Raw genomic sequence first — 72,089 nt, 5'->3', positions numbered from 1 at the left:
ATTCAAATAGATACAGTGATATAGAGTAGTTACAAAAAAAATGACATTTTTTCCCAGAGGAGGAATCTGCATGTATATTTATGGTGAAGTTATAGAACCGCAGTGGTTTTAGAAGTAAGAGATATTTGGGAAGATTTAGGTATAAGTTTTTCTAAAGCAAGGTGACCTTTAGTAATCATTATCAGCTATATAAGTCTGTGATATTTCCTTTAGCTCTCTAAAGGATATTTCCTTTAGCTGTCTCTATCCTATTGTGTATACTTTACAGTGCTTGTGAAGAAAGTCCAGAGGTTTTACTAAATTCCTGAGAATTTGCTGTATTCAAATAATATTGTTGCTCTTCCAAATTGTTTTTCCATTTGCTGAAATTGTATAAAATAGCAGTAACAATAAACATAATAAACCACGGACCGTTTGTTCCTCCCTTGACGTCTCCATGTAAAATTCTAAATCACAAGAAATCTAAAACACCTGTAATGAATGCACTGAAGTGTGTGGCAATAGATCTTCCAACGGATAGAAAGTGCTTGGGGGAAAATTTAGTCCTGCACCTCTTCTTTTATGAAATTAGGTAAAGTTTAATGTATCATGGTTTTTTCCCCCATATTTTCAGAATTCTGGGCCGGGAGGGCAGGGTATGTGCACTTAAAACCATGTTGTTGCATTGACTGCCTGCCCATCTGATAACCATTTTCTTTATAAGACTATCTGTAAATAAGTGAACTAAAAAAAGACAAAAAATTGAAAGAAAAACCCACCTTGTTGATCTCATGTTTACTCAGACTTGCCCGTTAAGTTTAGTATATTGTTGTTGTTGCACCTGCGGCTGCTGCTGTTGCTTGGTAAAGATGTTGAGCTATTTCTTCATTCCATGAAAAAAATATCCCTAGAAATTCCCAAGAGTTTCATCCTCAATCTAGCCCACCTTCCTCAGACCAGTCCTCCCTACGATTTACTTATATTAGTTTTCTGTTGCTGCTTATCAAATTATCACAAATTTTATGGCTTAAAAATCACAATATTTATTATCTTATCACTTGCATGAGTTAGAAGTCAGGATGGGGTTAGCAGGGTACACTTCTTGGGGTCTCCCCAGGCAGAAATCAAGGTCATGTTCCATGCTGCTCTCTCTTTTGAAGCTTGGGTCCTATTTCAATTTCACTTTGTTGGCAAGGTTCAGTTTCTCATGCTGTGTGATGGAAGACTTCATTTTCTTGTAACTCTTGGGCACCTAGCTACCTCTCAGAGTGCCACGAAGTCCTTACCAGATGGTGAGGTCCTTCAATATCATACCAGCTTACTCTTCAAGGCTGGCAGGGAGAATCCTTACCCCTCTTTTTTTTTTTTTTTCATTTTTCTTTTATTATTCATATGTGCATACAAGGATTGGTTCATTTCTCCCCACTGCCCCCACCCCCTCCCTTACCACCCACTCCACCCCCTCCCTCTCCCCCCCAATACTCAGCAGAAACTATTTTGCCCTTATCTCTAATTTTGTTGTAGAGAAGAGTATAAGCAATAATAGGAAGGAACAAGAGTTTTTGCTGGTTGAGATAAGGATAGCTATACAGGGCATTGACTCACATTGATTTCCTGTGCGTGGGTGTTACCTTCTAGGTTAATTCTTTTTGATCTAACCTTTTCTCTAGTACCTGTTCCCCTTTTCCTATTGGCCTTAGTTGCTCTAAGGTATCTGCTTTAGTTTCTCTGTGTTAAGGGCAACAAATGCTAGCTAGTTTTTTAGGTGTCTTACCTATCCTCATCCCTCCCTTGTGTGCTCTCGCTTTTATCATGTGCTCATAGTCCAATCCCCTTGTTGTGTTTGCCCTTCATCTAATGTCCACATATGAGGGAGAACATACGATTTTTGGTTTTCTGAGCCAGGCTAACCTCACTCAGAATGATGTTCTCCAATTCCATCCATTTACCAGCGAATGATAACATTTCGTTCTTCTTCATGGCTGCATAAAATTCCATTGTGTATAGATACCACATTTTCTTAATCCATTCGTCAGTGCTGGGGCATCTTGGCTGTTTCCATAACTTGGCTATTGTGAATAGTGCCGCAATAAACACGGATGTGCAGGTGCCTCTGGAGTAACAGTCTTTTGGGTATATCCCCAAGAGTGGTATTGCTGGATCAAATGGTAGATCGATGTCCAGCTTTTTAAGTAGCCTCCAAATTTTTTTCCAGAGTGGTTGTACTAGTCTACATTCCCAACAACAGTGTAAGAGGGTTCCTTTTTCCCCTGCATCCTCGCCAACACCTGTTGTTGGTGGTGTTGCTGATGATGGCTATTCTAACAGGGGTGAGGTGGAATCTTAATGTGGTTTTAATTTGCATTTCCTTTATTGCTAGAGATGGTGAACATTTTTTCATGTGTTTTCTGGCCATTTGAATTTCTTCTTTTGAGAAAGTTCTGTTTAGTTCACGTGCCCATTTCTTTATTGGTTCATTAGTTTTGGGAGAATTTAGTTTTTTAAGTTCCCTATATATTCGGGTTATCAGTCCTTTGTCTGATGTATAGTTGGCAAATATTTTCTCCCACTCTGTGGGTGCTCTCTTAGTTTAGAGACCATTTCTTTTGATGAATAGAAGCTTTTTAGTTTTATGAGGTCCCATTTATCTATGCTATCTCTTAGTTGCTGTGCTGCTGGGGTTTCATTGAGAAAGTTCTTACCTATACCTACTAACTCCAGAGTATTTCCTACTCTTTCTTGTATCAACTTAAGAGTTTGGGGTCTGATATTAAGATCCATGATCCATTTTGAGTTAATCTTGGTATAGGGTGATATACATGGATCTAGTTTCAGTTTTTTGCAGACTGCTAACCAGTTTTCCCAGCAGTTTTTGTTGAAGAGGCTGCTATTTCTCCATCGTATATTTTTAGCTCCTTTGTCAAAGATAAGTTGCTTATAGTTGTGTGGCTTCATATCTGGATCTTCTATTCTGTTCCACTGGTCTTCATGTCTGTTTTTGTGCCAGTACCATGCTGTTTTTATTGTTATTGCTTTGTAATATAGTTTGAAGTCAGGTATTGTGATACCTCCTGCATAGTTCTTTTGACTGAGTATTGCCTTGGCTATTCGTGGCCTCTTGTGTTTCCATATAAATTTCACAGTAGATTTTTCAATCTCTTTAATGAATGTCATTGGAATTTTGATGGGAATTGCATTAAACATGTACATTACTTTGGGGAGTATCAACATTTTTACAATATTGATTCTACCAATCCATGAGCATGGGAGATCTCTCCACTTTCTATAGTCTTCCTCAATCTCTTTCTTCAGAAGTGTATAGTTTTCCTTGTAGAGGTCTTTCACATCTTTTGTTAGGTTTACACCTAGGTATTTGATTTTGTTTGAGGCTATTGTAAATGGAATTGTTTTCATATGTTCTTTTTCAGTTTGTTCATTGTTAGTGTATAGAAATGGTAATGATTTTTCTATGTTGATTTTATATCCTGCTACCTTGCTATAGCTATTGATGGTGTCTAGAAGCTTCTGAGTAGAGTTTTTTGGGTCTTTAAGGTATAGGATCATGTCATCTGCAAATAGGGATATTTTGACAGTTTCTTTACCTATTTGTATTCCTTTTATTCCTTCTTCTTGCCTAATTGCTCTGGCTAGGAATTCCAATACTATGTTGAATAGGAGTGGAGATAGTGGGCATCCTTGTCTGGTTCCTGATTTTAGAGGGAATGGTTTTAATTTTTCTCCATTAAGTATAATGCTGGCTGTAGGTTTGTCATATATAGCTTTTATAATGTTGAGGAACTTTCCTTCTATTCCTAGTTTTCTTAGAGCTTTTATCATGAAATGATGTTGGATCTTATCAAAGGCTTTTCCTGCATCTATTGAGATGATCAAGTGGTTTTTGTCTTTGCTTCTGTTAATGTGGTTTATTACATTTATTGATTTTCATATGTTGAACCACCCCGGCATCCCTGGGATGAAGCCTACTTGGTCGTGGTGAATAATCTTTTTGATGTGTTGCTGAATTCGGTTTGCCATTATTTTGTTGAGGATTTTTGCATCAATGTTCATTAAGGAGATTGGCCTATAGTTCTCCTTTTTGGAGGTGTCTTTGCCTGGTTTTGGGATAAGTGTAATACTGGCTTCATAAAATGTGTTTGGCAGTTTTCCTTCCCTTTCTATTTCATGGAACAGTTTAAGGAGGGTTGGTATCAGTTCTTCTTTAAAGGTCTGATAGAATTCAGCAGAGAATCCATCAGGTCCTGGACTTTTCTTTTTGGGGAGACTCTTGATTGCTGCTTCAATTTCATTTTGTGTTATAGTTCTATTTAGGTGATTAATTTCCTCTTGGTTCAGTTTTGGATGATCATATGTATCTAGAAATCTGCCCATTTCTTTAAGATTTTCAAATTTATTTGAATATAGGTTCTCAAAGTAGTCTCTGATGATTTCCTGGACTTCCATGGTGTTTGTTGTTATCTCCCCTTTTGCATTCCTGATTCTACTAATTTGGGTTTTTTCTCTCCTCATTTTAGTCAGGTTTGCCAGGGGTCTATCGATCTTGTTTATTTTTTCAAAGAACCAACTTTTTGTTTCATTAATTCTTTGTATGGTTTTTTTGGTTTCTATTTTGTTGATTTCAGCTCTTATTTTTATTATTTCTCTCCTTCTATTTGTTTTGGGATTTGCTTGTTCTTGTTTTTCTAGGAGTTTGAGATGTATCATTAGGTCATTGATTTGGGATCTTTCAATCTTTTTAATATATGCACTCATGGCTATAAACTTTCCTCTCAAGACTGCCTTAGCTGTGTCCCATAGGTTCCGGTAGGTTGTGTTTTCATTTTCATTGACTTCCAGGAACTTTTTAATTTCCTCTTTTATTGCATCAATGATCCATTCTTCATTAAGTAATGAGTTATTTAGTTTCCAGCTGTTTGCATGTTTTTTGTCTTTACTTTTTTTGTTGAGTTCTACTTTTACTGCATTGTGGTCAGATAGTATGCACGGTATTATTTCTATTTTCTTATATTTGCTGAGGCTTGCTTTGTGCCCTAGGATATGATCTATTTTGGAGAAGGTTCCATGGGCTGCTGAGAAGAATGTATATTGTGTAGAGGTTGGATGAAATGTTCTGTAGACATCTACTAGGTCCACTTGATCTATTGCATATTTTAGATCTTGGATTTCTTTATTGAGTTTTTGTTTGGATGACCTATCTATTGATGATAATGGAGTGTTAAAGTCTCCCACAACCACTGTGTTGGTGTTTATATATGCTTTTAGGTCTTTCAGGGTATGTTTGATGAAATTGGGTGCGTTGACATTGGGTGAGTACAGATTGATGATTATTATTTCCTTTTGGTCTATTTCCCCTTTTATTAGTATGGAATGTCCTTCTTTATCTCGTTTGATCAATGTAGGTTTGAAGTCTACTTTGTCAGAGATAAGTATTGCTACTCCTGCTTGTTTTTGGGGGCCATTGGCTTGGTAAATCTTCTTCCAGCCTTTCATCCTAAGCATATGCTTATTTCTGTCGGTGAGATGAGTCTCCTGTAAGCAACAAATTGTTGGATCTTCTTTTTTAATCCATTTTGTCAAACGGTGTCTTTTGATGAGTGAATTAAGTCCGTTAACATTGAGTGTTAGTACTGATAGGTATGTGGTGATTCCTGCCATTTAGTTGTCTTAGTTATTTGAAGGTTTGATTTTGTGTACCTAACTTGATGTTACTCTCTACTGTCTTGCTTTTTCTTATCCTGTGGTTTGGTGCTGCCTGCCTTTTCATGGTTAAGTTGGGTGTCACTTTCTGTGTGCAGGATCCCTTGCAGAATCTTTTGTAATGGTGGCTTTGTGGTCACATATTGTTTTAGTTTCTGCTTATCATGGAAGACTTTTATTGCTCCATCTATTTTGAATGATAGCTTTGCTGGGTAGAGTATCCTGGGGTTGAAGTTATTTTCATTCAGTGCCTGGAAGATCTCACCCCACGCTCTTCTTGCTTTTAATGTTTCTGTTGAGAAGTCTGCTGTGATTGTGATGGGTTTACCTTTGTATGTTACTTGTTTTTTCTCTCTTACAGCCTTCAATATTCTTTCCTTAGTTTCTGAACTTGTTGTTTTAATGATGATATGTCATGGAGTAGTTCTATTTTGATCTGGTCTGTTTGGTGTCCTGGAGGCCTCTTGCATTTGTATGGGAATATCTTTCTCTAGATTTGGGAAATTTTCCGTTATTATTTTGTTGAATATATTACGCATTCCCTTCGCTTGCACCTCTTCTCCTTCTTCGATTCTCAAGTTTGGTCTTTTGATGGAGTCAGTGAGTTCTTGCATTTTCTTTTCACATGTCTTGAGTTGTTTAATTAATAGTTCTTCGGTTTTTCCTTTAATTACCATTTCATCTTCAAGTTCTGAGATTCTGTCTTCTGTTTGTTCTATTCTGCTGGATTGGCCTTCCATTTTGTTTTGCAGTTCTGTTTTGTTCTTTTTTCTGAGGTTTTCCATATCCTGGCAGTTTTCCTCTTTAATGTTGTCTATTTTTGTTCCGATTTCATTTATCCATTTATTCATTGTGTTGTCTCTTTCACTTTGGTGTTTATACAGTGCTTCTATGGTTTCCTTTATTTCTTCTTTTGCTTTTTCAAATTCTCTATTTTTGTTGTCTTGGAATTTCTTGAGTGTCTCCTGTACATTTGGTTGACCCTATCCTGTATCATCTCTATAAAATTCTCATTGAGTACCTGTAGTATGTCTTCTTTTAAATTATTCTTGTGGGCTTCATTGGGTCCTTTGGCATAGTTTATCTTCATTTTGTTGGAGTCTGGATCTGAGTTTCTGTTCTCTTCATTCCCCTCTGGTGCCTGTACTAATTTTTTGCTGTGGGAAAACTGGTTTCCCTGTTTTTTCTGTCTTCCCGTCATTGTCCTTGGTGGTGTTACTGTCCCTGTACTGTGTGTAATTAAGTATTTTCTAGCTTGTAATAATAACAATGGTAATATTTAGAATGGAAGAGTGAGCTGAGATGGAAAGCAAGAAGTTAAAGAAAAGGGGAAAACAAATATACAGACAAGAGGGAGAAAGCAGAACAAGGTATCAGACAAGAGAGTTTCAAAGGTATAAACAGGGAGTGTTAGTGTACTAATCGACAGTTAGCTGAACAGACATTAGAGAGACAGAGAGAGGATTGAAAATCAAAGATAAAAAAATAAAAAATAAGTCAATGGAAGTAATATCTATATATAAAAATAAATTAAAATAAAATGGAAAATAGAAAATTAAAAAAAAAAAAAACCAAAAAACTTCCAAGTTTATATGCAATGCAGTTTCAGTCTTAATAATTTGGGTGTCCGTCTCAATCTCCAGTCCTGGAGTTGGTGCCTCAGATGTTGTTCTGTAGTTGTCTCATCAAAGGGTATGCATAAAGTAGAACAAAACTACACACTCACACATACACACACACACACACACACAAAATCCCCACCAAGTGTCCCCAGTTCAAATGCAATACAGTTTCAGTAAGTTTTTTGGCTTGCAGGTGTAATTCGGTTGTTCTCTCATCAATGGTAGGGAGAAAAAGAAAAAAAAGCGTCTGGAGACAGTTCTGAGAGTGGTATCTGCAACTGTGGCTTGCCTGCCTGCTGCTCTCAGCCTGTAGCTGGCGGCGTTATTTATGCAGATCTCTGGGGTGATCTAGCACTCACCTGGTCCCACAGGCTTTGTTTGCTCAGAGTTCTGTGCGGGAGCCTCTGCTACAGGCTTTCCCCTTTCCAAGCACTGGGAAAGGTGACACTGCCCCCACTTTGTCAGGCCTGCGTGTTTATTTACAGTTCATGTGGGAGCCCCTCTCCTCTGAAGTTTTCCTCCCACTGCCACTTTCAGCAGCTTTCCTACTCCTGCTTATTGGGCGGTGCTGCTGCTCCTGCCAGGCGCCATGTTTGTTTACAGTTCACGTGGTAAGTGGGTCTTTCCTCCTCTCACAAGCTTCCCTGCTCCTGGTTGCTGGGCGCCCGCCCCGCTCCCGCCAGAGGCTCTCCGGCCCGCCTGGCTTGTTTATTTACAGTCCCGGGAAGGATTCCCTTCCCCCAATCTTCAGTGCTCATTGCGCCCCACCCTCTTTCCAGCGTGTCTTAACTGTTCTTATTGCTTATTACTCAGTTTCTCTTTTTTTTTCCCCAGGTGGAGGTCAGTCTGTCCAGGGGGCTATGCTGCTCTGGCCCAGGCTTGTCTGTGGGGCTACCGCAGTACCACGAAGCTCACCTGGTCCGCGTCTTCCCAAGCCGTATGGGCGCCGGCCACTGGCGGCCCCAGGGGCCCTCCTCGTTTCTCCGTTTAACATGAAGTGGAGATTCTCTGCACCGGCTGGAGATGTGGAGGGGTCAAAGTTATGCCTTTTCTCAGTGATTATGCCTGCAAAGTGTGTCTCCAGCATCTCTCCAAGATTTCACTATAGGAGGGTCGCTTTCTGCTTCCTACCTCTAGCTGCCATCTTGGAATCTCTCCTTACCCCTCTGACAGTTTTCTGTAATATAATTCTAGGAGAAATCATTTTTAATATCTTTATCTCACAATGTGAATCAATCAAGGAAGTGCCTTATGTCATCAGATTCACAAATTTGGCCTACATTCAAATGAAAGAATATATATGATGTGTTCATTGGAGTAGGGATTTAGGTGCCATATGTGAATTCTTTCTACCAAATAATTTCTTTAACTCTTAGAAGTAATTTCTCAGAGTAATATTATACCTAATACTTAACTGGAATTTTACTCTGCTTTAAATTACTACTGAGAAAAGTGTTTAGTTTTAGTCCAGAAAACAAACATGGGTTGGTTGGTTACTGACAGTTCAATAAAAACTTAGGTTGTCCTTAAATGATCCATGTAATACTTAAATATAAGACTTATTTAAACTGGTAAGAAAATAAACGTAGGAACAATTTTGCCATATGTATTTTTTTTTCATTTTTCTTTTATTATTCATATGTGCATACAAGGCTTGGTTCATTTCTCCCCCCTGCCCCCGTCCCCTCCCTTACCACCCACTCAGCCCCCTCCCGCTCCCCCCCTCAATACCCAGCAGAAACTATTTTACCCTTATCTCTAATTTTGTTGTAGAGAGAGTATAAGCAATAATAGGAAGGAACAAGGGGTTTTGCTGGTTGAGATAAGGATAGCTATACAGGGCATTGACTCACATTGATTTCCTGCGTGTGGGTGTTACCTGCCATATGTATTTTGAGAGTTTCATTTTGATGCTTTAGACAAATCCAAAAGAGGAAACCCTCCCCCCACCCCACCTCTAGTACTAGAACATTATTAAGTTTTTGTTTCCACTTTGAACAAGGTTTCTGAGAAAATCAGTCCACTGTTAACAAAGTTTTATAAAACAGCATGTACCATTGGTGGGAAATTATTGAGATGACAGGGAAAAATTCTAACTACAGTTCCCAAACTCCAAAACCACATGACGTTACAATTGTTTAAAACTGAAAATTTTAAGAGCTATCATTCATCTTCTATAAAGTACTTTTACAGCATTCTGTACAAATTATATATGTTATATATATATCTATATATATGAAATCTCAATTTTTATTGTTTTGTAGTGACTCTTCATCTGAAAGGTGGAGAAACACATTCACTATTTCCATGTTTTTCCCAAATTTGCACAGCTGATAAATAGTTTATAAAAACCCATGATTTTATATCCGTGATTCTTTTGGCTCAAAGTCTAATTATGAGAGCTACCACACAGTAAACCTCAGCACCTGCAGATTCAAACTGTGATATATCTACTACTGACAAGCAAATACAGGGTTCCAAAGAGTGTAATATTTATCATTAGAAAGAGAAATTTGCAATAAACATCAAACTAGTTGAGGTTAAACTTTGCTGTTCACTTAGGAATAAAAAAGATACACATTTTATTCCTGGCACATTTTAGTTGATTGATATATAGAGAAGTCCTCATTGTCATTATTATTTTTATTAAAAATTATTGTTTAATTTAAGCCAACAGCAAGTTTTAAGAAAGGATTTGCAGTACAATAAAAAGTAAATACTGGCCAGGTATGGTGGCTGGTGCTTGTAATCGCAGGAACAGAGAGAAGATTGTAGTTTGAAGCCAGCCCAAGCAAAAGTGAAGTCTGGATCTGAATAAATAAGCCAGGCATGGTGGCACACCTGTGATTCCAGTTATGTAGGGGTCATAGTCCAGGCAGACTGGGCAAAAAGGGGAGACCCCATATGAAAAAACAACGACTAAAGTGAAAGAAGGACTGGTGTGTTGTTCAAAAGACAGAGAACTTGCCTCACAAGCATGAAGCCCTGAATTCAAACCACACTTGCCACCAAAGGAATCCTGGACTTGTTATCAAATATATGGTGTAAACATGCTATCATACAAATTGTCTGTGGTAATAAGAATGAAAAATCCAGGAATCAGCTTCAACAAGTGCTCTGTCCTTCACTTCCCAAGTAAAACATTAAACCTCAGTGAGATGGAGATGAATTAACACTGTAAACGTGTGCACAAGACTCACCCAGATGTTTGAGGAAAATGTGGAGTGGAATACTTTTAGACTTGGCGGGCAGGGGACTCCTTTAGGGAGTGCGATATTGAAAGTTTTACAAAGAAAAGCTTATGAATGTTAGGTTATTACTATCTGAAAAGAGTGATCTCAGGGATGATAAAATCAAGACTGATGACACATTTTTCAGCACTTCAGTTTTAGTATAGATAGTTGAGTGAACAAGCACACAAGAACATTAAATGCCCTATTTCCCAGTGGCATCCACAGAGCAGCACATACTTAGTTTGCATTTTAGTGTTTTTTGTTTGTTTCTGACATGCTGAGGTAAAAGTCTGTCCACGTGGAATGCTTGTTTGAGTGCCTAACCAAGTAGAAAAAGACAAAAAATTTATTGAACACCTTCACTACGTAAGAGTTACAGAGGCATATTGAAAACATGGAGCACCACTTGATTCACACACAGAAAGCCCTGGTTTTGAGTGTCGTGTCAGGAAGGTGTTAGCTGTGCTACTCATCAGTGTCTGGTCATCCATCATCTCTAGGACCCTGTGCCCTCACATTTAGAGTAAGAACAATGTCACCCCCAACCTACTTCGGCATCCTAGATGACGTGAGGAATATAACACTTTTTTAAAAGCGGTAAAATGTCCTTAAATGTAGATTACATCATCACAAGAAATAAGACATGCTGAAAATACTATGCGATACAAACTAAAGAACAATTATGTTAATGGTATAACTATTTATGTGTGTATGAATGCTTATATATGCATATATATTGTATGAATAATTACTCTTAACTTTTTTAGTCATATAAAACACTATACTTACATGATACTATTTTATGTTTAGCACAACTACTTATGAAACATTTTATAAGAAAACACCTGTCATGTATTGATTTTTACCAAATTAATTTCAGTTTTGTAAAGAATAAACATATTTATACATTGTATAGAATACATACAAATTGGGTAGAATAACACATATATTGTATAGTGTTATATTTCATTTATCTCCCTTGAGTTTACTTTTGTTATTGTTTTTATTTAATCAATATAATTCTAAGAGAAATTTTAGGTTCACCAGGAAATTGAGTGGAAAGTAACATGGACTTCATACAGTGTCCCAGCCCACACATGACTTTTTGCACTGCAGTGGTGCATTATTTATACCCAATGAAACCACATTAACACCCACTATCCAGTCCACACTCATGTACTCTCTTAGTGTTGTACCTATGATGGACATTGACAAATCCACCATTACAGTACTCCACAGAATAGAGTCACAGTTCTAAAAAATAAACGGTCTCTGAATCACCATCACTCCTATCTGGTTTGTAGCTTTGTCTTCTCCAGAATGCCAGATGGTCAGATCATATAGCATGTACCTTTTCGGATGACTTCTTTTACTTAGTAATGTGCATTTGGGAGTCATTGTCCATGACTTTTCATGACTTGAGATCATGACTGTTAGGTGTGCAGAGTATTCCATTGCCTGTGTGTCCATAGTTAATCATTCAAGTAATGCAGGACATCTTGGTTGAATCCAAGTTTGGGCAATGATGAAGGAAGTTGCTATATATGTAGGTGTTCAGTATTTTGCATAGACAAGAGTTTTCCGCTCTCTTGGCTTATTACAATGTAGTGCAATTGGTGGCTCATATAGAAAGAGCATATTTGTTTTTGTAACAAATTGCCAACTAGGTGTGATGATATATGCCTATAATTCCAGCTACTTGGAAGATGGAAATATAATATCTTCTCATCCTCCTTCCTTCCCATGCTACCCAGTCTCTCACAATCACCATTCCACTCTCAATTTATAGAACATAATTACACTAGTTTCATCCATGTTGTCACAAATGATAGAATTTCATTATTTTTATGACTGAATAGTATTCCACCCTGTATCTATGCCACAACTTTCTATCTATGTTTTTTCTGATATTAGATATTCTTGCTGGGGTTCATGGAATATTACGTTGTTTTTGATTTGCATTTCCCTTGTAATTAGTACAATCGAACTTTTTTTAATACAGCTATTTTCTATTTACATGTCTTCCTTTGAGAAATGTCTATGGAGGTTTCTTTCCCTCCCCTCTTTTATTGTCTTGATACTGAGTTTTGGGGGTTCTTTACAGATTGAGTATATCAACCACTTGTCAGAAGTATAGTTTTCAAATACTTTCATTCTGTACGTCGTCTCCGCATGGTGGTATTTGTTGTTTGTGGTATGTAGAGCATTTTGGTTTGATGTAATTTCATTTGTCAATTTTTTCTATGGTTTCCTGTACTTTGGGGGTTTGGTCCAAAAACCTCTTTGGTCATTCCAGAGCACTGAAAATTCCAATGTGCTTTCTTCCATTGCTATTATAGTTTCAGGTATTGAGCCTCTTCTCCATCTCAAGCTGACCTTTACAATTGGTGAGAGATGGAAGCCTAGTTTCATTCTTCTACTCCTGCATTGTTCTTTTCTTTTTTTTCAAATACTCTTTGGCTATTAAGGTTTTTGTGTGTGTTTCTATGTGTATTTATTTGTTTGCTTCGTATTCTCCTGTGGTTACATACAAATTTTAGGAATATTTTCTAGTTCTGTGAAGAATTCCATTGGCATTTTCATAAGGACTTCATTTAATCTGTAGGCCACATTGTGTAGTATGGACATTTTTACAACATTGATTCTATTGTTTTGTTTATGCCCTCTTCAATTTCTCACATGTATATTTTATAGTTTTCATTGTAGACATCTATCTCTACTTTGATTAAGTCTATGCTTAAGATTTTCTTTCTGTGGCTATTATAAAAGAGATTGCTTTCTTGATTTTTTTCAGATAATCTGTTTTTGGTACATAGCAGTATTACTTAGTTCTGAATTTTGATTTTGAATACTGAAACTTTGCTGAATTCAACATTTCATTTACCGATAATGATAATTTGACTTCTTTGTTTCAAATTCAGATGTCCTTTCTTTCTTTTGGCTGATTATTATTGTGTAGAAATTCCAGTGCAATGTTAAAGTGGTGAGAGTGGGCAAACTTGACATGTTAGATCTTACAGCTTTTCTCCATTCAGTCTATATCAAATTTGTTCCTTTATTCTGTTGGTATGATGTACCCTACTCAGGGATTTGCATATGTTGAATCACAATAACATTCCTGGGACAAATTCCACTTGATCATGGTGAATTATACTTTTGCCAGTACTGTATGTCATCATATCCAGCTGGAGCTAACATTATTGTGTAATGTTAGATTCAGGTTGCTAATATTTTATTGAGAATTTTCACTTCTAACTTTATCACATATATAGGAATGTGGGTTTTGTGTGTATGTATGTATGTATGTATTATTTCTGTCTTGTTCTTAGGTTTGGAGGAATTCTGTCCTCTTCTATTTTGGGGTGGAATGAGTATTATTTCTAGGTTAAACATGGATGGAACTCAGCAATGAAGGTATGTCTGGTCTTCTCTTTGAAGAGAGACATTTTGTTACTGACTCCATATTGCTTTTGGTTATTGATCTGTTCTTCTTGTCCATTTGTTCATGAGTCAATATTCATAATGTGACTGTATTTAAGAATTTGTCAATTTCTCCTAGTGTGTGTGAAATTTGTTGCTATACCATTGTTAATAATAATTACTGATATTCCAGTGGGATTCTGTGGTGTCAAGTAATGTCTCCCTTTTCATCTTTTCTTCCATTTATTTGAGTCTTTTCTTTTTCTGTTTAATGAAAAGTTTGCCCATTTTGTTTTTCTTTTCAATGATCAAGCTTCTTATTTCACTGATTGTTTGTATCATGAATTAGTCTCTATCATTTATTTCTGCACTGATCTTTACTATTTTTTGTGTATTAATTTGGGGTTTGGGTTATTTTTGGTTTTCTAGTTTCTTAAGGTACACCAGTTGCATGTTTACTTGAGACCTTTTTACCTTTTGGGTGGGAAGCATTACTTGCTTTAAACTGCCTGATTAGTACTGCTTTTGCTCTATTCCAGGAATTTTGGTATATAGAATCTGTATTTTCATTTGTTGCAGGAATTTTTAATAACTTTCTTCTTGATTTCTTCCTTTACCTATTGGTTGTTGAGGAGCATGTTGTTTCAACTAATGCCTTCCTTCCTTTTTGACTTCCTTCCTTCTTCTTCATAATGTTACAACTTTTATAGTTGTCCACATTTCTTCCATGTTCTCTTTTTTTTCTCAGGTTTTCTTCCTATTTAACTTTCAGTTTAGGAAGTTTCTATTTTCATACCCATAAGCTCAGAAACATAATTTTCTCCTAAATTCCGTGTTCCTTCAATCCTTCTTCTTCTCCTGTTTTTTTTTTTTTTTTTTTTTTTGGTGGTACTGGAGATTGGGATTTAAATTCAATACCATCACACTTGTTAGACAAGTACTTAACCACTTCAGCTACACCTCAGCACTTTTTTCTGATTTAATTATTTTTCAGATAAGGTAGAGTGGTTTTGTCCACTGTTCCCTATGCTTCCAGCTTAGTTGGAAGCATAGCCATGTGTCATCATGCCCACCTTGTTTGTTGAAATGGGAGGAGGTCTTGCTAACTTTTTGCTTGGTCTGGTTTCCAATCATGATCCTCTTGGTCTCTGCCTCCCAAGTAGCTGGGATTACAAACATGAGCCACACAGATGGCCTTGCACCCTTCATTTCTTTAAAATGTTCTTGATCTCTAGCTTTTCTTTCTGACTCTTTTTTAGCATAATATTCATGAGTTTTAAAAATTCTTGATCTGACAATTCCAGTATACCTGCCATCTCTCACATGGGTTTTAATACATGTTCAGTATCAGAACAATTATCTCATACTGAACTATGTAATTTGTTTTCAGTATGTCTTACAATTATGGATATGATGTGGGTGAAGGTGACCCCAAGGAAATGATTTTTAGTATCTCTTGGTAAGGGGTGGGAGGAATAGATTTGTTTTATAGTCCAGTGGTTAGGTATCAGTATTGGTGATCCTATGCTTCTGGTCTTTGAACTTTAACAGTGTATACACGGTTATTCACTCCTTAGGTGGTACAGGAGAAATAGATGGAGAGGTGTGTTTTTCTTCCTCAAGATATGTTAGGCTGACAAAACGTAGGCAGGTTAGACTCTAATAAGATAGTATCTCCTAAGGGAAGCCTTGATAATAAGAGCAGGGAAGTCTAGAATACTTAGAAATAGTTATGTTTCCCTTCTGCCATATATGCAAAGGATTTTCTCTGATACTGACTGTGAGGATTTACCTCCAGGGGCTCTTGGAGGCAAATCTCAGTAAGGTATGAGAGCCCTCATTAAGAATTGCATTGCCCTGAGTGTTAATTTGCAGACTTATACCCAATGACCCTCTAACAGTTCCTAAGACAGTTTAGTTCTCGTCTGTCCTGGTTCTGGATCCTGGAGAGGTCTCTTCCCATCCTTCTCTAGTAGGTTGTGATTCTCTGTAATGCCTGTATTTCCCATTCTTCTGGCACCAATGTGCCCTGTGGTGATAATTTCAGTTAGCATTTTAGCTGGAGAAAATTCCAAGTTCATTATCTACTGGCTGGAAACCAGAAGTTAAATTAGCTTTTAATTCCAAATGGCAGAAAAGTTCAGTATTCCTGATTAGAATCCCTGGTCAAAGACATAACAATTGTCACATATTATCAACACTTTCATTATAATTATATCAAACCTACATTTTCAAATACTAGAATTAAAAAGTTTTCCAAAATGAGACAGAAATTTATTCATTTTGAGCTATATGTATTGAAAACATGTTTAACAAAGAAATTTCTTCTAATTATCTCGAGGAGAAATACCTAATAACTATAATTATAATTTCAATAGTTAAATTATATCATTAGTCAATTTTTATCCATGTATATATATCAGATGTGAAAATATTCCTACATAGGGAGTTTGAGATAACATTAGCTTTGACTATGTACGAAAATCAACTTAAAATATTTTATCCTGAAAACTGAATTGAAAATACTAACTAGAATTAAGTCACAAGGGTTTGAAAATATATAAAACAGTAGTTCCTTTATGTTCATTTTATAAATGAAGTAAAAAGGCTTTCAAAGAATAAACATAAAAAATATGGCTAGCAGTTATGGATTACAAATTCATAATCAATTAAACATCATCCAATATTGGATTTAATTTTGAAGCATAATTTTTAACAGCATACTATTGTTCTATATAATTTTGACAATTTTCCAAAATGTTTAACTTTTAATTCAGAAAAGTAAGACATAATTTTTAAAGAAAATATGCTGAAGTTATTTTTCCCCTTCCACAAATGGGAATGAGTGAAGTATGGATGTCACTCTCATTTAAGCACACTACAAATTGAAATGTGAAAGCTACAAGAAAGTAAGTGGCCCCTCCCCACAATAGTATGGAAGTCATGAAGAAAATAATATATAAATGAAATTTAACCTTTAGCTCTTTTGGAGTATTCCAAACCATAATGACTATTTCTGCATCCTATTTAAAAATGTATACTAAAATCAACTTTGGGACCTTTTGGAGGTAGGAGTTTTATCCATTTGAAATTAATGTTCTGAAATTTGAGGTGCCCTTAGTCAGCAGCACTCACAGTTGTGAATGAGATGTGAGAAGTAGGTCAACAATATTTGCCCTATTAAGTTCTTGACAGGTAGATAATATTATCAACCAATAAACACCCAGCTTGTTTCAAAAATTCTATTGTACAAATTAAACTAGTCTTTAAAAACAAAGGTATATTTTGAAAAATGGGTTCTTACTGTAGTAACTATGGTTTGCTGAGCAAACCACTAGCTCACCACATCTCACTTAATGCAACCTCCAATCTTAAATTATTTTATCAAGATTTTTACCAATTTTGTTCAATTTTTTCACTGAAAGACTCATATAAAAATACTTGAGTCCAGATCCCAACTCCAAAGTGTGCATTCTTACATTCTTAAATTCTTTCTTTGCAGATAGAGACTTTACTAGAACACTCTCAAGGTTTTGTTCTCCCCTGTTTCTGGGGATGAATGGGTTTTTCTAAGTGGTTTTCATAGAGGAGTTTACTGCTGGCAGTATTTCACAGTGAAGTCATTTTTTTTTTCTCTTTAATGGACTACTTCCTAAAATATTATAACATAAGCTATGTTGCTGACTGTACTTTTGTAAATCAGCTCTACTGCTAGTAAAATGAAACTTGATTTTGCTAAGTAAATAGTTCATCAATTTTCTGTGTTTTGCTTCCTAGAAAAGATTTCTTATAGTGGTTGTTGGCCTTTGCAGATGATGCCAGGAGGAGAAAAAATTGTTAAAACTACTGCTGCTCATTGGTCAAAACAGCATGTTTTCATGTGTGAGGAAACTGAAGATCAGACTAAAAACCTTACTTGAGGTACCAGAATATTACCGTTTCTTCATTGTAAACCAAAGTTCTCCAATCTGCTTAGTTAAAATATTTTAGTATCCTTCCAGATAGAAGTATGTATATGGACCCGCTTCCCTATTGGGATAGAAAATGGAACATATCACAGATACCTGTTTCTTTATGAAACAATGTTGTAATTAATGGAAAAATCTTTTGCAAAAGCATAACTTCACAGAGTCATCCTTGGTCTTAGTTAACTTTTTATACTATCTCTTATCCCAGCTCAAATTGTTCTACATATTAATCTCTGATTTTTACCAAAATACCATAAAAGATGCTTTAAGAGAAATTGATTCAGTCATGAATTCCTTTTGTTAAGAATATAAGCCACATAGTTTCTGTTATTAAAGCAATTGCCAATATCAATATACTCAGACAGAGTGAAGTTTGTGTCTTTTATGTAATGTTATATTTAGTGGTTCAATTTATTTCTTTTCCCCATCAAATATGATGATTAACAGGGGAAATGATCCACTGTTTAGTTCACCCAAACAGTATTTCTTAGTATTTACCTTTTAGAAATGTACCAGCTAGGCAATGACATGGTTACAATGCCTTACAGGTACACATTCTCTATCAATGGTATTCTTCACAGGTGACCAAAGCAAGCATTTTCTTATATGTTTATTCATCAGTAAATTCTTTTCACAAAGGTTGACACAGAGCTAGAAACAGATTATTTTACTTAATAAGTCTGATCATCAGTATCTTTATTTCTCTAAATAATAATGGTTTTGCACATTCCAGTAAGTGGTATTATTCACATAGTTTTATATTATTCTTTTTTATGGTGGCTACTTATCTGATAATATCTATTAATTATATAATAAATTTAATATGAAATACTCTAGTTGGATATTACTTTGATTCACTGCATGTAGTGTATTACTATATATTGCTATCTGTAAACATCTGTTCCCATATTTGATTCATTTGAATTAAATTAGAAGGATATTTCTGAATCAGTGAGCAAGCATAGATCTATGGCTTTTTACTACCATGGCTTAACAGTCTTTTGCATAGCTAAATAATTTCACCCTTTCAAAAGTTCTGCTGTGAGCCATGCATGGTAGAACAAACCTGTAGTCCCAGCCACTCCAAGGATGAGGAAAGGTATCACATGAGTCCTTGAATTCAAGACCAGCATGGGCAGCATAGTGAGATAATTATCTCAAACTGAAAAAAAGCAAAATTAAAAGTAATGCTATGATGTGAATGATAATATCTGTTATTTTAAAAAAGTATTCTAGTATGGCATATTGATAAGTATTTGATTTTACTTTATTTATTCTCCTATTTTATTTTTACTTCTGAGAAATTCTGACTTTGTCCCTGTTACTTTTTCAATGAGGATAGTCTTGCTACTTTTTGAATTTAGTGACCATGTATTTAAAGTACATTTTCATACACATATCATGTGTATATTTTATTGCTTGGAGTAAAATTAAAATTAATAGAAATATCTTAATTCAGACTAATTTTATAGAAACAAGCAATACAGAGAACTTGTGTGCATGAATAATGAATTGGTTCATGCCTGCAATCCCAGCTTCTTGGGAGGTGGAGATGGGAAGGATCAGAATTTGAGGCCAACCCCAGCAAAACTTGACAAAAGCCATTTTAAAAAATAAGTCAGGCATAGAGGCTCACACCTATAATCTTAGCTATGTATAAGGCATAGGCAGAGGATTGTGGTTTAAGTCTGGCCACACCCTGTCTGAAAAGTTACTAAAAGCAAAGACGCGCTGGCTGTGTCATTCAAGTGGTAGACTGCCTGCCTAGTAGACTCACGTCCCTGAGCTTAAAGATAGTACCGCAAAAGCAAACAAATAAATAAAAAGAGTTGTAAATCTGTATTTACTTTGAAAAATAAATTTAAATGTTGTTTTTGCAGAAGTAATTGAAAAGTGAAAGTATGCACAAAATTTTGTATTTTTGAAAACTAGATTTTATTGGAATGACAAGTTTTTCACCCCTCTTGTTAACACTGTTAGAAAATGTAGGATTAAGTGAATTTACAATAAAGTGTTAATAAAACTACTTGCTACATCCAGGGGAGTGGCTGTTCTTGAGAAAAGTCAGATGATGAATATGCAACAGAAATTTTCATAATCCCTTGGTAACATCAGTGATGTAATCCAGTGGTATATAAGTGCAAGTACCATGACTGGAAAAACTGATCTAAAAAGTATGAATGACATCACAGAATATGTATGTTAAATATAAAGGAACTAGAGGTATACTTTTTTGTTCTCCTTAGCACAGATAATTCACATTAAAAATGAATTAAATCGCCAGGCACCAGTGGTTCACACCTATAATCCTAGCTACTTGAGAGGGTGAGATTGGAAGGATTGTAGTTCAAGGCCAGCCTGGTCAAATAGTTTATGAGAGCTTATCTCAACTATACCTGGATGCTGTGGCACAAGTTTGTCACCGCAAACTTTATGGAAGGCTGAGATTGTGAAGATCACAATTCCAGACCAGCCTGGGTAAAAAAGGTTTATAAGACCCCATCTCAACAGAAAAAAGTTGAGCATGGTGGTGTGTACCTGTCATCCCAGCAATGGTAGGAAACTTGAGATAGGAGGATCTTATCTAGGCTCACCTGGGCAAAATAGAAGACCCCATCTCCAAATTAATCAGAGCGAGAAGGGCTGGAGGTGTGACTCAAGTTGTAGGGTACCTGCCTTGCAAGTGTGAAGACCTTAGTTCAAACTTGGTACTGCCAAAAAAAAAGAGAGTTAAATTATTTTTGGTTGACATCACTTCTTGTCATAGTCTGAGAAAATGAATTGAGATGTTTTAAGGACATACCATTAATATATATATGAAAGAAAGAGTATTGCTATTATGAATACAACATATAGTTTCCTATGCCAAACAACATACTATCACTCAACAAGAAACAACCTAGGACAACACTTCATTAGTGATATAGAGAGAAGACCATACATCATCCAGTCATTGCCACTCAGTTACGTATTCTCCACAGACTGACAACCAGGTAGTGAAGAGCAGCTGCCTCCACTATGGCCAATCTCTGCTAGGAAGGAGTTAGAGTGACCATATGAGTTCTTAAAATGAGGAATTGAAACATATATTTCTTTTTTTAATATGGAAAATCAAATAAAATTATTTTTCTAATTTCAAATAATCTCTTCCTAGGAAATCTGGCTAATGAACCTTACCTTTTAAACAGGCACTTAAATTTCTTCACTTAAGACTGAGGATAATAAGTTGATTCCTTATATGGTCCAATAAGCAAAAGATTAACAACTGATCATTTAAAATTTTTTCACTATGTAGATTTATATTATTATACATATTTTAAAACATACCCAAGTAATTTATACTTTCTGCAGCCAAATGTCATATAAGAGTAGACAAGAATTCATTCAGTGCTTTCTTCAAGTGCAAATATTCAACCTTCCAGTTCCTGGGACAGTATTCTCTTTGACTTTTTTGTTGGCTGGAGCATAGTAAATGAGCTTATTGAGAAATGTGTCATTTTGTGGAATGAAATTTTTTTTGATTAATATAACATTTATTTTTGGCACAGGATTTATATATCTACAATCTTTTAATGATAATTACTTTGTTTTCAGCATAAATTCAAGTTGATTAACCTTTAAGTAATTATTTTCATCACCACCATAGTTGTTATTATTGCCATCTCTACTTTTTGGACAATTGTAAGATGGTCACCATGCAGCATCCTGACATGGATTATCTCATTTAATACAGCAAACAACAGAAAATGTTGCTACTCTGGTGCCTCTATGAGAGGAAAATTTTGATGCTTCAAGTATGCTATATTTGATACATTTTAAGAAACTCTGTAAATGCCACCAGGTACTGCCACCCAGCACAATGAAGGAAAAAAACTAATTAGGTCTCAGTGAAATTAGATAACCAAGTAGACTGAATAACCTTGGGGAAATCTGCTACAATAGTATATAACCTTGCAACACAGTGCCTTCATTAATTGTCATACTTAGAAAGTGGACATTTCTATTTACTTATTTTGCCAGTTTACCATAATTTAGTAATATCTAACAACATTAATAAATATTTTGCTTTTATCTCAGGTTTCTGAATGAGATAGTTTTTTCTCTTACTGAACTATAAAATTTTTATGCAAAGTGCATTTTTTATGCAAAGTGCATTTACAGAAGATTGCAAAATGTGTAGGCTATGACTCATAACTTACTTTCAGTCCGATCAATAGCACTTTGCAAAAGCTAGCATCTGTATATATTTTATGTTAAAATTTAATGTATTCTCATATCTAATAAAAAATTTTAAAGATGATCTAGCAATGTCCCTGCTCACTAAACCTCTGATGGAAAAACTAATGCAATCATTTCAATGGGACAGCCTGGGAGAGTTTAGAGGTCACTGAAAGTAACTTCTTTCTTTATCACCTCTCTACTTGTCCTGAGCAAATTTTATACCTTTTGAAACTTCATGTAATAGCAAGCTGGTCTTATAGCTCTGTCAATTCCATTGCTCTCCTCACCCCACTCCACCCCCAAATAAAATAGCAGTTACCACTCATTAAGACCCTGACATTCTAACTTCCGCATTCAGATACTTCCTACCCGAACTAAGAGGGAAATAGACCAAGTATAAGAAAGGTTATTATAAAAAGAGTGATCATTATGTCTGCAACATTTGTGAGGTCTTGTAACAGATGGAGAGAGCAAATAACAAAAAAGACAGCATCCTTTACAATCAGAAATTTAAAGAAAAATGAGTTTTAGTTTAAGATGCACCATACTATTTTGAGTAATTATAAAATTTCATCATATATTAAAAAATCCCAGAAATATCTTGTTTAAAATACATGGAACAGGTGGTTATATGAAAATCTTTTGGTCTAGATTTTGTCCGAGCCTGTAAATGAGCCTACAGCATTCAGCACACACTGGGGGATAGGGAGGCAGGTCAGCAGGTGTGATGGTTGATCTTCATTGTGCAGGACTGGCAGATGTTCAGGGGATTAGTAAAACACATTTCTGGGTATAAAGATGGAGGTGTTTCCAGAGAGATTGACATGTAGGAGAGCACCTTAGGGGGAGGATATCCCTTGAGTATGGTTAGCATCACTTAATAAGCTAGGTGCCTAGATGGAATAAAAGTGGAAGAGAAAGCCAGCAGATCCATGCAAGTTCCATTTCTCCTGAGGGAGTGTGTCTATTGCTGTTGCCATCTCCACGGACTTCAGACTTCAGCTTCTTCAGCCTTTCAGTGGAGACTCACACCAGCAACTGTCCAGGGAGCTTACAGGCTTTCAACCTTGGATGGAGGCTGCAGATTGGCCCCCTTGTTCTGACACTTCCAGCTTCTAAAACTGAGCACCTATCAGGTTCTTTGCTTCTCCAGTTGCTGAACTCAGCCTCCAATCATGTAAGACAATCTCATAAATCCCCTTTTTATTTACATACATGTGTATATACATTTTACTGTGTATAGTTTAGATATTTTATAGTTTTATTTAAATATCTTTTATATGTTTATATTTTATATTTACATGTAAATATAAGGCAAAGTGGGGGAATTCACTGTGATAGACAGCAGAGACAAAGCAATGATCAGAATGTCTGTCTCATGTTGACCTGCAGCATTGACAAATTAATTAATCATGGTGTTCCTAGAAGTAAAATAGACAGGACACCCACTAAATTTTTACTTAGTGTATATAAATCAAGGCAAATGAACCAAAGGCTACCTTGAATCATAACAACAAAGAATCATAGACATTCTATCTGTTCTTACACTGGAGCCAGTTTATAGATCCAGAACCCCTTGAGTGAAGGAAGTGGAGGACAGTTCTCCTTAAGGATGAACTCTGCTACGTTACCAAAGAGTTTTACCGTTAATTCTTTTCCCACCTTTCCCCAAAGGAATTGTGGAGGCTTTTACCAGGGTCACTGAAGATTGACAAATAGGAAATAACAAAAATTTGAGAGAAGGAGGCTAATAAACACTGACTCTGAACTAAGACTGATTCTGGGATACTGAAAACAGAATTGTGACTTTCTGGTCAAGGCAGGGACTTATGGAGGTCAGGTGACCAATGGTGTTTCAGTTAAGGTCTGACTCACAGTGGGTCTTGTGGGAACCCAAATCCATCCTATGGTTATTTTCCCAGTCCCACATGCATAATTGTGATAGAACTAGGCAGAATCCCCACATTAATCCTAACCTCTGGAGTGAAGACTATTATGGTGGGGAAGACAAAATGGGAATGAGTAGAGCTGCCTCTATCGGGAAAATAAGCATTCTATCCCTGGAGGGATGGCGCACCATCAGACACTTGAAAGATACAGTAGTGGTGTTTCCCACCACACCCATTTAACTCTCCTATTTGGTCTGTAGAAAACAGATGGACCTTGGAGAATAGTAGCTGACTATGTAAGCTTATTCATGTGGTAACTCTAAAAGCAACCACTGTATCAGATGTGGTTTCCTTACTTCATCAGGTTAACACCTCTCTAGTATCTGGTAGGCAGATTTTGATCTGGTGTCTTCTATGATTTATTTCTTCAAGTTTATGTAGTTTGCATTGCAGAGGTCTTTAACCTCCTTGGTTAAGTTTATACCTAGTTTTTTCCTTTTGAGGCTATTTTTTTCCTGACTTTGTTCTTAGCCCATTAATTGTTATATATAAAAGCTCTGTATGTTGATTTTATATCTTGGTATGTTGCCAAAAGTGTTTATCAGATCTAGGAAGTTTTGGAAGAATTCTTAGGATCTTATATGTATAGAAGCATAGCATCTAGGCAGTTCTGTTTGCAGAGTGGTGTGTGCTGGTGGCTCTTGCCAAAGAAAAGCTGAGCTGAAATGGTCCAGCAATGGGGCAAATCAGATTCCATTTCTATGTGACTGCTTTGGGTTCCACTCATTGTTTCTTTTAGATCTGAAGTTTGTTGTTTTTAAATTTTCTCTAGCCACTGTCTGGTCTTTTACTCATTCCCTATACTGACTTACTCATTTGTCTACCATTCCTCATAGCCATGTACCTGAGGATTTATTACTGGTTTGCAGAGGTACCTCTATTGTATGGTGGCTTATCATTTCTTCAGATATGCCTAGGAGTAATATAGCAAGAATATATGGTAGTTTTACTATTAGTTTCTTGATGAAACTTCTATACTGATTTTTTAGTGGCTGCATTAATTTACATTTCCACCAACATTGTATTAGTTTCTGCCCTCCCCAATACACATCCTCACCAACATTTGTTGTTTGTTTTCTTATACTGGATTGAGTTGGAATCTGTGTCATTTGCTTTTCCTTTATGACTTTAGGTGTTAAAGATTTCTTCATATATGTATTGCTCATTTGCCCTTCTTTTGAAACTGTTCAATCTATTTTTTCATTTATTAATTGGATTTTTTATTGTTTAGGTTTTTAATTTTTTGAGCACTTTATATATTCTAGGTAATAATCCTTTGTCTAAGTAAAGATTTTCTCCCATTCTGTGAGTTGTCTACTGATTCTGGTAATTGTTTCCTTTGATTTGCAGTAGCTTTTTAACTTGATGCAGTCCTGTTTGTCAATTACTGGTCTTGTTTCCTGATCACTGGGAGTCATATTCAGAAAGTCATTGCATATTTCTATATTTTGAAGTGTTTTCCCACAATGTTTTTGAAGTTTCAGATTTTAAATTAACATCTTTAGTCCCTTTGTTTGTTTGTTTGTTTTTTGTGGCACTGGGGCTTGAACTCAGGGCCTTCACGTTTGAACCACTCCACCAGCCCTATTTTTGTGAAAGGTTTTTCAAGATAGGATCTCGTGAACTAGTTGCCTAGTTCCTCCTGATCTCTGCTTCCTGAGTAGCTAGGATTACTAGAGTGAGCCGCTGGCACCGGGCATTTAGTCCATTTTGTTGTTGTTGTTGTTCATGACATTTTATTTATTTATTTTTGATTCATTTATTCACATGTGCATATACTGTTTGGGTCATTTCTCCCCCCTACCCCTCCCCACAATCTCCCCCCAACCCCACTCATTTCCAGGCAGAAGCTGTTCTGCCCTTCTCTCTAATTTTTTTTGAGAGAAGACATGAACATAATAAGAAAGACAAAGCACTTTGCTAGTTGAGTTAAGAATAGCTATACAAAGAGTTTCCTAGCATTGCTTCTATGTACAATTGTGTTACAACCCAAGTTGATTCATCTCTAACTGTTCTTTACACTGGTTCCTGATCCCCTTCTTGTGTTGACTTCAGGTTTCTGTATTAGTTCCTCTAGAGTGGGGACATCAAACACTTTCATGTTTTGGGGTTTTCTACCTATCCCAATACCTCCTGTATGTGCTTTCCCCTTTTCATGTGATCCAAGTCCAACAACATTGCTGTATTTGCCCTAGATCTAAAGTCCACATATGAGGGAGAACATACGATTTTGGGTCTTCTGAGCCTGGCTAACCTTGCTCAGATTGATGTTCTCCAGTTCCATATTTACTTTAGAATGATAAGATTACATTCTTCATGGCTGAGTAAAATTCCACTGTGTATAAATACCACATTTTCTTGATCCATTCATCAGTAGTGGGACATCTTGGTTGTTTCCATAACTTGGCTATTGTGAATAGCACTGCAATAAACATGGCTGTGCAGGTGCTTTTGGAGTAACCTGTGTCGCATTCCTTTGGGTATATCCCCAGGAGTGGGATTGCTGAATGATATGGCAGAACAATGTTTAAATTTTTAAGAAGCATCCAAATTTTTTTTCAAAGTGGTTGCACTAGCTTGCATTCCCACAAGCTATGTACCAGGGTTCCTTTTTCCCCACATCCTAGCCAACACCTGTTTTTGGTAGTGTTTTTAATGATGGCTATTCTAACAGGGGTGAGGAGGAATCTTAGTGTGGTTTAGATTTGCATTTCCTTTATGACTAGAGATGGTGAGCATTTTTCATGTATTTTTTTGGCTATGTGAATTTCTTCTTTTGAGAAAGTTTTGTTTAGCTCAGTTGCCCATTTATTTATTGGTTCATTGATTTTGGGAGAGTTTAGTTTCTTAAGTTCCTGGTATATTCTGTTTATCAGTCCTTTGATGTATAGCTGGCAAGTATTTTCTCCTACTCTGTGGTGGTCTCTTCAGTTTAGAAACCATTTCTTTGGTTGTGCAGAAGCTTTTAAATTTTAAAAGTCACATTTGTCCATTCTTTCTTTTAGTTGCAGATCTGCTGGGGTTCTATAGAGGAAGTCCTTGCCTGTACCTGCTCCTTCCTGTGCTAACTTCAGAGGTTCAGGTCTGATATTAATGTCCTTGATCCATTTTGTCTTGATAGCAGTACAGGGTGATAAACATGGATCTAGTTTGAACTTCTTGCCAACGGATAACCATTTTACCCAGCAACATTTGTTGATGAGGCTGTGTTTTCTCCATTGTATATTTTTGGCACCTTTGTCAAAAAATAAGGTGGGTATAGTTGTGTGGATTCATATTTGGGTCCTCTATTAGGTTCCATTGCTCTTCATGTCTGTGTTGTGTCAATGCCATGCTACTTTTATTGCTATTGCTTTGTAATATTGTTTGAAGTCATGTATTATGATACCACCAACATTGTTCTTTTTGCTGAGTATTGCCTTGGCTATTCACAGTCTATTGTGTTTCCAAATGAACTTTAGGGTAGACTTTTCAGTCTCTGTGATGAAAGTCATTGGATTTTGATGGGAATTGCATTAAACATGTAGATGCATTTGCTAGTATAGCCATCTTTACTATGTTGATTCTACCAATCCATGAACACAGGAGATCTCTCCATGTTCTGCAGCCTTCCTCAATCTCTTTCTTCATGGGTTTGTCATTCTTGTAGAGGTCATTCACATCTTTTGTTAAGTTTACTTCTAGGTATTGGATTTTTTTTTTTTGAGGCTATTGTAAATGTAATTGTTTCCATATATTCCTTCTCAGTTTAGTTGTTAGTGCTGTATAGAAAATCTAATCATTTTTGTAAGTTGATTTTGTATCTTGCCACCTCACTATAGCTGGTTATGGTGTCTAGGAGTTTTGGGTTAGAGTTTTTTAGGTCTTCAAGGTATAGGATCAAACCATTTGCAAATAGGAATATTTTGACAGTTTCTTTACCTATTTGTATTCCTTTTATTTCTTCTTCTTGCCTAATTGCTCTGGCTAGAAATTCCAGTACTATGTTGAATAGGAGAGGGGATAGTGGGAACTCTTGTCTCATTCTTGATTTTAGGAGAAATTTTTTCAATTTTTCACCATTGAGTATGATGTAGGCTATAGGTTTCTTATATATAGCCTTTTCAATGTTGAGGTACAGTCCTTCTTTTTCTAGTTTTCTTAGAGCTTTTATCATGAAGTGGTGTTGGATCTTGTCAAAGGCTTTTTCTGCATCTATTGAGATGATCAAGTGGTTTTTGACTCTGCTTCTATTGATGTGGTGTATTACATTTATAGATTTGCATATGTTGAACCATCCCTGCATCCCTGGGATGAAGCCAACTTGCTCATGGTGGATGATCTTGCTGATGTGTTGTTGGATTTGGTTTGCCATTATTTTATTGAGTATTTTTGCATCAGTGTTCATTAAGGAAATTGGTCTATAGTTCTTCTTTTTGGAGGTATCTTTGTCTGTTTTGGGGATGAGAGTAATATCGGCTTCATAATATGAGTTAGGCAGTGCTCATTCCCTTTCTATTTTGTGGAACAGTTTAAGGAGGGTTGGTATTTGTTTTCTTTAAAAGTCCTGTAGAATTCAGTAGAGAATCCATCAGGTCCTGGACTTTTCTTTCTTTGGAGACTCTTTATTGCTGCCTCAATTTCTTTTTGTGTTATATAGATCTATTCAGGTGCTTAATATCCTCTTTGTTCAGTAAAAGAAAAAGAAAAAGAAAGAAAAATACTACACAAAAAAAATTTCTAGTTCAGGAACAGTAGAATTTCAGTCTTAGTAGTTTTGATGTTACTGCTTTGGCATCCAGTCCTGTTTGTCTGTGTCTCCTAGGCAGGATTGGAGCCAGTGTCTGGTGGTGCTGGAACGCTCCTGTTTTCTCAGTGTAGCATGGAGTGGAGAAGCTTTTTATGGGCTGGGAGTTCAGGATTTCAGAGTTTTGTTTTTACTTTTTTTTTCCAAGTGTGGCTCCAGCAGGAAAGTATTCTGTTTGTTGTGCTGAAGATCTCCCAAGCATGTTTGGAGCTGGTGGCCTGCGGGCTGGCTGGCAGGCGGCAGTGGCCTGCTGAGAGGCACAGGGTGAGAGGTAGGGATCTAGTTTGCCTCTTCTGTGTGTGGATTAGTTTTTGTATGAGGCTACTACAAATTATACCGATCTGTGACAACTAGTATGTGGATTCAATAATACAGAAGACTTCCTTGACACTGTTAGCCTGTGGAATTTGAGTCATTGTAATAATTAAGTGTGTATGTGTGTTTTACACAAACATTAATGAAAACTCAGATATTATTTGAAAATAAGATCTCAACAAATGTACAATTAGAGGAATCAAATCTGAACAAAAATTAGTATAATGAGTGCATTTATATATATAAATATATATATATATACATGTATATATTCAGAGATGAGAAATTTATTAACCCGTAAGAATATTCAGGGTTAGAAGTTTTTATTTGGTAGATTAACCAACAAACTACAAACAATTGTTAGGTTTATTTAACACCAATTTCCCCCATTTAATCCACTAACATAAGGAGTAGCATTTTATTGATGAAAACTTACTATTGGAGAAATCTTTCATCAAGGTCATTATTATGTATGAAAGCAATTATGTCTCTTAACAAATGCTCAATGTGAGAAAGATAAATAAGTTAATCATTACATCATTTATTTCTAAATCATTTTATAAACAAATGCAGATAAATGCAAATTTGTTTTTGCTTTTATAGAAATTATTTTATATAACTGATTATTTCTTAAAATTCTTTATGAATTTTATATTTATATAATCATAAATATAAATATAGGACCAGGTGCAGCGACTCACATCTGTAATCCTAGTGACTCTGGAGGTAGAGATTTGGATGATCATGATTAGACGACAGCCTGGAGAAAAAGTTAGTGAGACTCCATCTCAACCAATAAGCTGGACATGGAGGTTCACATCTAATTCCACTAAAAGCACTGATAAAAAGACTGTGATGGCCAAGTCCATACCTAGGGAAAAATGTGAAAATGTATCTGAAAAATAACTAAAGTAAAAAGTGGTGGAGTGTGGCTCATGTGGTATAGCACCTTTCTAGGAAACAAAAGGCCCTGAGTTCAAACCATAGTACCACCAAATGAAATAAATAAATAAATAAGTCATACAAACATATTCTTATGACAAGCTATATAAATCTGAAAGTGTTCTGTATATCTTTTTGATGAAGAAAGTGACATTTCATTGTCCTGGGCAGTATTGTTATAGAAGAGTAGCTTAATCTCAGTAATTTTTCATAATTATTAAGGGGAGATTTCCTTCCTTCTTTTTACTTTCTATAAACTGTTCTAGTTGTGAACAAACATGGTGAAGAAGACATGATGAGAACATTTCCCATCCTGATACTAAGAGAATTTGCTTAATGATTTTAATGTCCTGAGGTACATGTAAACATTCTACTAAAGAATAGAGACTGATTCTGTAAAATGTTTGAACTTTAACAAGCTTAAGGATTTAGTATGTAAATTTTTCAAAGTTGCAAAAGTGGTGGAACAATATACATAGAATCTGAAATTGTCATATACAAGAATATACAGTGTTTGTAAAGATCCACTTTTATTTTAAATTAACTATTTTCCTTTTGACTAGATTGTGTGTTTTCAGTATTTGTCCTACTAAAGAAAGCATTCAATTATAATGAAAATGTATTGGGGTGGATTTACATCAGTGTACTTTGTGGAATTCTATATTGAAGACTAAGCATTAGCAATCATAAAATGCTCACGAGGCAGGAGGGCATTGAAAACCAAATGTGCTTTAACTTAAAAAAAAGTGCTTGGCTTTGGTATTAAGATGCAGCAATAGAGTGGAATCTTGTCATATACCAGATATGATAGCATTAAAAGATGGTTTTGGGAGGAGAGGAGAATGATTAAGCCATGCAAGCTCCAATCTTTGTCTTAGACTTTGTAGTTAAAATTGTGGGCAATAAATGTCTAACGTTCATAAATTATTCAGTCGATGATATTTTGCTATAGCTATTAAAACAGACCAAAACACAAATTGGCATAAAAAATGAGGTGTTGCTCTAACATACATAAACATTTGTAAACAGTTTTAAAATGGGGAATGATCAGACATTGAATACTAGAAAAAGACTATATTCCAAGAATGGACCATAAAGGTAGTTTCTAGTAGTTTTCTTCAAGTTCAGAAGAAAAGAAGATCTCTCCACCAGTGTGCTCACAAACTGTGACACACAAACTGTGACAGTATGGCTCCCTCCCAGGATGCCTTAAAGCCCTAAGACCCAGGCAGACAACTGCTGCAAGGGAGTCTGGAAAGAACTCTATAGTGCAATGGCTCAGAGAGCTATGGAAGCAATCCCACCCCAGAGGATCCACACAGGGGAAATGCCTAGGAAGATGTGGGAGCAGGGTCACCAGACTGGTAGAGCCATGGACAAGCATAGAAATCTGGCATGAGTCTCTGATCAGGGAAAGCTGATTTGATGATCATCCTTCTCACACCTATCCATACTGAATGATTATAGTATGAACATGTAATGCACATTTGAACAAAATGTGGTATATTTTATGAAAAGTTCATAATAAGTGGAATTTAAAATGCTCAAAAGAAGATAGCAGACCTTAAAAGTGGCAAAATAACCTGTGACTGCATGAAATCATCTATATATTAAGATACCTTCAACCAAGGCAGCAATGAGTATTTATGAAATTTTCATTATTCTTCAAAAAGTCTTGAATAAACACCTTTGGTTTAGAGGTTTCCCTTTTCTATGTCTTAATGAATTTATTTTCAAAAAATTTGCTCTCCATAGCATAGTCTAATTAAAGTCTACTTTTTAATTCAGTATAAAGTATAGAAAGTATTGCTAGATTAGTACAATAAATATATATGCATGCATATGCATGGACTTTTTCATAAATTTTGAATTTTACGTTTAATATTCCGATTGCTTATGCCTTGGTATTTTATATTGATAGATGCTACCATATTTCTCTCTCAGACCAATGTTTACTATCAAATTATTTGAAATAGTAGAAGTGTTCAATAAAACTCATTGAAAGAATAAATAAGCAAATGATTAGATACATGAATAAATCTCTGTTAGAAGTGATGGAAAATAATTCCATTGTCTGTCAACATAAAGTTTAAACCACTGAATAAAGTTAAATAATTTTTATTGTTCTTAACCACACTGAAATATATGCATGTTAAGATTCTCTTCCTCTATGCCTGTCCTTACTAAGAAAAAAATGGAAAAAAGTACTTTCTTTTTTTGCCTCTGTCCTATTTCTGACCACAAAACCTGTCACAGTGATCTATTAATGTTGTGGATTTCTTACTTCAGTCCAAGTGACAAGGTTGCTAATTTTGAAGTAAGTTCTATCTTTTTATTATAGGAACAATGAATGATTAAAGGTTTCAGCTCTGGAAATTACTAAACCTTTGTTTAAGACTATAAGCAATCTTAAAATTGACTTATTGTGATAAGGAGAAAAAGTAGAAATTTTGCCTTGTCTGTTACACAAAATGTACAAGATATGATAGGATGGGTCATAATGAAAGGCAGGGGTTATTATTTTTCTACTTTCAGTAGAAATATCTTTTATGTAACAGAGAAGTGCATTATCTCAAATCCAATTCTTAAGAAGAAAAATGATAAATCTAGTGAGAAAGTCAAAAGTAGCTCCAGTCTTCTCTTACATGAATTGTACAAATATATATATTTTTTGCTTTGTTTTGTTTCACAACTGAGGCTAAAAAAATTAGTATCTTCCTTACAAGTTAATTAATACTTAATAAAATGTTATTTTTTCATCATTCTGGGAAGAACACAGAGAAAGCAATTAATTTCTTAAATTATGTGGCCAATATTTTAATGAATAATAGTATTTTATCACTTTATATGGAGATGAAAAGAAGTTTACATTTAGCCTATAAATGTGAAACTGTCATTGTTTTAAAGCACCAAATAAATTTATAACTGCTTCAGTTTATTGAAAATATTATTATTCTAAATGCAAAAATGATACCTGTTGAAATGATTCCAGGAATTAGGGGAGGGGGAAATGGAAGAGAGCAGTAGAAGGGGTAAACTCAAGTATATTTGATACATTGTAAGAACTTCCATAGATGCCACAATGTATCCCCACCCAGAACAATAATAAAGGAAAACCAAAACAAAACACACACCTCAAAAACAAAGATAATATTATTATCCTAAATTTATAAGCAATATCAAATATTAATACTGGTATAATTTATGCAGCAGGTAAATACTCAGGTTGTCATATGAACCACTTCAAAATCCTCAGTATTTCTAGGTAGAAAAATTGTGTACCTTTGTACAAATGTTATTTTGAGAACAAAAACTATAAATGAATATGAGATAGTTGAACACCTGGTTTGCTGTTTTTCCCAAGGCTTTTAATCCCAACTTGTCACTATGCAGTCAACTATATAAAATACTGTGTGAATGTCTAAAATTCTTCAAAACTATTATTTGCAGTAAAATTGTCCAAATTAGACATAGTCCAGGCTACTCCACTTATCTGCTTTACATATTGAGCAATATTTCATTTACCCCAGGGTTAAAGTAGGAGCTGGAAGCATCAGGTGGAGAATTGAGAGTGATCTGCATGTGTTTATTTCCAGTCTATCTCAAATCATTAAATCCAGGGACTTCTGAGAAACAAATTAAATATCATTGAAATAACTTATTTAAATGTACTATATAAAAATGTGGCTCTAAAATAATGACTCAAAATCTTTGGTCACTGGGCATGTATTAATATGAGTGATCCTTTTTAAGTATTCATGGTCATAACCTGTGTTATTTAACTTATGGCTTACTTTTCATAGAAAAAATCATTAACAGTTGATTCCAGTTGTTTTGAATGGAGTCTAAACAATTTTATTGGATTTGAAAGGTTAGATCTCAAGAAACACTTCTGTATTATAACTCTTAGAATATTTCCCTGAGGAAGCAATCTTTTAGGAAAAAAAAAATGAGAATGAGTGACTACTTAAAGACAGTGGCCTAGCTTTCCCAGCTGAGCCAAGCTCCAAGCTTACCCATCAATTAATTCGAAAATATGAGAGAAATATGTAGGGAATCTTCCCTTTTTAATATGACTGAGGATATTCATGAAAAGTGGATTGAATAGGTACATATGAGACTTTGAATACTAGACCTGTGTCTCTGTCAGTATTAATCAGTGTGACCAAGATAATCAGAGTATCTGAATTTGTGGAACAAGGTACATAGTCAGGGAATCGAACCTTTTATGCCTTCACACCTTGATATATATATTAAAAAAAAAAAACTAGAAACCATAACTGATACTACCAATTTATCTGAACTGCTCAGTTTAACCAGATTTTCAGTGGTTTGCCAATGGAGACATTTGTTGTCAAGTAACAGAAAATTTGCTTCACTGTGGCTTCAATAATAAGGAAGATAACTGAGTCATATAATATGGACCCCGAATTTGGTCAGACATTAAAATTGGTATATATAGAAAAGAGTTTCAAGGTAAAATGGTGGATTAGAAATTTCCTCCATGTGACTCCATGAGTGAGAAGAGTCAGGGTAACAAAGGGAATAGTACTATATTCCAAGGAGAGAAAGAGAGTTTCAGCAATCATGGAATAAGTTTCATAAAACCTAAAAGATATGGAGAAATAGAAAGGTGATGTACAGAAGAGTAGGAAACAATGTGCAGTCCAACTTCAGCTCCATGGAAGAGAGCAGAACCCAACACCAAGACTGTTAAGCCTGGATTGTGTATGTAGCTCTGGTGACAACAGACTTGCAGTACTACCATAGGAGAAAACCAGGCTTCGCACAAGTATTAATTCCAGTGGAGGATTGGTTCTGACATCCTGAGTGAAAGCATTGAAAAAAAAAAAAATCCAATGGATATCTCTCCCTACCTTGGAGTACTATAACCACAGAACATCTTGAGGAAGTCTATTGTTTGACACTGAGTTACTCTGTGTAGCTAAAAACAAGGAATAATCACTAGTCACAGAGTGTGGGGATTCCCTGACACAGTATCTGGTTAGGAGGCAATAATCAAAAACATTTATGTGGGGATGGGGTTGGATGAAGACCCACTGAGAAGTTTTAGCAGTTAGTTCAGACTGTGGAGGGCTTTGTGGTCAAAGGTCCCACATTCTGTGGCCAAGAACTAGCTCTATAACCTATGGATGAAAAGGAGGCTATTAGCTCCAAGGCCATGGCTGGCAATTGCTTCCCATCCAAAGCTAACTCCCTACTATAGTGCATAGTTTGCTGCCAGGTGGGTCTGAGAACTCTGAGGGCAAGCTCAGTGGATCACTCTATTTCCACAGCTTCCTCTCCCCCACTAGGGGGTTTATGATGAGTGGGTATAAAAGCACTGAGACCAGCAGACAGAGTGCTTGGTATCCTCAGTTCTTCCTTCCAGTACAAAACTTACTTCCGTTTTATTCCTCCACTCTCTGATGCACTTGGGGGCATTTGTCTGGGTCATTTGCCATATCTGAGGGCACAGACAAGAGTGGCTTCTGAGTGAGTGGAAACCTGCCCAGCCTTTAGGATGCAAATCTTATTTCTACCATCAGCATCTCTGGGTACACAAAGAAGGGAGCTTCTAAAGTAAATGTAGTCCTTTTGATGACAACACACTGGCCTGGCCCTTGACCCACATACCAGCATCAACCAGGTGGTATGGTGGGAACAGAGAAGTACAAAAGACTCCAGCTAAGACCAGAAAGAAGCTTATTCATTTATTTTTCCTCTTTTTAGTAATTTTAACATTGTTTTAGTTTACTTTTAAAAAGATATTTTTAAGTTTTATGCCTCATTTATGTTCATCTGATTTCTTCTACAGATTTATTCTTATTGGTGATTACAATGTTTTGAGGTACTGGGGACTGAACCCAAGGTCTTATGCTTGCTAAGCAAATGCTCTACCACTTCAGCTATGCTGTCAGCCCTTATAATCATATTTTTAATCTACTGCTCTTTTAAAAACCTCTTTATTAGATTCTTTTCTTTGTTCTTTATCTTTTTCCTTTCTTTGACCTTGCTTCTTCTTTCTTTTTCACTTTCCCTGAATCTACCTTTATTTCATATTTTGCTATTACTTGTAGTTTTAAAATTTTTTAACCTCAATGTTTACTATAAATTATTTTTCTTTTTCTTTTCTATGGTAAGTGGTGGTATAGTAATTGTTTTAAATTGGCTTTTAATTTATTTTTACATTTGCTTTGGAATTGCTGCTATTATAATGATTTGTTTTCTACTCTCTGAGAGATGCTGGGGTTTGAAACTTCAAAAGAAAACTGGTCACTAAAAAGACCCCATATACAAAAAAACCTGAAAGAAATAGCCATCTCAGTAAATATACAAATAATAGCATAGAAACACAGGAATATGAAAAAATTTCCCCCTAAAGTTCATAACTCTTCAAAAAATAGACCAAAAAAATGAAATTGCTCAAGTGCCAGACCAATAATCAAATGTTTTAAAAGTGGTCAATGACCTCAAAGAGAATTCAAATAAATAAATGAAGAAAGGAAGTCAATTCAATACTTAAATAAGAAATCCAGCAGAGATTCTGAAGACAAAAGGAAACATTGAAAATAAGAAGATTAATAAACCACATAAAAATTAAATGGGCAACATCTGCAATGAACTTTAAGAGGTGGAAGAAATAAAACAAGGAATAGAAGACAAAGCAGAGGAATTATTACATTCAGAAAGCAACAAAGAATAAAACAAGTAATCATGACCACAAATTTCAAGACCTCTGGGACATAGAGACCAAACCTATGAATCTTGAGTGTAGAAGATGATGCCAAGATGCAAACTAAAGACATGCAAACTTAGTCATCATAATTATAGCAGAAAATTCCACAAGTCTAGAGAAAAATATTGGCATCCAAACACAGGAGAATTTTGTATGCCTAAATTCACATGGCCAGAAGAGAAACCCTCTGTACCATAAGACAGTTAAAAATCCAAGAGAATAGAACAAAGAAAAAATATGCTAAAAACTGCAGGAGAGAGAAATCAAGGTCCTAACAATAATAATAGAATCCTTTTCAGCAGAGATCCTAATGGTCAGAAGAGAATGGACTGACATATTTCAAGTCCTGAAAGAAAATAAGAGTCAACCAAGATGACTATGCCGAAACCCATGAAAAATTAAGGAGAGGACTAGAGTAATGGCTCAAGTGGTAAGAGGGCCTGTCTAGCAATCATGAGACCCTGAGTTCAAACCCCAGTGACACACACAAAATAGAGAAATAAAGAGTTTCTGAGGATAAGCATAAACTAAATCATCATGAACCTATACCTGTATTTCAGAAGATTCTTAAAAGAATCCTACACATTGAAGAGGAAGTGAAATTAAAATCATCATCAGAGTTCCAGAAATAATAAACCATCTAGAAGAAACAATAAACAAATGAGAATTAGAAATAAAAGAAATGTCTTGATTCAGTAAACCAACAAATCTCTAAAGTAAACATGGGTAAAATGAGTACATATCTTCCAAAAATAACCTTACATGTAAATGATATTTACTATGAAATCAAAAGATGCAGACTGACTGAAGGGATTTTTTTAGAAAAGAATAATATTAAATTAAACAAATAAATAAACAATCCAACTACTGCCTAAAATAGCTCACCTCAGAGGCACAGAGGTAAGATTCAAAGTGAATAGATAGAAAGTAATATGCTAAGAAAATAGAATTAAAAAAATTTTTTTATTCATTTAATCATATGTGCGCACGTTGTTTGGGCCATTTCTCCCCCTGGCCTCTGGTCCTCCCTCTCTCCACCACTCACGTCCAGGCAGAACTTGTTCTGCTCTTATCTCTATTATTGTTGAAGTGAACACATAAGCAATAATAAGAAAGACAAAGCGTTTTTGCTAATTAAGATAAGAAAAGCTATACAGAGAGATTCCTAGCATTGCTACCATGTACAAATGTGTTACAACCCAAGTTGATTCATCTCTATCTGACCTTTTCACTAGTTCCTGATCCCCTTCCAATATTGTTCCTCTGCAGTGGGGACATCAAACACTTTCATGTTTTGGGTTTCCCCATACCTACCATATGTGCTCTTACAACATTGCTGTATTTGCTCTAGATCTAAAGTCTGCATATGAGGGAGAACATACAATTTTTGGTCTTCTGAGACTGGCTAACCTCGCTCAGAATGGTGTTCTCCAGTTCCATCCATTTACTTGAGAATAATAAGATTTCATTCTTCTTCATGGCTGAGTAAAACTCCATTGTGTATAAGTACCACATTTTCTTAATCCAGTCATCTGTAGTGGGGCATCTTAGCTGTTTCTATAACTTGGCTATTGTGAATAGTTCTGCAATAAACATGGGTGTGCAAGTGCCTCTGGAGTAACCTGTGTCTCATTCCTTTGGGTATATCCCCAGGAGTGGGATTGCTGGATCATATGGCAGATCTATGTTTAGATTTTTAAGAATCCTTCATATTTTTTTCCAGAGTGTTTGCACTAGCTTGCATTCCCACCAGCTATGTACAAAGATTCCTTTTCCCCACATCCTCACCAACACCTGTTGTTATTGGTGGTTTTGATGATAACTACTCTAACAGGGGTGAGATGGAATCTTAGTGTTGTTTAGATTTGCATTTCCTTTATGGCCAGAGATAGTGAACATTTTTTCATGTGTTTTCGGCCCTTTGAATTTCTTCTTTTGAGAAAGTTCTGTTTAGTTCAGTTGCCCATTTCTTTATTGGTTCATTGATGTTGGGGGAGTTTAGTTTTTTAAGTTCCCTGTATATTCTGGTTATGAGTCCATTATCTCATGTATAGCTGCCAAATATTTTCTCCCACACTGTGGGTGGTCCCTTGAGTTTAGAGACCATTTCTTTCATTGTGCAGAAGTTTTTTGATTTTTTGAAGTCCCATTTGTCCATCCTTTCTCTTAGTTGCTGGGCTGCTGGGGTGCTTTTGAGGAAGTCATTGCCTATACCTATTAGTTCCAGAATGTTTCCTGCTCTTTCCTGTACTAACTTCAGATATTGGGTCTGATATTAGAGTCCTTGATCCATTTTGAGTTGATACCAGTACAGGGTGATAAACATGGATCTAGTTTCACTTTCTTGCCAACAGATAACCACTTTTCCCAGCAACATTTATTGAAGAGGCTGTCTTTTCTCCATCATATGTTTTTGGCACTTCTGTCAGAAATACGGTAGTCATAGCTGTGTGGATTGTTATCCAGGTCCTCTATTCTCTTCCACTGTCTTCATGTCTGTTTTTGAGGCAGTACCATGTTATTTTTATTGCTCTTACTTTGTAATATAGTTTGAAGTCGGGTATTGTGATACCTCCAGCATTCCTCTTTTTTTTGCAGAGTATTGCCTTGGCTATTCAGAGTCTCTTTTGTTTCAAAATGAACTTTAGAGTCAATTTTTCAATCTCTGTGATGATTGTCATTGCGATTTTGATGGGAATTGCATTCAACATGTAGATTGCTTTTGGTAGTATAGCCATTTTTACTATATTGATTCTACCAATCAATGAGCACAGGAAATCTCTCCACATTCTGTAGCCTTCCTCAATCTCTTTCTTCAGGTGTTTGTAATTCTCCTTGTAGAGGTTATTCACATCCTTTGTTAAGTTTCTCCCTAGGTATTTGATTTTTTTTTTTTTGCAGCTATTTTAAGTGGAATTGTTTACATATATTCTTTCTCAGTTTGTTTGTTATTGGTGTATAGAAAAGCTAATGATTTTTGTAAGTTGATTTTGTATCCTGCCACCTTGCTGTAGCTGTTTATGCTTTCTAGAAGTTTTGGGGTAGAGTCTTTTGGGTCTTTAATGTATAGGATCATATCATCTGCAAATAGGGAGATTTTGACAGTTTCTTTACCTATTTGTATTCCTTTTATTTCTTCTTCTTGCCTAACTGCTTTGGTTAGGAATTCCAGTACTATGTTGAATAAAAGTGAGTATTGTGGGCACCATCATCTCATTCCTTATTTAAGGGGAAATGGTTTCAGTTTTTAACCATTGAGTATGATGTTGGCTATAGGTTTGTTATATATAGCCTTGAAAACATTGAGGTACATTCCTACTATTCCTAGTTTTCTTAGAGCTTTTATCATTAAGGTGTGTTGGATATTATCAAAGACTTTTTCTACATCTATTGAGATGTTCAAGTGGTTTTTGTCTTTGCTTCTATTAATGTGTTATTACAACATGTTTATAGATTTATAGATTTGAGTATGTCTTCATCCCTAGGATGAGACTGACTTGGTCAAGCCGAATGATCTTCTTGATATGCTGTTGGATCCTGTTTGCCATTATTTTATTGAGGATTTTTGCATCAATGTTCATGAAGGATATTGGCCTGTAGTTCTCCATTTTGGAGGTGTCTGTTCTGGTTTTGAGATTAGTGTAATACTGGCTTCTAAAAATGAGTTAGGCAGTGTTCCTTCCCTTTCTATTTTGTGGAAAAGTTTAAGGAGAGTTGGTATTACTTTTTCTTTAAAGGTCTGATAGAAGTCAGCAGAGAATTCAGCAGGTCCTGGACTTTTCATTTTTGGGAAACTCTTTATTGGTGCTTCAATTTCATTTTGTGTTATGCATATATTCAGGTACTTGGTATCCTCTTGGTTCAATTTTAAACGGTCATAAGTATTTACAAATCTGTCCGTTTCTTCAAGATTTTCAATTTTATTAGAGTGTAGGTTCTCAAAGTAGTCTCTGATGGTTTCCTGGATTTCCATGGTGTTTGTTGTTATCTCCCCATTGCATTTCTGACTTTACTGATGTGGGTTTTTTTTCTCTCCTCATTGTTACCATGGGTCTGTCAATCTTTTTTAGTTTTTCAAAGAACCAGTATTCTGTTTCTTTGATTCTTTGTATGTTTTTGTTGTTGTTGTTTGTTTGTTTCTATTTCATTTTTTTTTTATTGTTTCTCTTCTGCTTCTTTTGGGATTTGCTTTGTCTTTTTATATAGAAATTTGTGATGTAGCATTAGGTCATTTGTTTGAGATCTTTCTGACCTTTAATATATACACTCATGGCTAAAAACTTTCCTCTTAGAACTGCCTTTGCTATGCCCTGTAGTTTCTGGTAGGTCATTTTTTCATTTTCATTAACCCAGGAACCTTTTAATATCCTCTTTTATTTCATCAATGACACATTGGTTACTGAGCAATGTGTTGATCAGCTTCCAGTTGTTTGCATGTTTTCTACTGCTTTTGTTGTTGAGTTCTTTTTTTAAATACATGTGTTCAGATAGAATCCATGGGATTATTTCTATTTTCTTATATTTGTCAAGGCTTGCTTTGTGCCCTAAGATATGACCAGTTTTGGAGAAGGTTCTGTGTGCTGCTGAGAAGAATATATATTGTCCTGAAGTTGGATGAAATATTATGTACCCATCAGCTAGGTCCATTTGATCTATGGTATGAGTTAGTTCTAGAATTTCTTTATTGATCTTTTGCTTGGATGATCTATCTATTGGTGATAGGGGGGTATTAAAGACTCCCACAACCACTGTGTTGGAGTGTATATATGCTTTTATGTCCTTCAGAGTATGTTTCATGAAATTGGTTGCACTGATGTTGGTTGCATATACGTTGATAATTGTTATTTCCTTTTGGTGTTTTTTCACCTTTTATTAGTATGGTGTTTTCTTCTTTATCTCATTAGATCAATGTAAGTTTGAAGTCTACTTTGTCCGAGATAAATATCGCTACTCCTGCCTGTTTTCAGTGGCCATTGGCTTGACCATGTCTAGTAACATCTCCATGAAATTCTCAGTGATTACTTGAAGTATTTCTTCTTTCAGCTTGTTTTTGTGGACATCGTTGTGTTCCATGGTGTCATTTATCTTTGTTTTGTTGGAATCTGGACGTGGGTGTCCATTTTCTTCATTTCCCTCCGAATCCTGTATTAGATTAATTTTGGGGGGAAAACAGTTTCCATCCCTTTTTTGTCTTCTCATTGCTCTACTTGGTACTGTGCAGCTTTGTTCTTGATATGCTACTGGTGGTTTCTGTCATATGTTTTCTTTCCCTTGGTTTAATTTTGTTTTGTGTTTTTTGGAGGGGTTTAGCTTAGTGTATGCATGCTTTTTCTGTCCCTATTCTGGGTGTTATTTAGTATTAACTAACTCACAATAGTAAAACTAACAAAACAGAAAAAAACAAAGAAATGAATGGGAAGAGATGAACAAATAAACACAAACTAACCAAAAAGAGACAAAACAAACAAACACACAAAAAAATCCTCCAGGTTCAGGAACAATAGAATTTCAGTCTTAGTAGTTCTGGCATTACTCCATCAGCATCCAGTTCTGATGTTGGTATTTAAGCAGAGCCTGTGTCTTAGTTTTGTCAGGTGGTTGGGGATCTTGCTAGCTTTTCTTCTTTCAGTGGCAGCTGCTTAGTCAGCTCCTCCTTCAGTGAAGTGTGTCAGCTTGAGTTTGTGTGTTGTCCTCAGGTTCTGGAGATCAGCTCTGTAGCCCACTAGCCATTCTGCTTTGGAGTTGGGTTATTGCTGTATTGGTTTACTTGGGGCTTGTTTCTTTGCCTCGCCCCTTTCTCTGGGGCAAGGTTAGTGATCCTTCAGCTGGCCCCCTGGTGTGAGCATGTTGTGATGGTTTGCTGATTGTTTTTCGATTTGGCAGTGTCATTTGACTTTGGATGTTGCTCACTATTGCAGGAGATGAGCTTTGTGGACTGCTACCTGCCCTATTTTGAGCAGTGGCTTATCACTGGCACACTGTCAGCCCTTCTGCCTTTCCAGCCTTTATTTACTGAAAGTTCACATGGAGATCAGCTCCTTGACCCTCCCACCCCTTCTCTGAGGCACTTATAGTACACAGCCCACTCTGCTGTGTGTTAGTTTTCAGTTCCTTTTTTATTGTTCAGTTTTTTTGTTGTTGTTGTTGGGCTGGAGGTCAGTCTACCCTGTGGTCTATGCTGATTTATCCCAGGGGTGACTGGTAGAATACTACATAATGCTTTGTGCTCACCTGTTTGGTATGTTGAATGTCTCCCAAGCAGGTTTGTAGCCAGTGTCTGGCAGTGCAAGGGCCCTCTGGTTTCTCAGTGTAATGTGGTATGGAGAAGCTTTGTACAGGCGAGAGGTTTAAGGTGTTGAAGTTTTGATTCTTCTTGGTACTTTATTTCCACTATGGGTGGCTCTAGCATCTCAACAAGATTTTAGATTTATGGAGCTCACGCTGTCTGCTTCTGCACCCTAGTTGCCATCTTTGGGTAGATTTTTCAATCTCTGTGATGAATGTCATTGGGGTTTTGATGGGAATTGCATTAAACATGTAGATTGCTTTTGGTAGTATAGCCATTTTTTACTATGTTGATTCTACCAATCCATGACCATGGGAGATCTTTCCATCTTCTGTAGTTTTCCTTGAGAAGATCAAATAATATAATTTTAAGCAATCAGTGGCTCATGAATGAAATACTAGGGAAAATTTAAAAGAAATCCTGGAATAAAATGAAAATGAAAATGTTGCAGAGCTTTTGAACAATAGACAAGGCAGATGTAAGTGGTACATTTATATTTGAGTGACTACTTAAAAAAATAAAAGTGTTCTCCAGCATATAATTTAATAATGCATATCAAGGCTTTCAAAAATGAGAATAAGCCAAATGCAAAATAAAGATCAGGGAAGAAATTAATGAAATGGAGTTCAAAAGAACAATTATGTTGATAACTCAACTGGATAAGGACACCAGAAACAACAACAAAAAAAATTATACATCAATATTTTTATGAATAGAAATGTAAAAGTCCTTAATGAGATATTTGCAAATTCAGTTCAACAACACAATTCAAAGAACATACAATATGATCTACTTAGTTTCATTCCAAGGATTGTTTCACATAGTCAAACCAATAAATATAATACAGGATTCAAAAGGAATCAAACAAAAATTACATGATCATTTCAATAGATGCTGAAATGGCTTTTACAAAATTCACCATCCCTTCATGAAAAAATCCTGAAGAAACTAAGAGTAGAAGAGGCATTACTCAGTGTAATAAAGGCTATATATGACAAAATTTTTGCAAAATTATGCTGAATGAGGGAAAATTGAAATGATTTCCTCTAAAATCTGGAGTTAGATGAGTGTGCCCATTCTTCCCACTCATATTAACTATATGATTGAAATCTTAGCAAGAACAAAAGGCAAGAGAAAAAATAAAAGAGATAGAAAAAAAAGAAGTGAAATGTAAAGAAAGAAGTGATATTACCTCTATTTGCAGATTCTGTGGTCTTAAACAACTCAAAAGACTCCACCTGAACACTCAGTTTCATTAACACTTTCAACAAAATATCACTTTCACAAAGTCAAAATACAAAACTCCATAGGTTTTCTGCACACCAATAATGAACAAGTTGGGGGAAAAAAAACATTGTCCCTTAAAGTAGCTTCAAACTAACATGACCAGAAGTAAATCTAGGCAAGTAGGTAAAAGGCTTCTACAAAGAACACTACAAAAAAAGAAGCTGAAGAAGAGAGCACAAGATTCATAGACCTCTCGTGTTGATATATTGGCTGTATGAATATTGTGAAAATGTTCACAGTACTGAAAGTGATCTTCAAACTTAATGCAATTCAATGACATTCTTCAGAGAAATCAAAAAAAAAAATCCTAAAATGCATTTGGAAGCACAAAACAGTCTATACAGTCAAAGCAATCCTGAGTAAAAGAGCAATGATGGAAGTATCACAATACCTGATGTCAAATTATGCTGCAGAGGTATAATAGCAAAACTGACATTAAACTGGGACCAAAACATATACCTAGATACATAGATACAGAGCAAATCCACATAGCTCTAGTCATGCAATCATCAGCAAGATGCTTAAAGCATTCCTTAAAGAAAAGACTGCTTCTGTAGCAAATGGTGCTGGGAAGATGGAACATCTACAAGTAAAAGAATGAAATCACACTCCTGACTCCCACCCTACACAAAAAATAATTCAAAATGAATAAAGACCTGAATATAAGGCTGAAACTTTGGAAAGTAGATGAGGAAATGACTTCAAGATACAGGCACAACAATGACTTTCTGAAAAGAACTCCAATAGCTCAGGGAATAGGAGCAAAAACTGACAAATGGAATGGCATTAAACTGAAAAGAAAAAAAAAAAAAAGAACTTCTGAAAATCAAAGGGAACAATTTCCAGACTGAAGAGATAGCCTACAAAATGGAAGAAAATCTTTGTTAGGGTATTAATATCCAGAATATATGTAGAACAATAACAACAAAAAAACAAATAATCTAATAAATGAATGGGCAAAGGAACTGAGCAGACTTTTCTCAAAAGAAGTACAAATGAATCAGACAAATTGACTCACACCTGTCATCTCAGATACATGAGGCTGAGATCTGGAAAACTGTGTCTTGAGGTTAACCTGGGCAAAAAACTCATGAGACCCCATCTTAACATGAAAAGCTGGCCATGGTGGTATGTACATCCCAGTTATGGATGGAAGTATAAAACTGGAGCATTGCTATTCACACTGGCCTGGGCAAAAAGTGAGATCCTATCTCACAAATAACCAGAGCAATGTGGCTGGCTGCATAGCTCAAGGGGTGGAGCTCCTGCCTAGGAAGTGCAAAGCCCTAAGATCAAAATCCAGTACAGGCATAAATAAATAAATGAATAAATAATAAATAAACAAAAGAAGTATAAATGGTCACTCAATAATTTTAGCCATCACGGAAATGTAAATCAAAATTGCACTGCAAATTCACCTCAGCCCAGCCATAGTGGTCATGATCAAGAAAAGAAACATCAAATGCTGGCAATAATGTGGGGAAAAGGAATCCTTAAGCACTTTTGGTAAGAATATAAATTAGCCCCATCTATATGAAAATCAGTAGAGTTTCCTCAAAAAGTTAAAAGCTGTTTATCTAGTTATACCACTACTGAGTATATATCCGAAGGAGTTAAAGTCAGCACACAGAGAGATGCCCTCACACCCGTGACTGCACAGCAGCACTCACTCCAGTCAAGTTATAGAATCCAGCAAGGCGCTCGTCAGTGCATAAATGGATAAGGAGAATGTACATCTATGCGTGGAGTTTTATTCAGCCATAAAGATGAACAAAAACATCTTTTGTGGGAAAATGAATGGAACTGGAGATCATCATGTTAACCAAAAGAAGCCTGACTCAGAAAGACAATTATTTCATTTTTTCTCTCATATTTGAGATCTAGATATAACAAATCCACAAAAGTACAAGAAAGTGTTTTGCTAAGAGGAAGGATGCCAGAAGAAGGGAAGAAAGAAAGGGTGATAAGGTTCAACATGATCAAATATATTATATGTTTCTAGGAAGATGTCACAAGGAAACCCATTATTTTGTACAATTATTATATGACAATAAAAATGATTGGCAATGTTCAACTACTAAATACAATATTCTACAAGCTTCTGTTCTGCATTTCTCCAAACTATCATCTACAATGTTATTTTCTTCCTATTGCTGATCACATATGGTCACAATATGCCAGGATAAACTAGGTATAAATCCTCCCTATTTACAGAAATTGGGAAGGAAGTAGTCCTTGGAAAAAAGTGATAATAAACTCTTCCAGAAAATCTTTTTCTCATTCATTCGATTGCAGTGTGAGTCCAGTCTTACAGCCATCACTAGCCAAATAGGTGGTATATCTCTGATCAGAATGTTTAGTCAGCACCAATTTGGAGTTTGGATGGAGGCATCTTCCTTTCAGGCACATGGGTTGCATAAACAGAAGGTGGAGGTTGAAAGCAGTGCTCACAATAGTCGTTCTGTTCAGTCTCTCTAAAGGTCTGCAGTAATCAATACATCACAATGCCTATTCTGACAAGTTCATTATCAGTCTTTCTGGGCATTTCTCTTCCATATTCTTGAATATAGATGAAGTTTTATGGGTGGATTTTGAAGGAGGTTTGAAAGTGTGGGTGAAGCTCCACACCCCGCATTGTCTCTCAGTTCAGGGAACTCAGCTCTTCCATTCATTCAGCCCTTTAATCCCATTCAATACAGTTTTGCATACAGATTTTGATGGGACGAGTGACTTGTCCTAGCCAGGGGGCACGTGTTAAACCCGATAAAGCAATGCCAGCCATTCCTGACATTTGTTTCGGTGAATCTTGGTGGCAGGGTTTCCCCTCCCTGTGGCTGGGGTCCCTACTTCTAATCTCCAAAGAGACCTTCTCTTCTTGTCACTCTCAGTTTTATGGCCTGCAAGCCATTCTCCCCAACTATTCTGTGTGTTCTCAGGACTTATTTTATGCCTTAGAATCTGATTGATTTGCCAAGAATCACTGTGTCCCTAGGTACTGGCTCTGTGTCCCAGGAAAAATGCCTGTCTGAACCTCACTTTCCTCATCTCTAAAAATTTAGATAATTTTTATTTGGCATAGCATCTAGTTATCATTTTAGCTTGAAGTTTAAGTAAGTTTATAAATTGATGCTTATAAACCAGTATTAGCACAGTGCTTAGCACAGATTAATGGCTGGATAAAGGTTATTATTGCATTCTGTCCCATACAGAGATACCATAACTAATGTGTGTGGAATGGTTAGGTGTATTCACCTAGATCCTGATTTATATCATTTCTGTGTTATTAAGGGTTGCTCTTTGTTTATTGATTGGATTGATTGAGTGAAAACCTCACTCAGATGAACCTGGGAAAACATAATAAAAACCATGACCAGGTGAGCCTCAGAGAAACATGGGTAAGCACTTAATATAGAGTGATATCCCCACAATTTGCTCAGGAAACAAGATTTGAAACCTTTGAGTAATTGTTTACCTCTACCTCTTCTCCAGAACCAATTAATTCCTAAATCCCACAGATTTTCATTCTGTAAACTCTTTACCATCTGTCTGTTCTCTTGGATTTCCTATTCCACCATCCTAATGCTCATCAGTATTAACACTTTCCTAGCCTCTTGTCTTTTGTTCATTCTGTTAATTTATGGACGGTCACCGTGCCACTGCCACTGTTTATTTGGCATAGCCCTTACAGAGTTGGGATAATACACACTTAAGATAAGGATGAAAAGTTTGGCTGAATGTTAGCAGTTACTCTTGATATTTCCACGTTGGGAAACTAGGTATGTATGCCTCTGCTAAACTTTCAAACTGAATTTCTGAACAAGGGTTATTAATAAAGAGGAGAAGAAAAAAATCAAGCAGCAACAAGTCATGACACTCACAATTTCAACCTTTTGTATTACAGTAAAATTTCATGTCTTATGACAGATTTGGAAGGGATAGTTCTTACAATCTTAGAAGTAACCTGACACAGGAAAATTCACGCTTACTGAGGTAATTTTTTTCCTTGAATATGAACTCAAATATTTGAACATAAATTGCTGACTACTTACAATATGGAGATCAGATAATCAGAAGAATGCAGATATTGCACACAAACAGAGAAAATGAAACAAAATCCACGAAAGTGCATGTAATGATGAAGGACTCTCGTGTGAGAACATACAGGAACGCATATTAATGCATATTAATGGACTCTTTTAACTTACTGCTGAGCATCTTTACCCCAGAACATTTGGTTTAGGTGATGGGCTCAGAGTTGCTCCACAATTAGATACAAGATTTCTCCAGTTTAACTAGGATTAGTCATGTAATTTCCTTCCTAACAATTTCAGTAACTTTCCATTAACAACACTGTGTATAAACAATGTTGTCTTACACATTTATAAAATTTCAACTTTTATCAAGAAGGGCACTGGTGGCTGAGATCTGGAGGATCACAATTTGAGGCCAACCTGGGAAAAAAGTTCACGAGACCCCATCTCAACCAATATATGGGTGCAGTGGTGTATGCCTGTCATCTGAAACTACAAAGGAGACAGATTGGGAGGATTGAAGTTCCATGTCAGTCCTGGCCAAAAAAAAGTTGGTGAGATCACCATGTCCATAGAAAAAAATCTGGGAGTAGTGGCATGTACCTGTCATCTCGGCAATGATGGGAAGAGTAATATAGAAGGATCATGGTCCAGGCAAAATGGAGCAAAAAAGAGAGATCCTATATCCAAAATGACCATAGCTGGAGGTGTGGCTCAAGCAGTAACCACCCACCTAGCATGTGTGAAGCCCTGAGTTCAAACCTCTGTACCACCAAAAACAAATTCAATACCAATCTATAATACATATATATGTACATGTATATAAAAATTTCTTCAAATATATCCCAAACTTTTCAGTATCATAGTTTTAGTTTACTATTCCGGTTCTTCACAAATTCTTCTTTTTCTGGCATCCTTCCTTTCATGATGTAATGCCAAACTTAAATCTTTTTCAACTGACTCACTTCAGCCTCCAGTCTGTTTTTAAACATAAAACACAATTTTGGTAAAATAGTTTCTTCTTGGGCATAAAAAACTCACTCAGAATTAAAATGCATAATTCAATATAGAATCAAAAATCATGATCCCATTGATAAAGATGATCACTATCCACAATCTGGATACTTCTTTTTGTTACTTTTCTATGAAAAATATTATGTATATATATATATATATATATATTTCACACTATTTCTCATACAGACAAGATTTTAAAAACACTTGAGGAGTCTAGCTTATGGTCAAAAATCTATGTGATATTTCAGGCCTTATCCTAAGCACACAAATGATTTAAATGAAGGGTCTCATGGGGGAGCTCCCATCCCTACAGCAGGCAGAGCGCACAGCCAATCCACCAAGGGTCTAAAAGGAGTTGCTATTAAGAGCACAAACCCCTGGTCAAGTATGATCTTCACTATACCTGCATTCCCACTTTGGAGACCTGTATTTCCAGGGTGCTTTATTGAGTGCCATAGACTAAGTTTTATCTAAGTGCTTCTGCCTAAACTTTTTAGGAACTTTGGGGAGAACCTGAAAAACACATTTCTCCAGTTTCACTTAGTTGTCACTACTTTCTACTCCTTCTCATCTCTCTCTCTCTCTGGCCTGGATCCTTAGCAATGTAGAAGTCTTTTGTCTGGGATTTCTCAGCTCCTGTGCTGACATAGTTGACCTTTAATGTGCAGTTCCATTGGAGAAAATGGAAGGGTGGACAAGGATGGCACTTCCTGTGTTATAGTCTCTTGTTTAATCCTTTCCAGGAGAGGATTGAAGGCCTCACTCTTAGTGTATTTTGGCTCAATGTACTAAAGCTGCCTGCAGCTCAGCTGCTGATAAAATCATATCCTATTTCTGTCACTGTCCTTCTCTCTCACTAATACTGTTAGAAAAAGTCAATGAATAAAGTCCATGTGACTCACCCTGGTCTACTGACTCTGGATGATCTGGACTTAACTGTACTCTGGTACTTACATTATATTGAACACTTTTCTGATCAATCTTCACTGATATAGGCCTTATTTTTCTCTCAGAATCACTGCACTGATTCTGTCTCCCTAGGTTGCTGTTCCCTGCCATCTTGTATTCTAGGATTTACTGATCAGTGAGATGACAAAAAATACAACTTTACAGAGTGATTTTCAGTAATTTATATTCCTGCCATCTTTTTCTCTTCACTGCTGAATATCAGGGTAAATTGTCTGGTAAAATGTTGCATAATTAATATTTACTTTCAATTAATGATTTAATGAGAGAGCAAATAACTAGAGTAAGAAAAATATGTTGGTTTTGTGCTGAATTTTTGTTCATTGTTTTTAAGTATTTTCCAAATAATCAAATATATTTCGAATGCATGCTTGTCTTTTACTTCTGATGTTTTGTTTTATATATGACTACTCTTGTTCTAGTATTGAGCAGTTATTTATTTATTTTTTAAACATTTCGCTAAACAGTAAAAAAATATTTTGATAAAACCCTTGAGCTTACTTTTGGGGTACCTTGGGATTAAGGCCACATAATTTATGTTTAAATTATCTGGTTTAAATTTACAGCTCTGAAATTTATTCACTGATGAATATTGTAGAAAACCTAAAGGTTTTTTGTGGTTCTTTAGATGATAATACTAGCCATTTTAAAGACTCTTTTTTGAAGATTAAATGAGCTCATATAGGGAATTAGATATTAGAATCCCTAGCATATGATGGTCATGTGATGAATATTAAAGAATGTTTTTTATCATATGCAATTTATGTAAATTAATTGAAAGAAAGACATCTACTGACTCAAAGGGAGCAATCCTTTTATGGTTACAGTATGTTGTATAAAATGTGCTGCTTGGTGCTGTAAACTTGTACTTCCATCAACACATCATATGATGCTTCTTGTGGAGGCTCCCACTGTTTTGTCCTATTCAGCACAGCAAAATATTGGCTCTTGATAGGTTCTAACTAGTATGGTTGTGGACAAGGGGCTTGTATTACTTCCAGGAAAAAACATTTAATTGTCTGTGATTGTCCCTTCATTTCTCTACTCTTTTTTTAACCAGAAAATCTATGAGAGGTTGTGTAGAGATGGAAGTGATGTAGATTGTATAGGACAATTAAGAGGAAAATAGGTCCTCTCTGTCTTGCACAGAGCATGATCAAGAAGCAAACTTTTAACTCACAATCCCAGAGTGGTTTCTTAACTCAGCATAACTTGGCACTCCACTACAATTTCACCACTACAAATTGAAAGTAATGTAGAGAAATATGAAATAAAGATAAGGGTAACAAATAGATCCTAATTCTAGCCAATATATACTAAAGTATTATGTAGGTTGATATTTCCTGCAAATTTGCATATATTTGGATATTGGATAAATGGAAGATATTAATGTTTTTCAATTCATGTTTATTGCTGTAATTAATTTGTGTTGTATAATATATATACTAGTTAACATTTTACTTGTAAATTTCCATCTATAATTTTGTCCTTTGTGTTGTTTTCATATTGTGCACTGATTTTTAGAATTTATCTACATAATAGATTAGCTTTATTCCACTTACAGTGAAAATTGTTTGCCATGTATTATTTAACCTTTGATTTCCTTTATTTTATTTTTATTATACTTATTGCAGGCATTTAATATAAAGATAATACCAAATTGTTTTTCTTTTCTATTAACTATTGTACAGACTACCGTGACAAAGTACCACACCTGTCCATAATTGTCTTGTTTAAAAAGCCCTTCTTGTCTTAATAATCATAAAACCTCATTCATTGTTTTTGAAGATTTCTCATGACAATAGCTACAACTTACATTTGCATGCGTCATTTTAGATGATGCTATGCTCTGACAATAGACAATTCTTAATGTGCGTTGCCTTAACATAATAGTTTTTCCTTCTTCAATATAGGCTTGTGTCAACTTAAGTGCCCATTTGCAATGAATGGATGAGGAAAATCTGGTTTATGTAAACAATGAAATTTTCTTAGGCCATAAAAAGGAAATCTTGTCATTTGTGACATCAGGATAAACCTGGAGGACATCATGTTAAGTGAAATAAGCTGGACAGACATAGACAAATACTGCATGAACTCACTTATATTTGTAATCTAAAACAGCTGATCTTGTCTATGTAGGGAACAGATAGATGATTACTAGGGACTAGAGTGGTATGAGGGAAGGAGGTGCAGAGGTGTTGACAAATGTTACATAATTTCAGTTTGACATGAGAACTAAATTCAAAAGACCACTTGTATCACATGATGACTCTATTTAATAACTACTTATTCCATTCTTTAAAAATGCTGATGATGCAGGATCTTATGGCATGGAAATAGTAGACAGGGGACCAAGCCACATATTCAGAACAGGACAAGCAAGACTGATGAGCAGAAGGAGGCTAACACTGATCAAAGGAGAGATTAGGAGTCTTGCTTAAAGGGAGCAAGAGGCTTTTATTGATATGTACGTTATGTGAGGTGGGCTAAAGTATGGTAATTATCAATTAGTCATGGGCACAGCTTCAAAAGATGTTTTTCTTCTTGTATAGACACTTCTTCACCTTATGCCTGATAAGCTAATGGATGGTGACTTAAGCCAGGAGCTGCTGATTTTCTCCTATTGCTCACATCCTTGAGGACATGGTAAAAGTATTTTCAGTGTTTGGGTCAGGAACTGTTGAGTTCCTCCCATTATGGATATCATTATCTTGCAGGACATTTGTCTTGGCCTATAGTTTGTTTTGGAAACTTGTGATACAACCAAGTGACTAGAGGTGCTTGAGCTGCCAATATACAGCACACCCATTGCAGCAGGATGAGGTAACCTGTAGTATATTAAAATATATTTGATAACTGCTCACCATGTCCACATGTAGAGCTGAGTAGAGTCTGACTGAATAGCTAAGATAGCAAAAGGGACAGACATGATATGAAGACATATCCAAGTTTTTATCCCATTTTATTCATCCATTGGAAACCTATTGACTCCAGAAAACACTCATTGTTTTTGGCCTTCAAGTTTCTGCAAAGTAACTTAGGCAATTATAATCATAGTCCACACATAATAGGTGTAATCTTACTGTAAGGCCAGTGGGAAGTTAATGACATATTGCTCAGCTGTTGTAGTCATAAGGGATCCTATTCGTAAATATTCTGGCCTTGTGATATAATCCAATGTTTTATGACAAACTTATAGAACATAAAAATGCAGGCAGAAGCAAGCATACATTGTACTTTTAATGAGTAACAGGTTAAGGATCCAGAGATTTTTTTGCCTTTTGTTCCTTGTGGTGATCCCTACCTATTTCACTAAGACAGTAGAATTTACGTGCTCTCAAATAGGACAATCATAAGTTCAAGGCTACCCTGGACTAATAGTCAGAACTTATCTCAAAAACAAACAAATAAACAACAAAAAAGCCAAACAAATGAACAAAAAAATTTAGAAATAAAAGTGAAACAGTCTCCATTTTTAATTAATTTTAATATGGGTTCCAAAGCTTGGCAAAGTCTCTTTCATCCATGTACAAAAGACAAAAGAGCTAGGGGATTATTCTGGAACTCTGTAAAACATGTTAAAAACAGGTGATGAATAACAAGTGACTTCTGCAATTGTTTTCTAGTTATAAAATAATACATGTTATATTTTATTTATGAATCACAAATGAGAAAAGTGGAAAATTCAAAGAACACTTTAATAACAATAATCTTACTTTCATAATTAAAAATATAAGATTTAGTTTAAACAAATTATTCTCAAATACTGTTTATTTTAGATAATAGCAGAATATTATAGTAGAATATATTATAGTAGAATATGTTATTGTAGAATATCTTAGGTATTCTATCAGTTAGATATTAGAAGTGAAAAACATATTAGATCTAAGATATCGTGTTAATTATAAGACATGCATGAACAGAAATTTAGAAAGGTTAATTGGACAAATATTTTAATATGTCTTTCTCCATTCCCATTAAAGCATGCCAAAGCCTGGCAATAGTTGCTATAACAGGCATTTCCTTTTTTATGGAAAACAAGCATAGGAAGGAATAAGTTTGCTGGCTGTTCCCTTATACTTTGACTGAATTGTCTGTACAGTGTGTATCCCAATACTTTCAAGGGAAGAATTGTTACTAGTCAATTGGGGGCTACTAGTCAACATGGAGGCTGTCTCACATGCTAAGTAGAGGAAGGTACTTGATACCCTCCTTGTATTTGGAGCTGCACAAACAGACGTGGACGGAAATAGCGAGGGGCCTTGTGTGTATGTGTGCAGTGGCTGCAGAGAAGCTGTCCATTAACCAAGATGTGGTGGAAGATCTGTTAATCTTTGTTGAACAATAATTCTGAGGGCCAAGGAAGCCTGCAAGCAAAGCTGTGCTTCTTGGTCAGGATTACAAGTCATTTTCCTTCTGTGAATCTGCTCTGCTTGTTCCACCTAGCCTGTTTACATTCCTGGTACAGGCAGAAACCAACACTTAAAAGATGTAATTTTTAAAATGTGTGACTTTATTCTAAAAATAACTTTTGAAAATAGATATCTCATTGATAGATAAGGATAAATAAGAAAATTATTTATGTCTATCCATTATAAAATTTTATGATCCCATTATCCAGAAAATAATGAATTTAGAGTAGATTGCATGATCACATCAGAAATATAAAAACTAACCTTAATACTCATCTCAACAGGAGGCTACTAACTTCCTCAGCTCTAATTTATGGTTGCCTATAATTTCAATTTGACTTTTCATTAAAAAATACTTCTGAGAATCCTTATTACTAAAAGCAATTGAATACTACAAAATGGCAAAAATGTAAATGGGTAACATTAAGGAGAGAAAAACAAACCACTCAACTATTCCAATGCACATTTCCACTATAAGAGAAATATTCAAATTAATCTTCTCCCCAGGAGCCTAATAAAGCATACTTTTCAGAACATGAAGTGATTGTGAAAGGAATATACCCCCTGTTTATGGTCAACACTCCCATTATGCAAAATGTAGAGAGCTTTCAAGAATATATTAAGGAGAATGTAAATGTCTCACACTGTTTACAACATAATGTTATTGATCTGTGCAACAGGTAGGTCATATATAAATTCATGACTTTACTTTATAATAACCTATTTGTATGCACTCCCTATTAAGCTTGTCAGAGAACAATTTCTGTAGTAAAACATTCTAAAATTATGTATGAAGTTTATGCAGGTATTTTAAAAAGCATTGTTTGTAAGATAGCTATACTATATAAAGGAGTTCTACTGCTTCAAGTGTGTGGGTTGTCTCCATGCAGACATAACCATAAAATCCCAATAGGATCTTCCTTCTTTCTAATAAAGTATTTGATTCTACACCAATGACTTAAAATTCAGTTCAAACATTTGTTTTCTTAATAGAAAATACAATATTATTGAAAACATCTTAAAATACCACTTATGAAACTAAATTGCCCTTTTTTATCTTTTGCAACTGTACTAGCTTAGCTATAATTTTCTCATAAAAAAAGCAAATTAAAAATATGTATCATATTTTTTCCCCTCCTTTTGGTAGTACTGAGGTTTGAACTCAGGGTTGTATGCTTGCTTGGCAGGAACTGTACCACTTGAGCCACTCTGCCACCCTTGTTTTATGTTGAATATTTTCAAGTTAGGGTCTCTAGAATTGTTTGCCCTGGCTGTCAACAGACCCTCCGGATTTCTGCCTCTTGAATAGCTAGGATTACAGGCATGCGTCACCAGTAACACACTGAAAACCTTTTTAAAGATCACATAAAGTAATTAAATTAAGTAATGATCACAAAAGTTAATACTGCCTGCCAACCCTTCTGTATTTCTCTACTTGATTGTTATCTAACTCTTCTAAAACATGACTTCGTGTACTTTTTCCACTCTAGTACATGTTCAATAATTTCACTCCAAATGCACTCTAACTATTCCCTTAAGAATTTGACAGTAGACAGTTTACAGGCATTACTACCAAGATGTACAGCACCCACCAGCCTCTTTCATCGCATCTTCTGCCATTTGTTCTGTTTCTCTAACTAAACTGCACTAAATCTCATCCTTGTAGTTAACACACTACAAGTTATCACTCCAGCAACTTTACCAACTCCTTCACATATCAAGTTTTTTTCTCCTCTTCTCTCTTCTGGATCATTTCTGAATCATTTAATTTAACTGTATCTCCCCATTGGTATAATACACTGCAAATACTACCTAGCAAATTTCAATTGGCTTCTGAAGAAACTATGCCCAAAATGTAATCTGTTAAGAAAAGCACTATCAACTATTTGATAGAAGTAGTTTTATTCACCTTCTAGGTTCTGTCTTCGGTTTGGATGAAAACATATGGCTTTTGTTTTCATAGAATTTTCAGGGGCATTTTATTTTTAGGTCAGCATACTTGCCCATTACACAACCAGCATCTTCCAGAGAGCAGCTGTCCTAGCAGCCCAGGTCCCAGACTGACTCCAGCAGTGATACTGAAAAGTCTTCTTAGACAGCTACAACACAATGAACAAGAACAAAACAGTGTAATGCAAAACATTAACGGAAACCATGAATATGTTACAGACTTGGGGGGATATTTGATACCTCAGCATAATGTAACATTCTAATTCAAACACATGAAGCAAGATTGCTCAAAGTATTTACTCATTTTAACTATATATCTGGATGGTATTTTGATTTGATAACATACTTTGAATTAACAAAATATCTCATGTTCATCTCAATTTAATTCCTTTCACTTATTTATGTTCAAGTATTTAGAAAGTTTTTTCCAATTTCTATATTAAAAGTATCTGGTAGGGAAGACATGAGACATAGTCTAACTGTTCTAAGTTGTTGTGTTTTAAATCTTTTGGAAGGGCAGAGGTAAAAACAGAGGAGATATTTATAGCCATACAAATATTACCATTAAGAAATATCTATACAAATGCAGCTCCTTCTCTACGATAAGAAAAAATATTTCTCTGGAAACTAGGAACAATCTGTTCATCACAAAGGTGGTGAATAGAACATTCTTCTGGCAGTGTGAGAGAGACATAGGAGGACAGAGGCTGGGTTGCATATATATATCTAGTAGGTGAGATGATAAGCACCTTTCTAGTAGTTACAACTCCTAAATGACAAACACTAAAACTGACAGGTAATTTTAAGACAGTGGTGAGAGATGGATTCACGGAGACACGTATAGATTGTGAATCTGTCTCTCCTTCACCACTTCACCAGCAAACGGAACCGACCTGTTCTAGGGATAGTTTGCATGTGTGGGGATATCAAGCTGCCAATTCCAGGCAAGACAGCATAGGAGCATCAGGGATTCCAAACAAACATCTTACATGTCTGAATTTGACTACTGTGACTGACATTCCTACATCAATATTTATTTATGAAATATATATATAGTATATTTGATTCATATGTGTATTTGTCCAAAACAAACTGAAACATGTAACCACACTGCCCAGAATATTAATTTCAGTTGAAATGTGTATGCCTATTAAACTTATAAAAGCTTAATTAGAGGTGAATCTCTTCATTTAACAAAAGAAAATGAGATAATGAGCAGCAATTTTCTGAAGTCTAAGTTTAATTCAGTTATAACAGTCTCTAAAATTAAAAGGATACTGTTTGAGGAAACAGCTTCTAATGGGGAAATAGTATGATCAGCACAAACCCACTGCATGTGACAAATCAAAAAGCCTGAAACATGCTGGGAACTTTGGCACACACCTGTAATCCCTGCTACTCAGGAGGCTGAGGTGAGAGGATCATGAGTTTGAGACCTGGGTGAGCAAGTTCTAGAAAACAGCAGGACACCATACTAATACTAAAAATTTAAACAAAACACAACAATAACAAAAAAATCTGAATTAGAAGATGGTCCTTAATTTTTACTTGAAGAATGAGTGGTGTTTAATAACTTGAAGAGTAAGCCCTCCTCTCGTGTCTTTTCCCACTGTCTGCATCACGTTACCTTTGTTTTTTTAAGAGAAAATGCTCCTGTCATTCAGAATGTTGAACGCTTAGGACCTGGGACACTGTGTTCTGAAGTCAGAACATGTGTGGCCTTCCTCTGCCCCTGGGCTTCATAGGGCAGAGTTTGGGAAGGCACATGGCTTTCTTGCAGGCTTGTTACTTAGCAAATCTGAATCTCCACGGTGAGGAGATGCAGGGTTGTCTGGGAATCAGCCATGCTCTTCAGGAATGAAGAGAGAGCCTCATACAGGCTTAGCATCTTCAAGTTGCTCTCAACTGTTTAGAATGCATTTAAGTGGACTGTTTGCGAGTTCAGCCACTGAAGTTATGTTGCATTCCTGATTCTGTTAGTACTTTTTTAACAACTGCAGAAGTTTGGAATGAGCTCCAGTTCTCCACTTTGAACTTTATATGGATTATTTTGTGATTTATTTTATCATTTAAGAACTCCTAAGTCCTGTTTCTATAATTAAACTAAATACACATTGAATTTGGTTGAAAGAGTTCAAAGAAGCGATACATATATTTCCTCATGGATTTACTTGAAAACACTTATTTTTGATGATATTTTGAAAGTAATATACTAAATCTCTTTCATAGATGTGATCAAATGGATTCTACTTTAGCAAATTATAATTATATTTGAATTCCTAGTTACCGTAGAAAGAACTTATTCCTTTAATACTTCATAAAATGACATTATACTTAAAAACAAGTAATTCTGCTAATTAAGATTTTTATAACAGAAATGAAATATATTAAAATATTCAGCAGCTTATGGAAAATCCCAAAGTATGCATTTTCAAATTGAATTTATATAAAAAGAACATAAAGCACTAATATCTATGTTCATAGTCAATGATATCTTCATTGCTTTTACACAAAGAATTCACACATAGTTTTTCTAAAAATAAGAGATTATGTTAATATGTCAGATAAATTACATAAAGTAATACAGTATGAATAAAATAATCCATTAGTAGTACTAAAGATAATTTTCTCTAACAAATAAGTTATAAAGGAATGGGCAGTAATTTGGGAGTGATATCTGTGTATTAAAAAATCAGTGATACTGAAATTTCTTGTATCATTTTTCATTTTTTATGATTTTACTAGCATACAAAAGTCATACAGAAGAATACATTGTGATATTTACATGTGTTTAAAATACATCTTAGTTTGAGTTCCCCCTCCATTGTTCTCCCTCTTCCCCCTCCCCCTCTTCTTAGAACAATTTCAACAGATTTCATTTTTCTATTTACATATACGGACACAAAGCAAAATCACAATATTCATCCTCATTCCCCCTTTCTTTGTACCCACTCCCTCACACTGATACTGACCCTATAAAACATTTATTTTTTCCTCCTGCCCTTCATTTTTAACAAATGTTTATTGATAGTCCAAAGGGTAATTCAGGTCTGTATATGCTGTGCTTTTACCAAATTAGCTTCCTCCCCTCAGTTACTTACTAACTCTCTGTCATCATGCTCCCTTAATATTCAATAGCTTACTGTATATTATATTATGTTATATTTGCATGTAGATGGGTTGTTTCAATATGTTTCCTTCTCTAACATTTTCTTTATCTCTCTCCCTCAGACAGACTCACTAATACAACTCTGTCCTCTTTTTCACTCTATTTTGTTCTCTCTCTCATATATATACACATATGTGAACATATTTGTTTTTATATATACATTTGACATATAGGTTTATCTTCCACATATGAGAGAAAACATGTGACCTTTGATTATTTCAGCCTGGGTTACTTCACTTAACATGAAGGTCTCCAGTTCCAACCGTTTGTGTACAAACAACATAATTTCATTTATCTTTATGGCTGAATAAAACTCCATTGTATATATACCATATTTTTCTTAATCCATTCATCATTCATGGGGCATCTGGTTTCCTTCCAAAGCTTGGCTATTGTAAGTAGTTGGAGCATCTTTCTTAATAGGTAATTTCACTAATCTAAACTACCCTATTTATCCAAATAGGGAAGCATAAATTATAAAATTCATGAATATCAGTAAAAATAGCTTTAAAATAAATGCTTCTCTAATCAGGGTATTTACATTAACTTTTGGAAAGAGACTACACACACAAAACCAAAAATAAATTAAGTTTGGGAATTTATGATGACTTTTAAACAAGGTATGGCACACTGCCTTGTGGTGTGGCACATACTCACCAAGCCCATTCTTTCAGTGTGTCTACACCAACAGCCTTAACAGAAAATAATTCAAAATTATCAGGAACTTTCCTAGTGCTTTTTAGAACATGACCTTTACTCTGGTTTGATCAATTTATCTTTCTGCCTAGTGTGAAGTTATCATTAGACATGAAAATATAAACATTAAATATCTTATTCTGATGATAGCATTGAAAATTTTTCTGGAAAATCACCAGGCTATTTTCTGGAGAAGTACTGTCTAAACTTTGCTGTTTTCTACTTTGCTTGCTGGTTGGTGCCATAGTGTTACACATAATAAAAGCGTTCTTATGAGAAGAGGGAGAGGAAATCCTTCTCTCCTGAATGCATGGTAGAACAGCAGAGAAATGTGTTGTAGATGTTTCATATGCTGTCATTTCTCACCTTTGGGTTTCAGATGAGGTACAAGTGTGATTGGGATAAAAGTAATTACAGAATACCATACTGTCCCATTAGTAAACCTGTGCACAGAGTGCAGTATGCAAAGGTGGGAAGTTCAAGCATAATCGACAAGAGAAAGTTACTTGGTATCAGAGAGGCAAAGAGAGGAATCCAGTAGTATGTACTCCCAGGCCTTTCTCTCAAGGCACCATGGCCACACTGAGCTAAGATCTACAAAGTTTGCTACATGGACTACCATAAGTGAATTCTTAATCATAGTCAAGATTAAAGGTGGAGCAGTGGGAGAGAGAGAAGAATGAGAGATATGGCAAAACTCAGGATGTTCTGACAGTAACATCTCAAACAAAATAGCTAAACAAAATAGCAAAGGAAAGATGATAATCTTACAATTTGGCCTGAGCTTAGTAAGGAGGAATGGATGAGGCAGTTGCTAATGTCAGTATCAGAAGCTAGGAAGATATAGTGTGACTTAACTATGTGTTTAATTGTCCAAAATATTTATTTGACTTGAATTTTTGCATAATGACCCCTTATGCTTATTTAGTCATACTCTTAGATACTTTTGACTTCCAGTGTTTTTTCCGACAACTACCCTTTCTACCCCCAAGTCCTAGAAATCACCATTTTGCTGCAATGATTTCAACTTTTAGATTTCATGAACAAGATAAGCCAGTATTTTTCTTTCTGTGCCTGGGTTATTTCTCTTAAAAAATAACCTCCAGTTTCTTCCATGCTATTGTAAATAACAGGATTCCTTCATTGGGAGCTGAACAGTATTTCTTTGTGTACCTGTACCACATTTTTCTTTACCCACTTACCTACTGAGCAGCACTTACATTGATCCCATGTCTTGGCTGTTGTAAAGACTGCTGCAATAAACAATGCAGTGCTTTCTCTTCTCATACTGATTTCATCTTTCTTAAATACATATCTAGGAGTGAGATTGCTAGATTGCATGGTAGTTTCTTTTTTTTAATTTTTGAAGAACTCCCGTTATTCCAAAACAATTATAAGTAAAAAACAGTTCTTGTAAATTTTTCTTACTTGTGGAAACTCTTTCTGTAGAGAGCTTTCTCGTGCTCTTGTCCTCCTGAACTAACTGGATGATTGTAGATGCAGAAAGGACAAACAATAGAAGACAAACATGCAGAAAGTTGGGGCCAGGTGTGCTGGGTGCACAGATGGAGATGCACAACAGCCTCATTGATTTTTTTACTTCTCTTCTGTTACTTTGCTTCTTTATTCTATTCTTTAAAAACCTTACTTCTAAAGTCTTCTTTCTTTTCTGTTCTTTAAAGTTTCTTTCCTTAGACTCACTCTGCCTCATTACTTCTTTACTTTTCTTTTTACTTTGCTTCTTTATTCTATAATTTAAAACCTTACTTCTAAAGTCTTGGTTCTTTTCTGTTATTTAAAGTCTCTTTCCTTGGACTTGCACTGTCTGGTGTTCCCTCTAATCTCTACCATAATTCAGCAGCAGCAGCATTCTCACAGCAGTCTCACAAGTGGCCCACAGCCAGCAAGGCAAAATCCTATCAATCAAAAAACCTCCTGTCCTCCTTCAGCCAGTCTTTTATATATAGTCATAAACAAGGAGGTGGAGCAACAGTTCTCAGGAAGGGGTGTGACACTGTAACAAGAGAAACCTGTGTTCCTACTTCTTTCTCTGAATGTAAACAACTTAGGAAAAGCAGCTGTGCTACATTTTGCTTTCACCAACTTCTGCAGCTGGGGCCATGCCAAACTCAGTCTATAGCTCATTGAGCACAAATGTGCTTATGTCAAGTTCTCATAGGCTTCTAATAATCCACTTCCCACACCTCCCTCTAAGCTAAAAGTAACAGAGATGGGGAAGCATCCTTAAAATCCTTAAAAAAATTTTGCTCCCCTTTGTATGTGGGGTCCCCTTTCATCTGTCTAGACCTGTCTTTGAAAGAGTAAACATGTCAACAAAAACTTATGGTGCTTACTGTATTTACTACAGGCTCAATATTGAACCATATTCTTGTTCAACATCTCTCTTTTCTGCTAGCACTACTTTTTCAACTTTTTTAATTATTAAAAAATTAATGAAAATGAAAACAAGACCTACCAGAACCTATGGGACACAACAAAGGCTGTACTAAGAGGAAAGCTTATAGCCATGAGTACATATATTAAAAAGTCAGAAAGATCTTGAATCAATGATCTAATACTACAGCTCAAACTCCTAGAAAAACAAGAACAAGCAAAGTTCAAAACAAGCAGGAGAGAAATAATTAAAATAAGGGCAGAAATCAATGAAATGGAAACAAACAAACAAAAAAAACCATACAAAGATTAATGAAACGAAAAACACTTTGAGAGCTTATACTCTAACAAATTTGAAAATTTTGAAGAAATGGACAGATTTCTAAGTACTTACAACCATCAAAAAGTTAACCAAGAGGATATTAATCACCTGAATATATATATCACACAAAACAAAATTGAAGGAGCAATTGAGAGTCCCAAAAAAGTCCAGGACCTGTTGGATTCACTGCTGAATTCTATCAGATGTTTAAGGAAGAATTAATACCAACCCTCCTTAAACTGTTTCATGAAATAGAAAGGGAAGGAACACTGTCTAACTTGTTTTATGAAGCCAACATTACTCTCATCCCAAAACCAGACAAAGACACCTCCAAGAGGAGAACTATAGGCCAATTTCCTTAATAAATATCAATGCAAAAATCCTCAAAAAATAATGGCAAACTGAATCCAACAACACATCAGAAAGATCATTCACCATGACCAAGTTGGCTTTATCCCAGAGATGCAGGGGTGGTTCATCATATGGAAATCTATAAATATAATACAGCACATCAATAGAGGCAAAGACAAAAACCACTTAATTATCTCAATAGATACAAAAAAAGCCTTCAACGAGATCCAACACCATCTCATAATAAAAGGTCTAAGAAAACTAGGAATAGAAGGAATGTAGCTCAATATTATAAAGGCTATATATGACAAGCCTACAGCCAATATCATACTTAACAGTGAAAAACTGAAACAATTCTCCCTAAAATCAGGAATAAGACAAGGGTGCCCAATATCCCCACTCCTATTCAACATAGTACTGGAATTTCTAGCCAGAGCAATTAGGCAAGAAGTAGAAATATAAGGAATGCAAATAGGTAAAGAAACTGTCAAAATATTACTATTTGCAGATGATATGACCCTATACCTAAATACCCAAAAATCTCTACCCAAAAACTCTTAGCCACCATATACAGGAACAGCAAAGTGGCAGGATACAAAATCAACTTACAAAAATCATTAGCTTTTCTATAGAACAACAATGAACAAGCTGAGAAGGAATACATGGAAACAATTCCATTTACAATAGCCTCAAAAAAATCAAATACCTAGGAGTAAACTTAATGAAAGTTGTGAATGACATCCACAAGGAGAATTACAAACCCCTGAAGAAAGAGATCAAAGAAGACTATGGAAGATGGAAAGATCTCCCATGCTCATGGACTGGAAGAATCAACATATTAAAAATGGCTATACTATCAAAAGCAATCTACATGTTGAATGCAATTCCCATCAAAATCCCAATGACTTTCATTACAGACAGTGAAAAATCTACCCTTAAGTTCATTTGGAAACCCAAGAGACCATGAATAGCCAAGGCAATACTCAGCAAAAAGAGCAAGGTTGTTGGTATTACAATACTTGACTTCAAACTATATTACAAAGCAATAGCAATAAAAGCAGCATGGTATTACCTCAAAAAAGACATGAAAACCAGTGGAACAGAATAGAAGACCTGGATAGGAATCAACACAACTATATCCACCTTATTTTTGACAAGGGGACACAACATATGATGGAGAAAAGACAACCTCTTCAACAAATGCTGCTGGGAAAAGTGGTTATCTGTCTGCAAGAAACTAAAACTAGATCCATGTCTATCACCTTGTACTAGTATCAACTCAAAATGGATCAAGGACCTTAACATCTGACCCGAAACTCTGAAGTTAGTAAAGGAAGGAGCAGGAAATACTATGGAACTAATAGGTATAGGCAAGGACTTCCTTAATAGAACCCCAGCAGCCTAGCAACTAAGAGAAAGGATGGACAAACAGGACTTCATAAAATTAAAAAGCTTCTGCACAACCAAAGAAATGGTCTCTAAACTAAAGAGACCACCCACAGAGCAGGAGAAAATATTCACTAGCTATGTAACAGACAAAGGACTGATAACTAGAATATACAGGGAACTTATGAAACTAAACTCTCCTCAAAATCAATATACCAATGAAGAAATGGGCAACTGAACTAAATAGAACTTTCTCAAAAGAAGAAATTCAAATGACCAAAAAATGCATGAAAAAATGCTCACCATGTCTAGCCATAAAGGAAATGCAAATCAAAACTACACTAAGATTCCACCTCACCCCTGTTAGAATAGCCATCATCAAAAACACCACAAAGAACAGGTGTTGGCAAGGATGTGGGGCAAAAGGAACCCTCATACACTGCTGGTGGGAATGGAGGGTGGTACAACCACTCTGGAAAAAAAATATGAAGGATTCTTAAAAGTCTAAACATAGATCTTCCATATGATCCAGCAATCCCACTCTTGGGGATATACCCAAAGGAATGTGACACAAGTTACTCCAAAAGCATCTGCACACCCATGTTTATTGCAGGGCTGTACACAATAGCCAAGTTATGGGAACAGCCAACATGCCCCACTACAGATGAACGTATTAAGAAAATGTGGTACCTGTACACAATGGAATTTTACTCAGCCATAAAAAAGAATGAAATCTTATCATTATCAAGTAAATGGATCAAACTGGATAACATCATTCTGAGCAAGGTTAGCCAGGTTCAGAAGACCAAAAATCGTATGTTCTCCCTTATTTGCAGTCTTTAGATCTAGGGCAAATATAACAAGTTGTAGGACTTGGGTTATATGACAAAGGGAGAACATATTTTGGAGGTACAGGGTTAGATAGAAAACCAAAAACATGAAAGCATTTCATGTCCCCACTCCAAAGAAACTAATACATAAACCTTAAAGCAACAGAGGTTAACACAGGAAGGGGATCAGGAACAAGTATAAAGACCAGTTAGAGATGAATCAACCTGAGTAGTAACACATTTGTACATGAAAGCAATGCTAGGAATCTCTCTATATAGCTGTCCTTACCTCAGCTAGCAAAAATGCTATGTCTTTTTTATTACTGCTTATTTTTACTCTTCAACAGAACTGGAGAAAAGTACAGAACAGGTTCTGCCTGGAAGGGAGGGGAGGGGAGGGAGAGGGTGGGAACAGGAGTAGGAGGGAGACATGACCCAAACAATGTAAGCATGTGTGAAAAAATGAATAATAAAAAAAACTAAAATAAAAAATTATATTTAGAAGGATTTTATTTTTTTAGAAAATTTATAACCAAGTTATACATTCATAAAAGAGATTAAATCATGAGATACAATGATTGATATCTTAATGGAGTTTTATTCAGTTCTTACACTTATCATGAGATTTCATGAACAGTCAATAATGTACATACATTTAGCATGTATGCTTGATATCCCACATACACAAGAAGAATTTCAGAATTGCAAAAATGTAATTCATTATGACATTTTCATATGAATTAAAGTTAAAGAAAAAAGAACCACTCTGTTGAATCTATATTACATGAATATCTTAGGGGAAAAGATTTTTTGCACACCTCAGATAAGTTTGACTTATTTTAACAGCTTTTCTTAACTTTCCAGTTCAAAAATGGTTTTGTTTAACATTTTCATACAATGGCATACTGTGTGTTGATTAACCCATGAGGCTCCTTATATGGAAACCTCACCACTCTGGTATAGATATAACCACTGAGAACTCTCATTTTCAGATTCAGGTCAAAGACATGTTTCATAGCTGATTGCTTTGTTTTCCTGCATCTGCAATGTGACAAAGAAAAATGAGTCTTAGATTTAAAAACACCCAGGCAATAAAATGGCCTGTTTGTTTAACTGATTAAAAACATGGAAAACAGATAAACTAAGAATTTAAGAAGGTGAATAGACCTCTTATAACTGAGGAAGAGATCCACAGTAAGGAAACCTACCAAGAGATAAGATTTATTTTGTATAAACTAAAGAAAAAGGTAGAACAGGAAGGTGCTAAAGTATGACCTGGGAAAATTTGGTCCCTACTAAATGAAATAAATGGTTAAAATTACCTCCAATCACTCATAATTGTTATATAAGCCAAGCACTGTGTATCATGTATTTTCTGATGCAGTTTCTCCAATAGCCCAAAGATATAGGTACTGTTAATCTGTATTTATACATGAAGAAATGAAGCTGGGGGCATTTTGTGCAAGATCAATGCCAGCATTTAACAGACTAACATAGGAATTGAGGATTAACTGGGTTAGCAGATCACTGTCTTAAATGTAGTATTCTTTTCTATTTTCCTCCAGGGAACTACATAACTAGCTACCACAGGAAAAGACAAAAAATAATAATGGCAAAAAATTGTTACTGGGAACACTGAATCTTTGTTAGAACTACATTTAAGTGTAGTCTTGTTTAATATGCATTTTAGCTGTTAACCTACACTGAAATTGGTTTAAAGAAAGACAAACATACACACACATATACATGTGTGTATATATATATATATATATATATATATGCATAAGCACACACACACACACACACACACATATTCCTCTTCTGAAAAGCAGGAAGCATATTATTTACCTCACAGTAGTATAGAAAAGATCAAATGTTGAAATGACCACAAAATGCCAAGTGAAATCCATTTGTCCTGAGAACTCAAAAACATAATCTGAGCACTGTAATCATTTACAACTTCACACCTCAATGACTTGTTGCTGGGAATTTATGCAAGTGTTACTTACAAGTTAGCAGGACTGGGGTTTGGACACAGGGCCTAACACTTGGGTAGGCAAGCACTCTACAACTTGAATCATGCCCCAAGCCCAATCATTTAAATTCTTAAAAACTGAACTGTTCTTAAAAGGATACAGTTGTTTCTTTAAACATTCCAGTGACACATTTCTGGAATATTTCAAATTTTTAAAAATTTTTACATCATATGTTTCATAAATGATTAATGTAAATGTATTTTCATAAATTCTTTCTGCCTTTTAGAAAAAACACATATAGATTATTATTTATAAATATTAATTTTTTGGTGGCACTGGGGATTGAACTCAGGGACTCAGGCTTGGTAGGCTGGAGCTCTTACTATTTAAGTTACTCTGCCAGCTGATATATATTAATAATTTCATTTAAAAAATCAAATGCCTATTAAGGATCTTTCATGGTTTTAAACATCGAAAGTTTTGACTACATATTGTCCTATGTAGTCAGTAATTTAAATTCCTACATAAAAATATTATTATGTATTAAGTATCAGAAAAATATTTATTAAACCATGCACAATAAAGTATTTAACTCAAGTGTGTAGTTCATTTAAGTGTGTAGTTAATTGATGAATAGATATCAAGTTAAAGCCAGTTGAAAACTGAATTTTTAAAAATCCATTAAAACAAATTAGTTAGGAGATGAGAGTGAGAAAAGAGAGGGAGAGGAGAGAAGAATATGATGTGAGAACATTGTATGCATGTATGAAAAAGTTATGATAAAACCCATTTAAAACATTGCAAGAAAGATTAAAGTGGAGGTGGTCAATATGATAGAAGTATATTGTATGCAGTTAGGGAAATATGATAATTACCACCACATCATACAATTAATATGCACTAATAAGAGAAGAGTAGCTGAAAAGAAAAAAACATTAAGAACACATATAACAACAAAAAATCTGTTAATATGGCAGACGTTATACTTATTGGCAAGAAAAGCAAGAGCAAAGTGTATTCCTCCAGAGGTATATTTTAGGTATCTAAAAGGCAAATAGCTCCTTTAAATCTTGGAAATAATTCTGTAAAATGAACACTTCATTTCAGAAATACTTAGTGTATAACAAACAGTACTTAGCGACTAGAAACTTAAATCTAAAGTTTTGATTCTTGTCCATTCTGCCTTAGTAATTAATAAAAATGTATTCCTCAGTTTTAAATATTAGATAATATATCATGGCAGAGTTGTCATCCATTGTCAATTAAACATGAATTTATATAGATAATATTTTAGTGTGAGTAAATATAGGAATACAGTGCTTGGGACATGACTGCATGCACATTATTTCTGTTTGCTAAGCCAGCAACTCTGTAGAGGAGTCAGGCTTCACAGAATTTCTTCCTTGGTATTATTGTTGTACTGTGGGTGCATTGTGACATTTACTAATGTTCTTATAATACATCATACTTGAATTAACTTTGATCATTCTCCTTTACCCCTTCATCCCCCATTGCTGGAATAATTTCAACAGGTCTCAATTTTCCATTTTCATGCATGAGTACATATATATCCACTACATTCAGCTTCCTACACCCTTTCCTTATATCCTCCCCATTACCACTGGTACCATACCCCAGACAACATTCCCCTTTGTTTGTTATGCACATATTGTCATCTTAAAATAAACTGATGTAGCATGTATTTGCATAGGACAAATGTACATATCATATGTATTAAAGTAACATTGGGATTTTCTGTTTACCAGGAAATGTAAACTACACATTAGAACCACATGCATAAAATAATTTAGGGAACATGTTCACACAAAATAAAGAGAGAGAATAAGAAAAAATTAGATATGACAAAATCAACACTGCTATTAATATTGTAACTCAGATCAATCAGAACATGGGAGAAAGAGAGAAAATCAAATATCAAAACAGATATTGAAAAATCAACCACTCTCAGATTCCACACACACACTAAGGTAAGAGTTCATCATATAGAGATGAATCTTCAGACATCAGGAAGTGAGAGCAGAGGGGCCGAGTCACAGCAACTCTAAAAAGCAACAGGTGCAAGAGGAGACCAGCAAGACCAAGTCTGGTCACCTTTTGCACCAAGCATCGCAGGATGAGAGACAACCATGCTCCCAAGTGAGAGCTCTCAGGTACTGTGATTAGAGTTAGGTGCACATATCACTTTAAGAGTCCTTAAAATTTCTTTGTACCTCCCTTCTCTTCCATTTCCCATCTCCAGAGTTCACTACTCCATTCTGTCCTTTTACAAAGTTGACTTACTGGTTTCCATAAATGAGTGAGAACATGCAGTATCTTGCTTTCTGTGCTTGGCTTATTTCAATCAACATAATGCTCTCCAGTTCCATCTGTGGTGCTGCAAATGATAGTACTTCATTCTTTATATGGCTGAATAATATTCCATGGCATAAATATACCACATTTTCTTTATCCATAAATTTGGTGCAGAATATTATTTTGTAAATAACACTACAAGAAGCATGGGGAGTGACCACATCTTTATGGTATAAAGATTTCATCTCATTTGGGTGTATACCCTGTGGTGGAATTGGCAGTTGTATTTTTAGTGCTTCGAAGAATTTCCATACTGATTTCTATAATTATGATACTAACTTACATTCCCTCTGACAGTATAAAAATTCTTACTTCTTTCTTGGCACCAGTGGCTCATGTCTGTAATCCCAGCTACGTGAGAAGTTGAGATTGGGAGAATCATAGTTCAAGGCCAGCCATGAGACCCCCATCTCCAAAACAACCAGAGCAAAATGGACCAGAGGCGTGGCTCACTGGTAGAGTGTCTTTGCAAGTGTGAAGCCCTAAATTCACATCCTACTTCCATTTAAAAAAAAAAAAAGATAAAGAATTCTTATGTCTCTATAATCTCACCAGCATTTGTTATTTCTTGTCATCTTTGATGATAGCCATTCTAACAGGGATGAGATGATAGCTCATTATGATTTTGATTTGCATTTGTCTAAAGAATTATTGAGAATTTTTAATGTATTTCTTGTCCATTTCTAAGTCTTGTTTTGGAAAGTATTTGTTTAGTTCTTCAGCCATTTTTTTTAGTTAGATTGCTGTTGTTTTAGAGTTCACCTTGTTGAGTTTCTTACCTATTATGGATATCAATCCCTGGTTAGATGAATCATTTGTAAATATTTTTACCCAGACTATAGCTTGTCTTTTAATCCTCCTTACTGTTGACTGCCGCACAGTGTTTTAGTTTGATGCAATCTAATTTGTTGCCTGTATATTGAGGTCATATCTAAAATATTTTTTTGCTTGCACCAGTGTTTTGAAGTGCATCTCCTATGCTTTCTTAGATATAAAATGCTTATGAAAGAAATTGCAGTGGAAGTCCAAAATGGAAAGGTTCTATGTGCATGGGTTGGAAAAATCAATATTTCTCAAATGACCACATTACTCAAAGCAATGTACAGATTTAATACTATTTCCAGCAAAATTCTCAAGGCTTTATTCACAGAAATAGAAAGAAAATCTTAAAATTCATATGGAATCACAAAAGACCCAGACTAGCCAAAGTGAGCAAAAAGGTACAACAAGGCTGGAGATAACACAACGCCTGTCTTCAAAAGATAATACAAAGCTATAGTCACTAAAGCAGCATGGTGCTGGCATAAATGCAGACATGTTGACAATAGGACTGAGAGGGAACCCAGACATTAATCTATGCTTCTGTTGCCAACTGATTTTTGACAAAAGTACCAAGAACATATTATGGAGAAAATCTGGTCTCTTCAACACAAAAATGGAGATTTTTAAAAAATGTAATGAACACACATAATGGTTAAAATGAAATGTCTGATAAGAAAGGAAGACTGAAGTCTTGATCTTTGTTTTTTAACAAGAACTAAACAGGTAGAGAATGAAAGATGTAGGAAGGAAAAATATTGAGACATTTTAAACATTAAGGCACTTTTAAAATATTTGCATTGAGTTTTAAAATTATCTCATACAATATGAATTTCCTATTTTATTTCTTTTTCTCACTTTATTTGAAAAATACTCTGTACTTAATATGTTTTCATGTCTTCAACAATAACCAAAGATATATCCTATCTTTAAGA

The sequence above is a fragment of the Castor canadensis genome, chromosome 1 (assembly GCF_047511655.1).
Source record: "Castor canadensis chromosome 1, mCasCan1.hap1v2, whole genome shotgun sequence".
In the NCBI taxonomy this organism is placed as follows: domain Eukaryota; kingdom Metazoa; phylum Chordata; class Mammalia; order Rodentia; family Castoridae; genus Castor; species Castor canadensis.
The sequence above is the reverse complement of the archived record's forward strand: the minus strand, read 5'-3'. Positions refer to the sequence as shown.